The sequence below is a fragment of the Melozone crissalis genome, unplaced genomic scaffold (genome assembly GCF_028551555.1).
Source record: "Melozone crissalis strain CALT ecotype California unplaced genomic scaffold, PUWL_Pcris_2 ptg000027l_1, whole genome shotgun sequence".
NCBI lineage: Eukaryota > Metazoa > Chordata > Aves > Passeriformes > Passerellidae > Melozone > Melozone crissalis.
The window spans coordinates 59954191-60026279 of NW_026535805.1; the positions used below are offsets into that span (position 1 = coordinate 59954191).

The 72089-nt window shown below is 40.7% G+C and overlaps 1 protein-coding gene across 1 annotated transcript; it reads right to left on the reverse strand.

Moving 5' to 3' along the window:
* Nucleotides 1–7833: 7833 nt before the first annotated feature.
* On the reverse strand, nt 7834–27902 carry TRIB2 (tribbles pseudokinase 2). The gene is made up of 3 exons (XM_054280382.1): nt 27484–27902; nt 23206–23498; nt 7834–10413 (listed from the first exon to the last, which is right to left on the reverse strand). The coding sequence occupies exons 1-3, from the start codon at nt 27751–27753 to the stop codon at nt 9945–9947; spliced, it is 1032 nt and encodes a 343-aa protein (XP_054136357.1). The 5' UTR covers nt 27754–27902; the 3' UTR covers nt 7834–9944.
* Nucleotides 27903–72089: the final 44187 nt, after the last annotated feature.

A 72089-nucleotide genomic window follows, 5' to 3' on the forward strand; every position in this document is an offset into this window, starting at 1 on the left:
AAGGCTAACTGTAAAAATAAGCAGACGAGTCCTCTAAAATAATATTGCAACATTTTTTGGCTTCCATTTATTGGTTGCCATAGGATTTTTAGTCAGTGAGCAACTACTAAACACAAGGCTGCCTCATACCATAGCTTGGCTTTTAAGAGAAGAAAAACATTAACATTGTTTAATGAACACCCTTGTCTGGAGAAGTACTAGCAAATGCTAGGAACTCATTTTCCTACTGCCTAAAACCGGAGAGATTTGCAAGTGTTGTGTTTATGATGCTGTGCCCAATTTGAATCTTCTTCTCTGACAACACACAAATCTCCCTCCCAAGTAAAAAGCAACTTGTTTTTGAGGGAAGTTGTTAGAGGAGAAAGTCCAAGAGCAAACAGGTTAAAGTGCCATGTACACAACAGAAAGGATCACAAGGCACTTTAATGAGCTATTTGAGTTACACCAGCTGCTTCTGGGGCCAGAGAGAACATCCACTGGTGGACACTAAAGGGAAGAAATGGAAAATGCTTTTCTAAAGCATTTAATTTATCTACTGAACAGGTGGTTAAGTCTGCTCTAAGTAGCACATCCTACATGGAGGGGTAACAAGAGGAAAATAAAATAGTGACATGCTATAAAAAGTAAATAAATGCATTTGCCCTTGATCTTTTATTCAGTCTCCCAATACATCTTGATGTATCAACATTCATCATTACTATTTTTTATGATGCTGATTTATGCTCTCTCTGCATTTGGGTTTATTTCTGTATTTTGTCCAATGACTGCTAGATGTAGAGAGCTTAAAGCAGCCATGTGTATCCATGGCTGAGCATTTTCTCACGTGTTATATAAGGGTCAGGCTCCTTTGGCCTGAAACCCTTCTGGGCCAACAACATTTGCAAGCTTGTTTCCACAAGTGACCATTTCCAAAGAGGGAAGGAAAGCATTTTCCCACATAAATTATACATGTATTTACATTTTTTAAAATACCCAAGGGCTAACACCTAGAAAACTCTCCAGCTAACAAGAGAATCATGTTCTGAGACTTGGGTTTATAAAAAGGTTACATTTTGAAGTCTTCTTGACCACCCTACATAGGTGTCCATATAGATGTGTCTACTGACTGCCATTTGAGATGCCTGAGGGTACCCTACCACATCTCCATCTCTCTCTTCACAAGAGGTTCCTCTTCCATAGCCTCTGTCTCTCATCTGCAAGTCTTGTGTAGATGTCTTGGATACCTGGTGTATCTCAAAGGGAACAAGACTTTTCTGTGTATGCAAACAAATTGGGCTCTGGCAAGCAAGGAGGATTACTCCCATTTAACTTGAGACATCTATGCCTGAGCTAGTCATGCTGAGCTCCTTTTATAATCAGCAGAGAGAAATATAGTTGTCAACATTTAGCTGGACTAATCCTACCCCCAAATTCCTGTTGTGTAAGCCCATTACTTGCAGCTCCAATAGCATTAGATAGTCTGAGTCTTGTCTTTGTCCTCCCTGTTACATGTAAAGCTGGCAGTGGGTTTCTCTGCCCCTCTGTGAGGTGCTTGATTTAAGAGCTGAGGCAGAACAAAGCTTGGGCTTGATGATACTGACTTCAGAAGGGCGGTCAATCTCCCCTGCTGTGCTCTGACAGGGTAACCTTTTCTTGTGAAAACAATCTTGGAACAAGCTTTAAAACTGCCCTAAATATCAGAGTCTTTGGTCTAGTTCTGCAGCAAGAGCATGATGATTCCATCCCAGGCAATGAAGCCTATAGCCTATCTACTAACCTCCTGAAAGCAGGTCTTTCCCAGCTCTCTGGGGATTATATCTGTTATTGACTCAGCTGACTGGAGCACACAGTGAATTGATGGTGTCAAAAAGTTGCAAAGTATAGAAAAATGCAGTTCTTTCCACTTCTCTGAACAATTGGCATCCAACAGCTACAATGTTGGAAACATTACTTATGGATGGGAGCAGCATCATTCAGAATCTCTTAACCCCATCTACTATTAGAAATAAGATGAGAAGCCTTCTACCCTTCAGAAAAGCCTGGTATTTCTGAGATAGATAGCCTTTGGATATAACACACAACACATGCATTTCTCCCTTACTTGTATGGTGTGCTCACCATGGTGGCCTCCAAATGCACTCTGAGTGACCTGGCAGCACAAACCCCATGGTAGCAAGTGTCACTTACAATTGCAGTTGTCCTAGATAAAAGCAAAGTGTATTGGCAGGGTGGAAAGAGTCAGAAGATAAAACTGTTTAAACAGAATCACCACAGGATTTTCATTTTTGTTCTGTAATTTTAGAAAACAGATTACCAAAAGTCTATGATTGTTTACATAAAATATTGTTATTGTATTTGTTATGGTTTTTATCTTTCAGACTTATTTACAGGCAAGACTATCTGAAAACTAAAAACTTAATTTCCCCAAAAATTACTAACTACAGAAAATGGTGATGATGCTGTTGAAAAAGTACTGTGCAAGAAGGAGCAGAACTTGTTAAATTGCATGGCATTTTTGGAAATTACTTGTACAATCTCAGCATGCTTGATGGAAAAAATAAGATACACCCCTCCCCCTTGCTCAAATGGCAAATAAGTAGAGCTCAAAATACCACTTGGCCCTTGACAGGTTGGTGTGAGTATTATTCTGGAACAGATCATTAATGCTGCTACTACAAAAGGGCCAAGGGGCATTATCTTCCCTACCTTTACCTATGCAGAAAGACCACTCATAAGGGGGGAATAAAAAAGGAGGAAGGGCACAATCACTCTGCATCTCCTGTGCTCTGAGGATGTAAATGCAACCTTGACCTTGTCCTTGCTTTCTACACAAAGCTAAATTTATCCAGGAAAAATGTCATCCTGCAGTAAAATGTGGGTTATCCTCATGGCCTGATCAATCAGCAGGCATCAAATCAGGCAACGTTGACTACTCCAATTTTATCAGCCGCAGACAATAGCAAAATGTCACTGGATTTCTCTGAATCATACATTTCATGTTGCTGATGTTCCTTTTTTAAATTACAGACAGCACATTGCGAACTTTCTGACAAATCTCACTGCTGTCCTGAGGTTACATGAGATCACTGGTTATTCATGTTAGCAGCTCCTCAGACAAGGCAAAGACTCGATAATCTACACTACCAAGAAAATGGATTTGTCAACATTTCTCATCAAGTTGAATAGAAAAAAAAAGAAAAAAAAATATTTTTTTTGTTCTCTGCTATGAATTCCCTGTTGTAATCAAGCTATTGCTCTTCCAAAGTATGTTCCTTTGACTGAATTAGAGAGTTTCTAAAAAGTAACAACTGGTAAAATATGCATGTACTTACTCATCTTGAGCATCTTGATTTGATTGGCCTTGATTTGAGCTACCAAGGAGAGTAGGGATGTTATGTAATTTTTTAAGCAACGTTTATTCTAATAAAAAGTTTGTATGTAGTAAAATCCTTTTACCCTAATGCAGCTGGAGCCCTGTCAGAAACTCAGTACCCAGAAGAGCTTCAATTTTTACCCACAGATACAGTCCATCTTACAGCAGCTCTAAGGGCTGTTTGCAGGGAACAGACATGTTTCTTGTTAATGTGAAAACTAAAATTAGCAATTAAAACAACTTAGAAATTACCAGTAATCTGCTATCATGATCACACATAGGAGGAAGTAGGAATCAACACAATATGAGAGAATAAAATGCCCATTGATGACCCGTAAGCCAGAACTCTCCTCTTCCTGCAAGCTGATACAGAGCTTTTAAAATTAAACTCAAGCGCATGGAATTTGACATCTTTTTCAACCTATGATATTCTAATTCTGACTAATTCTAATTCTGTCGATATTTTTTCCTTATTTCCAGGGATTGAATTAGACCAAATTTTAGCCATACGCTGTTATGAGAGAAACAATGAACCCATGTGGAATTTAAAAAAGAGTCAGGTCTCAGCATGAATAGAAATCAGACACTTAGCCTGCTCAGCCCCATACCTTGAAGAATTTGGCTGATCCATAGACCACACTATTGCTAGGTGTTCCTCTTGGTGTGTTCAGCCTGGAGGAGGCTGAGGGCAGAGCTCACTGCAGTTACAGCTTCCTTGGGAGGGGGAGAGGAGGGGCAGGCACTGATCTCTGCTCTGTGGTGACAGGGACAGGACCTGAGGGAATGGCCTGGAGCTGTATCAGGGTAAATTTGGGTTGGATATTAGGAAAAGGTCTTGCACCCAGAGGGTGGTTGGGCACTGGAACAGCTCCCCAGGGAAGTGGTTACAGCACTGGCCTGACAGAGCTCAAGAAGTGTTAGGACAATGTTCTAAAGCACATATACCCACGGTCTCTTGGGGACAGGGCTGTACAGGGCCAGGCATTGGACTCAGTGATCCTTGTGGTTCTCTTCCAACTCATTTATTTTGTGATTTGCAGTTACAGTGGTGGAAGTCTCTGTTTCGAAGGGCACATTTGGTCACAGATGAAGGGAGATAGTTGTGTTCTGCTGCTTTACTCCACATCTCCAGCACCTTGCTGCAGATGGGGGAAGCAGAGGCCATGTGGCCTGGCCTGCCATGGCAGCAGCTGGCACTGTCAGCGTGCTCTGCAGGGCCAGCAGAGGAGGCTGCCAGGGTAGGGGCTGCAGGCAGGGCAGTGGGCAGAGCCAGCAGCAATTCCTGCTGACCAGTGACCCACGTTTGGGTGAGCAGGCCAAAGAGGAGTGTTTGTGTCATAGCATCCCTTCTTGTTTTGTCACTTTGAGAAGGCCAGAAGTTCAGACCTGCAAGGAGGGGCTGCCCAGCATGCACCTGCAATAAATTGTGTACACAACCCTCATTCTTAGTGATTTGGATGGGAAACAGTCCAGACCAATGGCAGCACTACAAATTTTCTCAGAAGCCTTATCAACATGTTTCAGTCTTTCCAGGACTGATTCTGATGTCAGGGCAAGTGGGAAGCAGGGACAAATAGTTTCTTTCTTTGTGTGCTGCTTTCCCAGTACATGTTTTGCCAGACTAATCAGATGGAGATAAACACCTTGCCATATAGACTGTGCAACTGACGTCAGCTTTTTGTGTGCTTGGAATGATGTCAGCACCAGCTTTGCAAGGCTTTAACCTCCTGAGCAGAAAGAAGCAGAGCAGCAACTAACTTACTGCTTTGCACAAGCTGCCATGCCAAGATTGCTTCCTTTTGCCCTGCTGGCTACAGATGCTGGGTGAAGGAGGCAGGAGAATCAGAACAATGGGATCCACTCCTGTGCTCAGCCAGTTTTTAAGAGGAATCTAAACAAATTTAAATTCCGTTATATAAAGAATAAATGACACCTCTCAGCATAGTAGTGAGGCCCTTAAGAAATGGATTCCACTCATTTACATCAGTGCAAATAATATCAAATTAATTTCTCAGAATTTACACTACCATCACTGTAAATGTATTTCCCCACATATTTGCATACACTCACCAATATACATAAAAATTTACAAGTTAAATACAGCCTAGAGTTTCAAACTCGTATAGAGGCCTCTGGCAAGGCATTTCTAGAGGACTGAAATTTCACGCTAATAGCAATTTAGTTCACATGTCAAAAACGCCAAAATGGAGGCACAGAAACGGGTACCAAGAACACAACTGTCAAGAACGTTGGGAAATATAAAAATCAGTGGCAGAACTGCCCTGATTTAAGGGGTTTTTTGGTTTCTTGTTTCAGTTTTCTTTAGAAATTTTCCTCAGCAGTTTCTCCTGTTCCAGGGGAATTTTACCATATTAGAGGTCATTTATACCCCACTTTACTTACACTTTGATTTCAACTTGTCTCATCGTGTTACCAATTTTAAACATTTCCTTCTACTGAAAGAATAGGAAAGTTACCAGCTAGTTAAGTTGTTAGCTGGACTGTCACTTATTAAATTAGCAAGTTTTTCATAGAAATCTTAGCCAAGACTTAAAGAATAAAGAACTGATTATTACTAATTCTTTTGGTATTCATTATGCTATTAGTCACAGATCTCACTCATACATTTCCAAATTTCAACACAATCATTTCAGGATGAAGAGTATTATTTTTTTCCCTTCTTAATTTTTCCTTGGCATCAAGTTTCATGCCCTTCCTCTCCAATTGCCAGGAAAGCAGAGTTGGGATTCAATAGTCTTGGGCTGGGCTTTTTTCAGTTTATTTTTTTCTTTCCAGAAACTCAAATTTACCAAGGTTATTTCAGCTACAAGAGAATGTATTTTTAATTGACTTGTTTATCTCCATAACACATGCACACCTCAGCAAGACTAAGGGATCAGGTTATATGACATCATGGTGCCAAAGGAATAATTGTTTCTTGTTTGCGCAGTCCTGAAGAAAAGCCTGTAGCTTGGGATCGCACAGAGTGCTGCACCGACAGAATACATGTATTGTAGTAAAAGAGAAGTACAACTGTTTTCTTCTTTTACATTTGGGAAGGGTAGAGAAGGAAGGGTTGGAGGAATTCCAAAGTCTGCCATGGGGTCATATTCTGTGAAATGGTTTTGTTTGTAGACATGGCTTTTCACCCTGCACATTTGTGAGATGATCATCCTTTTCCCCAGGACTGAGAGGCAGTGTGTGACAGTCTGCTCAGCAAAATCCCAAATCCCACTGCAGTTGCTACCCAAACTGAGGGTGGAACAGCACTTCTTAAGAAAGCTGTCTCAAGCATTGCTGCAGCAAGCAGCACTATACCTGTGTACTCAACTAGCAGTGCCCATGAAGCAGAAATAACAAAAAGAGCCGGAAATCAGAATCACAAATTCCCCTCTTGGGTTTAGCTTTAAGAACAAGGAAGCTCCAAAAAAAAGACACCCCTTCAGCATTTTATAAAACTGACTTCAGCTGCCAAAGGATTCCTCTGCAGCTTTATCCTCAAATAAAAAATTCACTACAAACGAGCAATCATTAGTCAGCTGCATTTTCGTATAATTACTGGCAGTGAAAAAGCAAGCGTGCAGGTTGCTGGAAAATAAGGTCTAACTACTTCCACCCAAACAGAACAGAAGCTGTTCACATAAGTTTTAGTGGGGGAGAGGGAAATCCTCAGTGCTCCCCTTCTCTCTATGACTGATTACAATCTGTTTTTTTTCTATAAAGCACATTTATTGTGGGAGTTTGATTTGAAAGAATTTCAAGAAATTAAACTTTGCTGCAGGCATACAGATCATTTAAAAACTGATCTTCAAGTGTTTCTACATGTTAATAACATTTCTGTGAGTGCTATAATCAAGTTCTAGTTCTCAATCTACCAACTGAAACACATGCCAAGAATTACCTAGGAAAAAATCATGTAGTTCCAAGTTAACTAGGCTGACAATAAACCCTGTGCTAGCAGTTTTAGTGCAATAATCTTTATTTTGCAATGGGGAGTTTTGAGGCTGGGGGTTTTCTTTAGGGGTGACTGTCAACCACCTACAGCTTTTTGAAACTACAGAGGTGCTGAAAACAGCCTGCAGTGTGGCTGTTAAATCAAAGCCCAGTCCAAACTGTCTTTTCTTAAGAGACCAGGATTCATCTATTCTGCCTCACATTCCCAAAGCATCTTATTACCCTACGTGCTCTTATATATGTCACTACCTGCACCTGTTAATTATTAAGGTGAATGACAAACAGAATCTGGCCTTAAATAGAAGCCATTAAATTAGGAGATGCTACTTCAGAACCATTCTTTCTGGAATCGAGGTGCAAATGCAAGATGCACATTGCCCCAGGATTTTGGAAAGTGCAAATACCAGCTCACTCCATTTTGGTATCTCTCTTCATCAAAGGGTCTCCCAGCACCAAAGTTCTCACCACATTTCAATATCCTTCTTGAACAAGGTAAATGGGTTTGGTAAGATGCAGGGACAAGCCAAAAGAAGAGAAAATAAAAGCCAGTTTTATTCATAGCAAATGGTAAAATTTTTGATGAAAAGGCTTACAGTGTTACCTTGTAAATAAATATAAGTGCTAAGTTTTCTCAGCTCACTGGACTAGGCAAGAGCCTGTCAGCAACACAAAAAATACCAGCTGAACGATCCTAACAGAGCAAACTCTCGCAGCATCTCAGACATTCAGTAAGAACACTGTTCACCACTGAACTTTAGTTAAATATGCACAATTTTATTTATTGAAGAGATTAGGACAAAAACATTAAACCAAATACATGACAAAGCACCAGAGGCAGTAAAACCCCACCATGCACATCACCAATCTTTCCTCCTATAAGGTACTTATAAAATAAAAAAAAGTCCTTCTTGACACAGCACCATCTTCAGAGTGTAAAAACATTACTCCTTTATATTCTTAGTTACCAAAATAGAACCAAGGCAGGTCAGCTGCAGCTAGCTTTGTCTCTTGATAAAGAACTGTGAAACATCCTCTTGAGAGTGGGACCATAACTTTCCTGCAAGGCAGGCAAATAGCATCCATACGTCAAATGCCAAGTAGCTGTACGCACATGCCACATACTATAATTAAGCACAAATTCAAGTAACATTTACATACTACAGAGTCCACATGTACCTACCCAAAAAACATGACCACTTCACAAAACGTATACAGGCAGTAATATCAGAACAACTGAGGTACTGGAAACACAAATATTTATGCCAAGAGATTTCAATATCATACAGCAATATAAAAGCAGTAATAAAAACATTTGCCAGTCTAAATCAAATAAAGCTATCTAGAAAAAAAAAAAAAAAAAAAAAAGAAGCTAAATAAAAAGTTATTTAGGGACAGAAATACCTGAACAGAAAAGAAGTGTGTTAACTACAGCATGTAACATGTCATCCCAAGTCAACCCGTAATTGAAGTACTGGCTTAATACATCACTACTGTGACATTTTCTTCAATAAATAGAATAAGTCTTGACAATACAAAAGGTGCATATTACTGTGTATGTTTCAAGAGGAATATCTGTAATATAAATGTTCAGCTTATTAATACCCTCTTATTTCTTAGTCTGGACATAAACAAAAATGAAAATCAAACAATTCTTTTCCCAAGTTTAAAGGAATTCAAAGAAAAAACCCACTATACTCTTCCTCAATAATAAAGAGCCCTCTATTTACACGTGGGCTAGTCAGTAAAGAAGAGATTGGTTCTCAGATAAAGACACCGTTAAGGGCTTTCTGCCCTCGCTAGTCATACACGTGCAGCATGGCAGATGTGGAAGCCAGTATCTCATATCTTTTAAAAAAAATTATACAGTTTTATTCCTTTTTTCTTGTATTATAGCAGTAATGCAGTTGAAAGTTCGAGTTGTAATAGCTTCCTGCAACAAACCATTTGACACAAAACAGAACAGCCTGTTAAATGACAGTTACTTCCCCTTAAGGGAACAACGCATTAAAATGTCATTTCCTGACAAGAATATTAAGTAGTTTATTTAGAAGAAATGACTTGAAAATAGCTATCAAGAGACATGAACTGAAATTTTGCTTTTTTTAGCACCCACTTTTCATGTCCGTTTTTGTGCACCTAATTTTTTTCTTGTATTAATCCCATTAATTATTAGACATCTGATTAAAAAAGTTAGCCAATTGTATTTTCCCTGAATAATGGCTGAAGTTGAATATCTAACAGTGCGATGCCAAGATGTGAGCTGAGGCAAAAAAGTTTCTATTTGTTGTGAGTTACCACTGTTTTTAATAGAACAGAAACAGGAGTGATACAGCTGCACCAGAATTGGCATGTGCAGTCTCCTTGGCTCCAAAAAGGTGAAGCTACAATTGCTCCATGCTGCCTTTTCTCCTCCAAATCAATCTAACCTGATAGCAAGCTCCCCCCGCCCCCCCAATCTGTCCCCATGCTACATTTGTTATATTAGCTCCTTGTGGAGGTTCCTTCTCAATCCGAGGACCTCTGAGTGTCTTTTGCTACCAAGCTAGGCTGATGCAGGATGTGATTGAACGCGGTCAGGAAGGGCTCCTTCATGTGTCCATCTCCAGGTTGTGTACCTTCTGAACACCAGTCTTTGTGCTCAGTTAAAGAATGGGTCCAAGTCTTCTTCCATGTTGACATCAGGCACCAGCTGATCTGATACTTCCTTAGCACCATATCCTGAATTCGATACATTAAAATCTGTAGAAAACCATGGATGGTCCAGAATTTCCTGTGAAGTCAGCCTTTCTGATGGCTCTCGACGCAGTATGCTACGTATGAGGCATTTTGCCTTGGGGGATAGAGTTTCTGGAATGTTAAACTGCCCACGGCGGATCTTGCTGAAGAGGGAACTAGGCTCAATGTCATGGAAAGGATAGCGTCCAACCAGCATGGTATAAAGCATGACACCTAGACTCCACACGTCCGCTGCTTTGCCAGAGTAGCTGCCATTTGTGTTCAAGATCTCTGGACTCACATAGGCTGGGCATCCATGCTTATCAGAAAGAGAGTCATCATTTCCTCTTAAAATATAAGCATCTTCTAGGCTTTCCAATTTCACTCTAGTCCTGTGGGGGGAAAAAAACAAAACACAATACTATCAAGGTAAGCAAACATCAAACACAAATTCTGACTGTTGCAATTGTATGGTTATAATAGTCATACTCTACAAAATTTGACAATTGCAGAAGTGCATCAGTTTTAAATCCCACTCACAGCAGTCATTACAGGAAAATTGATATTGTCTCTTCCATACTGGTTAGAGATATTAGACACATATAGGGAATACTGCCACACATACAGCTAGAGGATTTCAAATACAGTCATGTCCAGTAAACTCATTAATAAGTTAAATTAATACTCATTAATAAGTTCTCTTAAAAAGAGAATAGGAACTGCCATATTCATGCTTTTGGTTAATTTTACAAAGACATGATTTCCAAAAGGAGACATAAACCTCAAGAACTCTTCTGAGCTGGATGCACTCTAACCTACCCATGTAGGATTCACACCCAAATACAAACCCAGTCCTAACTACACAAGGTTATTTTGACACCTTCATGCTGGCAAAGCCACTCTGTACACCTGTAATTCCACAAGGTTTAACAGCAATAAAATGGTCACTCTGACCCTAAATGATCCCTCTGACCAGCCACCATTTTCCTTTACACCAGCAATTTTAAGAGAAATTAAGAAAGAGCACTTTTAACAAATTCCAGTCTTCCCAAATTAGAATTTTGGGCAAAGGGAGATCAGGTGAGCTGAAGTCCAAGATTACCAGCAAGCTTATCTACCCAGCTGAGCCAGAGGAGCTCCTCGCACTGGAATGAACAGAGAAGCTGGCAAAGGACTTGCAGAGATGACAGGAAAGCCTTATCTAGACTGCAAACTCCTGCTGCCTGCAAAGCACTGTGAACTTGTCATTGTGCTGCAGTAATTATCTCTGCAAGAGAATTTTCTTCCCTTATGGATATCACACAGGAGCAGAAAAAAAATGATGCGGAGCTGCTTGTCATAGCACTAGCTGAACATAACCTTTCTTTCCTTTCTCACTGCTAGGCTTTTTATCTATATTTAAAAATCTGTCCCTGTTGGATGCATCCAAAGGATTACCAAGTACCCTTCAGACTACTTCTCAGCAAAGGGTGGTTTAGAGAACAGACACTACAATGCAACAGGGCTTGTCCAGTGCCTTGGGATGGCAGAGTGACCTAGCAGTACTGCAGATTTTCCTTTCAACAATTTGGGGTCATAACTCAACTTTGAGTTTTAGTGCCCTCATCCCTGAACACCACAGGTCTGTTGCCATCACTTAGCCCTGTGTCACGGCCCTGCTCTCATACCACAGACATTCACAGGCAGGGACTGGATTTCATCCCAGAAGGCAGAACCTGCGTCTCTTGACTAAACCACGTAATTTAACAGGCATTAAAATAGACAAGGAGAGCCTTGTTTCTTATATGTTTACTGAAGACAACACCGATTGAGCTTGAGCTGTGAAAGACATCTGGGCCAGCTTTGGCTTAGACTTAGTTCCAGGGCAGCTCAGCTCTATCTTTTTTGAACCAACAGAAGAGCATTTTACTCCACTGAGTACTCCAGAAGCAACTGTGCCATAAACTTTCATGACACTTGGACCTTTTCAACAGCTAAATACGTTTACTAGCAGAGGTGAAAGCCCCTCTGGCAACATGCCCCAAATGAGGAAGTCATAAATACAGAATTCCGAATACCTGGCTCCCAAGCACAGTGTGTCAGGGCAGCTCCTTCTCTCCTGAAACAGGCCAGTGTTTGCTCCTCCAGTTCAATGCTGATGGGCATTGCTCAATACACCTGCTTCCTCATTAATTACCACTGCCATCCTAACAGTACTTCTGGCCATGGACAACCCCCTCATTAGCACTCAAACAATACTTTACAGCAGCAATGCACCACACAGGAAGTGGGCTGCAAGGAAAAGCTTAACTACAATTACCAAGACCACAGAAATTTCCCTCTGTACACAAAGCAGAGGGTCCACAACAGGAGAGTGACTTGAGGAGAGTCCTTTCATAGTGCTCAGCTTTGACACATTCCTGCACCTGCACAGCGTAGGAAGAGAAGCAAGGAGAAATACCTGGAGGGAAAGAACATGCCAAAGAGGGCAGAGAACAGAGAAGAGGAAATGAAAGGGAAGGCAGGGACATGAGTTGTGGTTCCATTTGCATTGCCCACCTCAGTTTTTCCACAGAAAAGCATGTGTAGCAATAAAACAGCGGGGCCAGATACTCAAACATGCATTAAGTCACTGAACTGCCAGACAGGAAAGCATCGACTCACTCCTGCTAACTAACAGAAGCAGAACACACACACAGGGAGTGGGGCAGAGCAGGCTATTTATAAACAACTTCCAGGAGGGAATTCACCCCCACACACACTCGCCTGCCATCCCAGTGTCAACAACACAGGGAAATGTTGTTTACTTTCCTATCCTATTTTACATTTCTGGGAGCTGCCAAAGACTTTAGAAAAACAGCTCAATAAGAAGCTTTTATATTACATAAAATTATTGGCATTCCCTAATCTCTCATTTCCTACAACGGACACAGTACAAAACCACAGAGAACAGACTGCAAGGTGTGTCAAAAACTCCTATTTTTTTCCAAGAGAAGAAATAATTTCTTGATGATAAAAGAGAAGCAGCACACAAAAGCCATATCCCCATCTTGCTTTCCTTGCAAGGTGCTGCAGCCTCCACACAAAACAGCGGGTTTTGTTTAAGCAAGCAAATGGAACAACAGCTGGCCCTTATCTGCCTGCTCCTCTGTAAGCTGTGGGCAAATGAAAACACTCAAGCCAGGTTTTTCATCCTGCTGAGCCGACAGGCTTTGAGGAAACAAAGGTCCCAAATTAAACAAAAACACAACCTTCAGTCCTCTTCCTCCTGGTCAGCCCCAAACCCTGAGCCAGAGACTCCCTTGGGTGCAAGGTGCAAGTGGTGAAATGGCTCCTCTGCAAGCAGGCAGTGCTCCCGCAGCACCAGGCATGCATTTCCCTGGCAGACTGCAGGGCCTGCATCCCCTGAGCACACACTGCCAGCTGCATGGCCTCAGCATAGCTTTCTCCTCTCCCAGGTACAGCCCAGGTGTTCCCAGTTTCATTTGTGAAGTCTGGCGTCTTCGCACTAGATGACAACACAGACAGTCCATCTGTACAGCAAGGAGAGCACAGGGATGGGAAGGGCTGTCTGACTTAACATAGCTGGCAATAGAAAGAGCTCACAGGGTGGTTCTGCCAGCACCCCTCACCACCAGGCAGGACTGGGGCTGGGCAGACCCACTGCAGCCCATTTTCAGTGACTGACAGACCTCACCCACCTCAGCCTCACAGATGGAACACGGTCTGCGCAGCGCTACCATGGGGTACTGCACAGGTGTGTGTGCACAGCAACCCTCAGTCCCCTTTTGACAGTCATTCCACATCTTTCCAGGCAATCAAAAAGCAGCAGCCTGGCTCAGAAGCTGCTATTTCCCAGTGCACGGTACCCCATCTCTGTGAGAAACAGCTTCCAGTTCTGCTGGCCTTCCTTTACGCTGCATTTCAAGCATTGGCTTAAAGACCTCTGCTTTCTGCAATCCAGTGATGTTTAGGGTTTAGTTTTTGGGTTGTTTCTGGGAGGGGAAATCAGGCAGGGAGTATGGAAGGGAATGAGAAAAAGGGGAGTCAAAGTCTAAATACAGAGAAATGCAGAATGCTGAATGAGAAGCAATCTCTCTCCCCCACATGCCTCTCTCAGAAAGCACTGAAATCAAATAGCCATGAACAGGAATAAAAGCCAACAACAACAAACAGACCCTGAAAACTACAAGTCGATTCTGAGAACACAGAACCACCACAGAAAAGGGTGGGGAGTGCATCCAACTGCAGATTAACCGGACAACCCAAAATTTGACATTTGTTAAGGCAAAGAACAGAAAAAAACAAATATGAAGGTGTGAAATCACAATCAACTTTGAAATGCCTCCCATCACAGAGAGTAAAAAGGACAAAAATAGTTCTCTAAAAACCTCTCATTCTCTAAGTAATTAACTCACATCAGTCCCCTCAAGAGAAAAAGGATTCTCACAAAGGATCCCCAGAAGAGAAAACAAGTTCTCCAAAAGCACCAGCATTTGAGCTTGACAAACAGTTGCAACAAAATTAATCCCCAAAGCTCAAATGTAAGCTATTGCCCCAGCCGGATGAGAATCACTTTGTACACATACTGCAGAGCAACAAAGAGTTTTGCCAAGGCTTACGTAATTATAATACATAATTTCAAGTTTTAATGCAGACCCCAAATAAGCACTTGGAAAAAGAGCATTATGCATCTATCAGATCATTGATAAAACACTGCATTAGTTTAATGCATTAAAAAAAAAAATGCAACCCTGAATCATGGCTATTTAAAAAGGGGAAGCTATTCTGCCTATGAATGCTTTCCCATTACTGGTGAATGAAACCACAGAAGTGCAATCAGAGGGCAGCAGCAGCACTCGGACGGGAAATGCGTCTTTGTCCCCATAGAAACCGTCAGGGAAACCCATGAAAAACAATACCACTCTGAGTTTCTTATCAATATGCCATTCATTACTTGACTGCATTCAGACTTTGCTCTTCAGTAATGTAACAAAACATAATCAATTAAGTGTCTTCCAGAAGGTTCTCCAATGCAACCTTCGGAGCACTCACCTCTGCCTTTGTTGCACATCCCACACATTTTTTCCAACAGATTCACATTACTCTTCCCTGCAGAGCTTTGGGACTACCAGCAAATTGCTATCCTGCCTTTTGACACTGAAACCAGGGCGTAAGAATCCAACATTCACACTTGCTCTCCAAAAGCAAACAATTTCCATACCAAAATCAGTTGAATTATTCAGAGGGCTCTAAACTCAGAAGGCAGGAGAAAAAAAAAACTTTAACATTTAAAGCAGAGACAACAACTGACTGAGTGTTTCAGAAGAAAATATCTTCATTGCAGTGAATAAGCAGTCAGTAGTAAAGGAGCCTGCACCTGAATCAATGAAAGCAGTTGCCTCGAGTCTATCCCCAAAGCCATCTGTATGAGAAGTAATACCTCAGCAACAGCTGAGCCAACCTTCCCATTTTGGGAACACTAATTGCAGACTGGGCCCACAACTTTTGCACATCAACATTCCCCATATGACAGCCAAATCAGCTGCTTTTAGAAGAGACTGAAGGAGCCATCCTGCTCCGGACACGCCAGATACACCATCCAATTTTTACTTAGGCTGGGTAAAATTAAAAGGTCCAGATTTACAGATTCTATACAGCAGACACTGGAGACCAGGTAACAAACATCATTGCCATATGAATGACTATTTTTTTCATACAATTGCAGGTAAATATAAAATGGCAATTTCTAAAGCTGCTTCACAATATTCCTCCAAGGGTAAAAAGCTGAAAGCACCCAAGAAATGTTATCTCATATTTCAATATTATTCTGACTGAGACCAGGAGAGCCTTTCCCTAGGTAGAGGCATTTAAGCCATTGACTGCCCAGTGGACCAGGGATTGCTCCCAGGTGGCCAATAATTTACAGGTCATTTAATCGAGGTCAGTTGCCCACACCTCATCATAATGATGAGAAGAGCATGCATGCAATTAGAGTCACAAGGAGGTAAAAAAAAAAAAAGGGAAGCTCAACATGGGAAGCAGTTATCTTTTGCTAATCGATTTTTATTTTTTTTTAACCAAGGGAATCTCTCCTAAATAATGCAGAAGTAGGCATTCTTCATCAGGGAGCCAGTGAGACAGGGAAGACGGTAATGGAAGCCCCGGCAGATGATTTGCAGCTCTGGTGAAAAGACTGGTTCTGAACTCACAACTACCCAATCTCCTTGGGGGCAGAGGGGCACACAGGAGCAGGGGGAAATGTTATGCCATCCATTTAAATCCTGCTCCTTTCACCAAGAGATCCCTTTCCAATCTCTAACAGCACAGAGCATGGGGGTTCACCACACAACATACTACACAATTTCAGAGTAGGAAAAAAACCAAACTCTGCACAAAGGCTGTTAGACAGTCTCTTGCATAATGAAACAGGCTCAAGGATATGTTTCAAAAGACAACTGGGACTTTCAGGCAGCACAGGTTTACAGGACGAACCTTGTTCCTAAGGGAAGATTCCTTCACGGGTACTTCCGCACATTGAGGAAGCCTCTAAAAACTACATCTCCCCCACTCTTCCTCTGCAGGGATGGTAACAGCACAGTCAGCCTTGCCTGCACCCCCCTGACATGCAGTACCCAGCAACTTAGAGCTTTTAACTTGTTTTAAGCTGGTCTCAGTTTTTTCCCTACAGAATTCCACTTGAAAATGCTCTGGCTCACCTCCAGGAAGGACTGGTGCCCCAAAGACCTCAGTTTTACAACACTCAAATAGGATTGCTGGGAACAGCCTGTCCTGTACGCCATATACTTTGTTTCTTCCATGCCCTTATTGCCTAAAGACAAAAGATACTCCCCAGAGAGTTGGTAGGTAGTGATGCTTGTGTTGGGGAGCAGGCTGTGAAATCCTGCAGACCCTTCCACAGAGGAGCTCGGTTACAATATCCTGAGCAATCCATTCTTCTGTAAGAATCTGAGCCAGGGCAGCTACTTCACCACCTCACTTTTATCTTGTTAGATCACACTGAAGATCAGAGTTTTAAAAAGCTGTGCTGTCAACCATATGCTGTGTTTCCCATCTTTTCTAGGTCTTTTGATACAATGCATGACGAAGCTCCACAGGGAAAGAAGACCACAGTTGTTTTTTTTAACATAACTGCATGTTGTGAAAACAGCCCTGCACTTTCTGAGCCTACAATGGGTGCTCAACATCTCTAAGGCCATGCCATTATTTCACAACCTTACTGAAAACCTTTTGCTTAGATGTCTGCAATCCTGTCTCCAAGCAATACACATCTACCAAAAAAGCAGGTGCTCAAGACTAAATATGCCCCACGTTGGCTCCTCTTTACAATCTCCACCTTTCCTCTCCCTCCCAAGCCTGAAGTAATCTCCAAGTGTGATAATAAGAACAATTAACAGAAAGCAGCAGAAGAATTTCCCTCTGACAATGCACTGCAGCTGTGACTAGTTGGGGTCCTGCCTCCCCTTCTCACTCAACCCTAGCACAGACATCCACATACCCTCAGTCTCTACTCATAATTCAAAATGGACCATTTTGCAGCAAGTCTAAGGATGGAGGTTTTCAAGTCTTTAAAAGGACCAGCTATTTAACTGAATTTGAGATGTCCTGAGACACATCTACTCCAGGGGCTACAGAGCATCTTTTGTCAGAGAGATCAAACCCACAATGGGCATCTCAGGAGAGGCACCACCCATGACTGACATGACAGCCAACACACACCACAGCATCCTGCCTGAACAGGGAGAGTGAAGAAGACAAGGCCCTACTATGATCCACATAGTGCAAAGTGCTTGAATGACACTCCAGGGGTAAAACCTGCTGCAAACTCCAGTGCTGGCTACAACAGCAAAGCCTCTTGACACTCCTGGTCTCACTGAAAGGCCTTGAGCTGACTCAAGCTCCATCTGAGTTCCCACCATCATCCCAGGGCCAGACAGCAGCCAAATCTTCCCAGGCTTTTGCATTAATTTATAACCTTTGGCACAGCGATTAACCTGTATGACTATCTATGCCCTCAGGGAGAGATTTATGCACTTCACAGGGTGGCAGTGATGTTCACCACCTGCAGACAGCCTCCCTCTTCCCTCCTGCTGGCAAGGGCACCAAACACATCAGTGTTGCTCCCAGGAACAGGGTGAGAACAGAGACTTAGTAACCAAACCACATAAAGGAAACGAACCCTTCTGTGGAAAACAGTTGTGCAACCACTTCATCTTCTACCCTAAGCCTCACAGCAGATTTGCTGTCCATTAAGAAATTTGCCTTCCTCCATATTCTAAGAATAATAATTTCTGGTGTGAAATCTGACCTGTGAGTCTCCACTATTGAAGAACTTGTGCTCTTTGGTCTTGTGGCCCCGTTCAGGGTAGTGCAAAGTGCTTAAATAACAAAACAGATGAAGACTGTTTTTATTTCTAAATCTTCAGGTATTTAAAGAGCACTCCCATTTTGTTTGATTTTCTTCCACTTTAGGACTCTCTAGGACTTGGGGAAAGCATTAATTTACATGTTATCTATAGAATTGTAAGGTAACAGCAAATTTTAACACATTGAAAAAGCTGCTGACCACATTATACTCTGACAAATGCTGGGGAGAAAAGCTTACTACTAACTATGAGAAAATAAAAGGTCTACATGCAAAAAGGTTGGTATATACATTTGTATTTTTTGTGGGATCAGGTTTGTATCATGAGGATTGGAAACAACATAACTAGGTCATGTTAAAGCATCATCCATTCAAAGCTGAGAAATTAAAGAGGAAAAATTATTCTAAGAGCACCAAGTAAATATGTTATGCTAGCACAGGCTTTCTAAATTAGTGTATTGTACTGGCTGCATTCCCCTGGCATAGAGCAAAAAGTGTCAAATCTTGTTTATTTTTATTGAATCCCACCTGCCTCATATTTACTCAAAGAATAGAGGAAAATTATAATATCTAAATACCAAAATTATTTTAATTTTCCCTTCAACAAGTATGATGAATGTACAAGGTCTTTAAGCTTCAAATATTCCGACAGCTAATATTTTAATATAATTAAAGGCTTAAAAACACACTAAAGAAATTAATAATTCCCTGACAGCAGAAATGTTCTTGTATTAAGCAAACCATTGAAACAACCAACACAGAAATGCTTCATTTAATTCTGAGATCTTTCAGATGGCTCTTTCTCAAAGCATCTGCTATGTATCAGACTGATGAACTGCTTTATTAGCTATATACTGTGCATGGCACTATTTTTAGCACAACCCAAAAAAACCTGCCTGTTCTGCAACATCATTATGGGACACCAGCTAGGAGAAGGGCACAGTTCTGCCCAAGGGCCTACTATGAGGACAGGCTGTGCACAGAAAATGGTAAATACCATGACACAAACACAGATAAAATACTCAAAAGCAAGAGCCTCACAACATTAATACCAACCTGGCTTCATACCCAGGACAAAAATTTTAATAACATGGATGGAAGGAAAAAACATACAAGAACACAGGTTTTATCATAGGTCATTCACTGTTTTGGATTCAAGTTTCATTCTGAAGTGTAAGGACACAGTTTTTGAAGTACCTTAGAGGCACTTTAGAAAGTCTGTTGAGACTCAGCATGGCAAGTCAGTGTTGTTTTCCATATATTTAGTGTTCTGGAAGCCACTACAATCATTTAATAGATGTGCTGCTGCTTGCTAACCCAGTCTTACAAAACATTTCCAGCCATGCTGTAATGTCTTAGAACTTCTGCTTCATCAACATCAGCTGCAGGTTTATGGAGTTTAACTCTGAAATTTCAATGCTACAAGACTGGCTATTTCACTTATAGTTTACCAAGGGATCTACAGACACCTCCCCCTAAAAAACACAATTGCACTACTTTTTATAAAAAACAAAAAACCCATGTAGCAACAGCACATATCATTTTTATAGAATGCAATTCACCCTATCTTCAAATTTCCTACAGTTCAGGATTTAAAGAAACTATAAATTACCTTGAAACACAGACAATTTTTTTCTGTTTGTTTCCACAGTGGAATTCTGAGTTTCATTTTAAGTGCTAATGTACTTACACACATGCAATAGTGTAAGACATGATCTGAGTCTCTCATAGATTTACCACATTAAGGAGAACACCTCTAGTACAATTAGGACCCCTACAGAATGCTCAGTGCTACCAGCCTACAACAATACTTTATTCCACCTTCTTACCTCTCAGTTCTTTAGAAACATCCCAAGGCACTGTGGTTTGCAACATCCAAATAACACACATTTTTAGTGGGGACATCAAGTTGAAGCTAAGAGCACTTTTGGTGCTGCTAGATCAGGAGCCCAAATCTTTGCAAATGCCAGCTGTAATTTAGATAATGGGGATGGGGTAGAAGAGTTTTAACACTGTATGCACCACCTGCAAAACTTCAGGAGCTCTGTTTTTCTACTGAACTACCAGGATCTCATTAGGATCAATGAAAGATGATGTACTAACAAATGCTTTAAAATTGATTTTCTTTTTTAGACAAATGGAACTACTTCCATATAACTTTCACATTCCCTCTGGCTCCTCCAGTCTGGCAGCTCTCAGCCAACAGCAGACAAGGATCTTACTTTAAAAAAAAATAAAAAAAAAAGCACCAAGTTTTCCATTCATGTGTTGCCTGCCTGCTGGATTTCACATCTTTTCTTCTACCAAAATTAAAGCCATGAAAGTCTTCAGGAAGAGGAAGTTCCAAAGTGGTAGGTACTTAAGATGAACTGCAGAAAAACAGTTCATCATCGTTGAAGAAATCGGAAAAGAACTGCTAAGAAAGAGCTTCACTGAAGAGCAGGTGACACACATTTCTCAAAACATCATTTTTATCTCTTCTCTCCCTCTCTGGTTCATTATGAGCACCAGAGAGCAAGGGATGGTGCAGCACCCATCTGCCAGGCAGCTCCTCGAGGACTGCTCAGCACACAGGAATCCTCAGCAGCAGCCTCAGACACATGGGAGCTCAGGGGGATGCAAGCAACACACCAACACCTCTGTGAACTCAGGAGGACCAGGAAGAGTTTTCATTTCTAAATATAGCAGGAGACTGAAAGTGATGACTGATTACAGTATGATGATCACAGGATGTGAAAAAAGGCAGTCACTGCTGTTTGGTTCTATTTCTATCTCACATTATTTCATCTCTGTTTATTTAGCAGAGAAAGGATTACAATACCTTCCTGCTTACAGGCCAACATTACATCCAGAAGAAAACCGCATTATGATTATCTTAAAAATAACCAGCAAGTCCTATTTGACCTTTAAAGTGAATTATTGTATAATTAGAAGACAATGCTCAAAACTGAGCAACAGTGTCATTTTGCAAACAACAGCTAAGCTAAAAACATTCATAAAAGCCAGCACTGCTATTACAGTACACACCACTTTTCTTGGGTGGCTGAAGGATTTGGCCCTGTGCCTCCAATGCTGCACTCTGTTCCTAGTAAGCAGCAGGGTAGGAGTTCAAGAGCATTCAGCACAGGCCTGTGTCTGCTCCCACTGCACTGCTCTGAGCTCATGCTGCCTTCCCTTGGAAGAGCTCCTCCAAGTTCTGCTATTCATGCAAAACCACACATGTTTACATACATCCCCAGGAAAAAAAAAATCCACTTAAACATTAGGATGTTATCAGCTACAACAGAGAACAACCCCTCAACTATTTTGAACAAGTTTCCTTCTTGTCTTCATCAGAGGTTCTAGAATGGTGCTTAGTTATTAAGCTGGGAGTAAAAGTTGTGGAAGTGCAGTTTATATCTACCTGCTCTGCATTTCTCTATAAATGGACATTAAGCTCATTTAATTTTATGCTTTTTTTATTTGAAAAAGATGAGGAATCAGACCTTGGGGCTGCAGTAGGAAAATGCTTTGCAGACAATCATCTGAACTGAATTAAGAAGTGAAAATATATATTATTTTTGAGTCTGTAAATAGATTAAAAGGAGAAGCCTATTTTGCAAAACTCAGCTTGCAATAAAATGAAAGTAGAGAATATTTAAATGGGATAGATTGTCATCTTTATTATGTCATTTTTATTTTAAGACCAGGAACTTTTCTTTCCTGAATGAATTGTGTATTACTTTTTTCTAATTTTCAGATCACCAACTTCCTGAGCCTGTGGAGAACTTAGAGAATTTGGCTGTTGCCTGTAATTCCCCCATATGCACTGGTTATTTTTAACAAAGCTCTCCAGAACATCCATTTCACTCTGCAGCAGTTTGAACAAGTTTTCAGACAATTTTTATCATTCAATTAAAAAGGTAAAACATCTCCGCATTGTCTACCAAAACCAGAAGAAGCACAAAGGCAGGTTCTGTTCCCATTTAGATGTTTGGATTTTTTTTTAATGGTTATCTTCCAATTTAATCACTCTATGAAAGCCTGACATGATTCTGACAGTACTGATTGCTCTGATACCTTATGTGGAAGTTGCAAATGAATTCATCACTCAAGACAAAGAAGACTGGTAAACACAAGGAAAGAGATAGGAAATTTCCACAACAGTACAGCTATTGCTTCACATCAGAAAGAGCACTTCAACAATATACCCAGAGCATCCAGGGCTATTTCTTTCCCTGTCTTCCCATACTCCTTCCCCAAATAATTTACACAGGAGGGTGTCTAGGGAGGAGGTTTTTTCTTTATTAAAAAAAAACAAAACAGTAGTTCCCCAAGTACTACAACAGCTGGTACTACAAACAAGCACCCCCAGTGCAAGGCAGTTTCAGTCTTACTATGATTAGTGACTACATAAAACTCTTACAAGCAGCCTCCAGACCCTCTGAGCATGGAAAACAAGATGTCCTCATAACAGTCCTACAGAACACTTGGCTGCTCTTCCTCTTTACACCTCCTCACTGGAACAAGCCATTTCAGTCCTCAGTCCTCTTTAACATCCTCTTTTAACACCTGCAGCCTTTATAATAGTGCAGCTCTTACACGCTTTCGGATGGATGTCTGCCCAATAGGAATGAGGAAACTCCTCTAGGTGGAGATGCCGGATGCAAAGAGCTCTCTATACTTTACTCCAAAACCTAAGCCAGAAGGTAAAATGGCACATCCATCCCACAATCAGATTGCAGAGGAAAATAAAGTGTACTACAAACAAAGGCTACAATATCCTGCACCTCCAACTACCTGACCTCAGGCACCCCCAGCCATAATGAGGGAGACTTACCTTTCTTCATCCTTAAAAATAAACTTCCGCAGCTTGAGATCCCGCAGTACCAGTCCACCATCATGGCAGTGTGCAACAGCAGAAGCTATTTGATAGAAGAGTTTGGCTGCCTCCTCTTCTTTAAGCTTCTTGCAGGTACGAACAAACGAATGCATGTCCCCATAGCTCCTCTCAAAGAACACATACGCTTTTGTCTCCCCAAGAATTATTTCAGTAATTTGGTTGATATTTTTATGCGCAGGCAGACAGAAACATGGTGCTAATAACTCCTGGTAGCAGCCAATATCAAACACCTGCAGGAACAATGACAGTAAAGCCAGGGTTAGTGACATGAAGGACAGTGAAGTCATGGTACATCTGATTCTGCTAACAAAACCATCCCTAAGTACAATTTATGTCACTGCTGAAAGCTGCACCAATGTAAACAGGATGTCATAAACTCCCAGCACTGAGGACAAGACAAAGCAGACTGCACAACCCCACAGAGAAGACATGTAACCTTGACAGGAAAGGCTAGTCTTCAAAAATGGTAGCAAGCACAGTTACATTAGCTAACACTTGATCAAATCTAGAATGCAACCTAAATTAAGCTGTAAAGACCAGAGATGTATAAGGGCAGTACTCAGAAGGAAGCATGTTTCTTTTCTATTTTCCATCCAAATAAACTCAAAAAATACAGCCAGTAGCTTTGTATTGAGAGAAGCTGTCACATTAAATCCACCCTGATACACATGCCTGGCTCTTTTGATTTTATTAACCCATTAAAGCCTTAAGGATTTTCAGGCTTAAAGTATCATCTATTGCTATTCCTATTTACTTCCTGCCTTTCTTTCATCTCTGAAAAACAGCAAAGTCACTTTCACTTTCCAAGTCTCAGTTCCACAATGGCTGTTTATAAGATCAGAAGGACAACCCGGGAAATAGCTCTGCTTGTTGGAGCCCAGACAAACACCCTTCAAAAGGCAAAGACAAAACCACCCTGAACTCTCTGCATTTCAATCAAGTGCTCCATTAAAAGCAAAGTGTCCCTTTACTACTAAGTATGTTATCACTGATCTTATGAATGAGCTGTAAGAACTAAAAAAGCTGCTGGGAAACCCAAATATAAAAAGTTACTATAATCTAGTGATGACGAATGAATCAGTATTTGAGTCAATTGAGAAAAGACCACATTACAAGAAAATGAAAGACTTCATTGAGAATAACAGAAGTCAGTGTGCTGAAAGACACTGAGCAAAGTATTGATAGGAGTGATTTTTATTTTTAATTATACTTGCTGCAGAGGACTGCAAAGCAAGTATTAGCATTTCCACCAGCATAAAAATTCAATTAATATGTAACTTACTCATGAGTGTTTTGTTACTTTAGTAAAAGGAATTTAAGGTATTCATGTGTCCTTCGAACGAAATATAAAAATGAAGAACTGGTCTAGTTCTCTAACCACTGTTTTAAATTGCAATTATTTTTCACCTTTCTGTATTATAGCATATGTGTTCTGATAATGGGTATTTGTACCCTCTATGAGAAGCAAATATCTTCCTGTTCTCTCTAAAGCTTTAAAAACCTTTAAAAATTGAGTGAGCAAGATACAGTTCAATCAAAATTTACCTGAGGCTCCAAAACCTGCATCCTTTAATGCTTCAGAGCACAATCCAAATAAACTCCCTCCACAGAGGAGGACTCAAGCCCCAAGGAACTGGGACACCCCCTCCTCACAGACCTCCTTTTCCTGTCACCTCATACCTGCACTGCCTTACCCCGGCACAGGGAAAAACAACCTTAAAGGCAGACTGCCAAACAGAGCCAGCACATTTTACGGGGGGAGGATTAGCACCCACCGAGGCATTCTGGCGACATGGTGCACCAGGGAAGCAGAACCAGGGCTGGGAGGGGGTGTTGCTAAAATCCCTGGTGTGCAATTCATTCCAGAGGAGAATTCATTGACATTTGGATCTCAAAACTCGTAACTACTACGTTATAAGTGAATGGCTCTTCTACAAAGCAGCTGCTATAAAATAAAATTTAAGCAGGAATATTCATGTGGCTCAAACTCTCATGTGAAAAGACATCATTCCAGAATTCTCTCCTAAACCAGATTATCATAATGTAAATTAGTTACATTTGGTGGTTCTCAGACTATGTTAAATAAGTAGCTCTGGTTATGTACCAGTACTGCGTTTGAACAGGGGGGTAGATAGGAAGCACTATCACACTGCTACAGTGTCAAATACCTTCTATAAAGGGCTTCTTTGTACGCCAGCTTTTAAGATCCCTGGCCTCAATTCAGCTAACGTCCAATAAGCTGCAGTTTGATTTAGGTCTCGCTGGGAATTAGAAGTGAGAAGTTACCATTGTTTGGATGCCACAGAGCCTTGAAGCAAATAACGGCATCTGTACAGCCGGTGGGTGCAGCCAAATGAATCTTGAGAATCATCAGTATGTGTCTGTTAAACCCAGCGTTTCTGCAAGCAATCTCTGAGAGCATCTTCAGCAAGATACCAGAGAGCACCTCTCTTTGCCGGAAGGCTACTTGACAAATAGTTGTCATGATACTGCAGGCATTTTAAAGCACACATTAAATTAAGCCGAGTTCAGGACTGACAACTGCACCCTCCGAAACTAGCAAGCCAGGCTACGATCGTATTTTTGGAGCACAGCTAGTAGTGCCTCGCACATATGGAAAAACTGATACTATTCAAATGTCAGGATCAGTTCAAAAACATACAGCTTAAATAGAAGGGAAAAAAAATAACGGCCCAGTCTTTGTGAGCTGCAGTTCTACTGCTCATACTGTTATCAACAGTGCCCTAATCCCGCAAAGCAAACAGGAAACAAAGAAGCGCAGAGCCCCCGCTTCACTACTTGCCATGCAAGTTCACCTAGAATTTCATGCAGAGCAGCAGCTTTGTGAGATCTGTTTATTTCATTAAAAGATGCCAATGTCCTAGAGTGCAGGACTGTACTACTGCGTCGAGCTAGGCTTTCATTCTCGAAATTCTCATGTTGTATTTCAGTTTGGTAACAAAGCATCCAGTTCAGCAAGCAATATTAGTTCTTAGCAAAGCCATGGGCCTTTTTTCCCCTAAATAATCACATGAAGTCCCAGGTTTCATCAGGTTTTATAACTCAATCAGTAAGCATATTTAAATTGCCCTCTGAACTCCAATCTTCACAAATAGCAAGGAGGAGCAATTATTTTCACTTCTCTGCTACAGCCTAGTCCATAACTTTTTATGAATCAAGTATGTGAGAAAGTATGAAACAGTGAGCAACACTATTATTAATCCCTAGAATACTAGTAAGCTATAATACATCTACTTTTCCATCTAGAAATTTGCCAAATGGCATTAATTCCGTGTTTTGGGAATAATACAAACACTGCAGCATGTGCTACAAGGTTGCAATTTGCTATGCAGTTATAAAAACTACTACTAGGTACTACCTCAGTTTGCTGGACATAAGTCTGTCTCGCTACAGACAATAAGAATCACAATTTGGGAACAAAGGATAATATTCCCTCAGCTCAAAAAGAGAAAAACACCCCTCCACAGATGTGCACGCATGCGGATTTCTTTTTCCCACAGCTCACCTTTTAATAGTAAGAGCAAATTGGGAGGAGGCAGAGAAAAGCCGACAGGCTACAAAGAGTGGGATAGCTATTCTGTCTGCACTTCTAAAAACCGTAGGTGTGCAGGTTTTATTCTTGCTCAGTTGGGCAGTGGGGGAGGATGCTGTTTGCAAACAACCTCCACCGTGAGGGAGCTCAGGCTGATTAATTAGATGTAGTTCTTCTTTTTTTAAATCACTTTTAAGATAAAGCCGATGGCAATCTGCCCCCGGGCCCCCCGCTTCTCCATCCTCTTCCGTAGCCAAAGCACAGAATTGGGGGCAGTAAAAATCGAGGAAGTCAGCAGGTCCCAACACCTTAAAATTAGCTGGGGATTCCCTACTCCATTTTGAAAAGTGAGCGTGTGGAAGATGAGGCTTTCTCCTGGTCTGAACTCACGTTAAAACCTAGTTCAAGAACGGCTCTTTCCAGAAAAATATCCCCCTGCCAATAGAAGGCAGACCTGGCTCCGGGCCACCGCTATAACGTGGCCATTGTCTGGAGAGAGGGAAAAGTTACAGGATTCGCCTATAATCCCGTCTCCCTGCCTTTTGTTTCTCCACTATTCAATAAACGAGGCACACGGCCATGCTCGCCCTCCTGCGAGACACGGGAAACCCGGGCGCGACAGGGGAGAACCGGGGGAGGGGGAGAACAAGGAGAGGCATTACCTTGCAAACCAGCTCCTCGCCGCTGTGCAGATGTACGGCTCGGAAAACGTGGTCTCCCTCGAGAGGCTCCAACAATAAGTATTTCCCGATGCAAGAAACGCAATGCGACAAGTTCGGGGTCTCCGGCGGGCTCGGCGAGCCTAGATTCGGGCTAAAACTCTGGCTTGGCTCGATGGACCGTATGGACGAGAGCTCTTCAAAATCCTGGGTTTTATTCCGCGGTCTCCCATATCGTGCTATCGTGATAGGGGTTGACCTTTGTATGTTCATGAGTATGGAGAAGACCAGCCGAGACGCTGCACCGGAGCCCTGGCGTGGAGCGCGGTCCCTCGCCCGTCCAGCTGCGGCAGCCTTTGTGTGGCGGGGGGGGCGGGAGCGCGGCGGCGGCGGGCGACCAGCCTCAGCGCCGCGTCCTGGGCACAGGGAGAGAGCGCTCAGCCCGCGGCCCTTTGTTCCCGCCGCCGGCCGGGCGCGCAGTGGCGCGGAGCAGCGCGGCGGCGGCGGGGCAGCGGCGCCCGGGGCCGCGGAGCCGAGGGGCGGGCGGCGGCGCGGCCGGGGCTGGGCAGCCGCCGCTCCCGCGGGGCGCGCAGCGCGGGCGGCAACAAAAGGTCGGCAACGCGGTGTGCGCAGCGGGACCGTCCTTCCGCTCCCCTACGGCCCGGCAGCGCCGCGCTGCCGCCGCTCGGCTGTAGATGGCGCGGGAGCCTCGCCGCTAGCGCCCGGGGCGCTCCGAGAATGCCCCGCGAAACAGCGAGGGAGCATTTAACTTGGGCCGACAAAGGAGCGGGACCGCGGCGGGCGGCCCGGGGGAGCCGCACCGGTACCGCGGGAGCGCGGCGGGGCGCGGGGCAGCGCGCACCGCTCTGCGCTGGCGGAAAGGAACGGGCTGTCGTTGTCGCGACAGAACAAAAAGTGCAACCGGAGAAGAGAGAGCGCTCCCACGCTCCCCCTGCACAGCGGAATTGTGAGCGGGGGCTCGCTGCCTTCGCCGCGTTCAATGGAGTTCACGCACAAAGAAAAGAAAAACCGGCGCGGCGAGAAGGGCCCGAGTTCTTACTGCAGGGGCTGGGAGGGCGATAAGCGAAAGGCCATAAGGGACAATTAAATAGAATCGCTTAAAAAAAGAAAAAACGCAGAGAGCAAATTTTGTTTGATGGGGTTTTTTTTTCCTCTTGGGGATAGAACATGGGAAGGAGAGGGTAGCCGCGCCGCTCCCCTCCACCGAGGCACCGTCTCCCCCCGGCGTATCAGTAACTACTTACGTGGCGGGGACGCTGGCTGCCTCCGTGCTCGCTGCCGGCCGCCGCACGCCCGCACGGTGCCCAGCGCGCAGCCCGACTGCCCCGCCGCCGCCGCCCGCCCCGGCCCGGCCCGGCCCGGCCCCGCCGCGCCCCGCCCCGGCCGCCCCGCCCCGGCCCGGCCCGCCCCGCAGCCCCCCCGCGCCGCCGCGCTCGGGGTAAACAAGGTGAGACGTCCTTCCGCAGCCCTGCGAGCGCTCGGGGGCGGCCCGCCGGCCGGCCCGGGGCCCCGGGGCTGTGCCGGTGTATCCCGGTATATCCCGGTGTGTCCCGGGGTATCCACCAGTGTGAGCAGCGCTGTGCAGCGGTGGGATGCTGCCCGCGGCTCCCCCGCTGACAGAGCTCCGGCAGGTCCAGCCTTTCCGGGGATTGCCCTTGCGGCTGGGGTCGAGATGTTGGTATTAATTTTAATATCAAATAAAATGATAACAATAATAATGGTAGTGGCTTAAGCCGCCCTAAAAGCAGAGTCCGCTGCGCTGCCGGGCGCGGGGGCTGATGCGGTATCTCATGTGCTGGCCGAGCTTTTTCTCAATGAAGCAATCGGTTCTTTCCGGGCAGCGCGGGGCCCCGCATACTTAGGGGAGCACTGGCGCTTGTGCCCTGGTGCTGCCGGGTGGGAGGAGTTCCACCGACTCCAGACTTGTCTTAATCCGTCCCAAAATTAAAACGGAGGAGAGGAGGGAGTGCGGGGGAAGGGAAGACAGGGGGAAAACGTAAACCTTTTCACAGAGAAAGCCATGAATGAGGTCGGTCTGTCTCCGCCCAGCACCACTGCGGGCTGTCGGTTTGGTGTTTTTTGTTTTGTTTTGGGGGTTTCTATTGTTATTTTTGTTTGGGGTTTTTGTTGTTGTTTTGGTTTGGTTTTTACTTTTTTTGTCTTTTTTTTTAAATCCGCCCCCTTTTGTTTGAATAACAGGAGTTTAGGTATATAATGAAATTTGATGAGCAGTTCCCTGAACTCCTAATGAGCCTGATAGCCTCCCTAGTTTTTGTCTGGATGTTGGTGATTTTCTCTGAAACAACGACCAAAAAAAGCCCAAACCAAAACAAATGCTCAAACCTCTTCCCCCAATCCCCTCCTGCCCCCCAAAAAGGGGAAAAAATAAATATACAAGCTAACAGTAAGAAGAAAATACGTCTGTGAGGAGAGCGCAGCTCTGTCCTGGAGCTGCAGCCTTTGCAGGGCAATGACAAGGGACTGTCTGTGGCTTGTGTGTCTTTTCCCCCCATCAGCACAGAGGAGGATCAGAAATGGGAGAAGGGTTGTTTTGGGGTGAACACCTATGAATTTGGGTGATACCTGTTTTCAAGGGGTAGAAAAAAGTGAGTATGACAATAATGAAGTAACCAATGGAGGAGTCAGTCCCAGAGGTGCCTGCTTTGAGGCAGAGAAACAAGCTCTGACTAGGGCTCCAAAAGGGGCTAGGGATGCTGCAGTCAGGCTCCGGTCTTGACAGAGGAGGCTTTGGAAGTGCCTCTTAGAGCATTGCACCTGCCTCATGTCTTGTCACTAGGAGCTGTAAGTGCCCTGTTTTACAGTTTATAAGATAAATACCACGAGAAAAGGGTTGTCATGATTTTAAATTTGGCACGGAGCAGACGAGCTTCTGGCAGCAGAGATTTAACCTGGTGAATGTCACTTGGGTAGTGAGGAAGGGCACAGATGCAGTGATCTGCAGCAACCCCTAGGACGACCTGCAGACTCAGTGTTTGCTATTTGCTGTAAAATGAAAAGGTGCTTTTCCTGCCTTTCCTCACTTATTCCCATCACCTCTGAATAGTTTGTAACTTTTCAATACCATTTTTAGAAATGAGATGAGCAGTGCCGGATACTGAATCATTGCAAATAAGGACAAGCCATAAAGTTATGCAATACATTCTCCAGTATCACATCCTGTGATCCAAATCAAACATTCTTTTCTTAGTAGATGGCTTTTTACACAATTTCTCCCTTCCTCTCCCCCTGCATACTCCTTCTGACTATGACAAAGACCTAGGCTCTTGCATCAACCTTTGTTCTGTAAATAAATGTTTTCTGTTTAACCTTCTTAGTTACCCAGCATCAGCTGGAGCCACAGTCCCTAGCAACTCTGGAAAGGCTATCCAGAGCCTCCAAGGCCAACAGGAGAAAGGGGTGAAAAGAGAAAGGGATGAAAAGTCTAATTCATCCTAAGCCTCTGGTTGGAAATTCCTGATTTTTATCAGAATTGGGATTTACATCTGAAGAAGGGATTCCATATCCATTCAAGTTTGGAATGAAGAGATTATAAATTTTGTGTTCTGAATGAAATCTACACTGTAAGGCACAGAAGGATACATACAGTGTGTAATGACACAGTTACCTATCCATCAAATGAGTTTTACTCTTTCAGAATATTTTAATTATTTCACTCCCTTTGCTATGGGACCCCTCCCCAGACCTAATACTTTGTAAATTTTGCTTTTGCTCTCAATTATGCCAATGAAGATACTGCCATTTCAGTCCAATGTTAAAGTAATAAGCTCTAAATGAGCAAACCCCTTTTTCTGCCTCATAGAGACATTAGGTGTACATCATTCTATGCCCATTGTTTTAGTCTGTGTCAGCTGAAGTTGTAGAGGAAAATCAACATATAACATGTGAGATGGGAAAATGAATGAGATCATGAAAGTCAGATCAAAGTCTGAAAACCAAGTCAACATTGAGGCTTTGCCTGACTGCATCCAGTCTCCCATAGCTGTCGTGCTTAACCAAATGGGAGAGATGTGACTTGAAACACATCAGTCAGAATGTCAGGGCTAAAGGGGTGCCATTGGCTGGTCCAAGTTTAAATGTCACATTCACGACATTTAGAAACACCAGTTTGAAGTAAATTGTGTTGGTAGTTTCGTTGTATTTTCTCATCCAATTGAATGAGAGAAATTTTCTGCATATGTATGATTAAACAGTTAGTGAATCAGTGGTACTACCAAACAAGTAGCCAGCAGATTGGCATATGAGAAAACTATCGTGTCTCCCCATGATCTTTCTGAAGACACATCAGAATGAAGTTAGTTAGGAAGGATTCCTTTTAGGACTGCCTACTGACTGCCTTTTGCTCTTTGGACTTCATTGTGCTGATCTAACTTGCCTGGAAACTGTCACCAAAAGAGACAATCCAATTAGAAGTTTATCTTTTAAACAGACCCTACAATTATCTACTTCTTTGATGATGATGTCCAGTAGTACAGTGCTGAGTTCTTGCTCTGGAATTGCTCTTTCTGCAGGAAGTGCAGCTGCAGGAGTGGAAGGGGGGAAAGGGGGAGGTGAGGGTGTGTGTGTGAGATGTTCTCCCTGGAGCATTTTTCCTATTCTTAACTATCCCAGAAGAGTCTATGGAGAAGGCCTTACATTTCATGCTATGGAAATCATCCACCAAAACTCTCCCCTATTCTGTATCCAGGGTTTACCAGCAGGTAAACAGCAAAAACAGGTGTAGAAATCGGAGTTTCCTGTTTCAGAGACTGAGAAAAAAATATTAAATTAAAAGTGTGACATAAATCTGATCTTGTGAAAAGAAAAGCATCTTTTTCTGTAACTCTGATTTTCAGTCTGTTTTATCTTTTAACATCTGCTTTTGCAAATATGGACTCTGTGTGGACAGGAGCCAACCCTCCCCTCCAAGCCAATAGCAGTCTTTCTTCCATTGATGTCAATGAGCTTAGATCAGAGTACAAGTCTTGTGAGTGATCAAAGACAGTCCTACATTTAAAAGACTTCCTTTTCCAGGTCAATCTGCTCCTTGTTCCTTTACAAAAAATATATTATCAGTGTACAAACACAAGCTAGAACAAAAAGGATAATAATTTTTGAAGTGGTAAAAGAAAGACCCTAATTTTACTTTTTTGCTGATTTACAAAGTGCAGAGCTGAGCCTACTGGGAACATTAAACAGCTATTAAATGCCGAGAACTGTCATAGTGAGAAGACGGTCTTATTTCAGCAAAATTAATCCAAGTAGCAAGCTCAAAATATGCTTGAAAGTACCTCCCCATCAGTTGTCAAGGCTAGATCCCCATGCCAATTTGAATATGTTTTTTCTATTTTTTGTAATTATTTTTACTTACGCTATTACTCTAGTATGTTAGTAAGGAAAGCTAAAGAAAGTGATAAATCATGGGACAGCAAAGGGACAAGTCTTTTCACCATACATCAAAAAGGCAATTCAAAGACATGGAGACAAGCATCTCTTCTTTAAAAAATCTTATGATTTTGACTTTTGGTATGTGCATCCTTTTTTTTTTTTAATGAGCTGCTGTCAAGAGGTAACTTGACAAGAAATGTACCCATTTGCATGAACGGCGTGTGTGGGGCTTACGTGTGTGTGAAATAAGGATACAATAAAGTACGTAAGGATAAATACCTATGTGCCATATCTGCAATCAGAATCAAGCCTTAGGCTTCATTCTTCACTCAGACAACAAAAAGTAAAGGTGTTGTTGAATAACTCAGTGCAAGATTTACAACTAACTACAGTGCAATAAAAAAATAATAAAAAAAAACCCTAAAATATAATTTATGTACAGAAGCCAGTTAAATGAGGTAGAGAGAAGCGAGTCCAACATTTCTGTGAGCTGCCTTCTTGGTTAATTGTACATTAATTGCAAAGAAAAAAAAGCAATTAATAAAAGTTCTTTGAGGTTTGCCATTATATGTTTGTTAATATGGGACCCAAAAAGTGTCTTCATTGTCTTCAGAAAAAAAATTTCTGTGTTTGAAAGAATAGTCTGCTCAGGAAGCAAAGAAGTCCTCAGCTCAAGAGTCAGTGATCTTTCTCTCTGGTTCTGAATTCACTTAAGTATTGGGTATTTCCAAGCAGTAGTATTGCATCCCCAGGTCCTAGCTATGGCTGTGACCACAGTCTGTTCCCAGCCTAATCATCCCCAGTAGTTTACAGGTCTCCATATGTTGAATGTGTTGCTGATGGGTTTCAGCATTAGCAAAAGCAAATTGACCTTCTAAATCACAGCACTGCCCTCCAAATCTGACTGTCAGGGATGTGGGCTGTTGGCTCCCACAGCTAGACCTTACATTTCTCTGTTACCACTAACTCTCATTATTCACAGATGGCACCATTCCCAGAAATTAAAAAGTGATTGTGTTATGTATATCCATATCAATCCTATCCCTTGCTAATTTAAATCAATCTTATATAGTGGAATTCTCTTTTGAACATCCCTCTCTTTTAGCTTTATGAAATAACCTGAGGAAAAACACTCCCTCATTGCTCAGATATAAGTACCATTTCTTTTATATTTTCCACATTTGAAGTTATACTGGTACTGCTAAGAGAAGAAAAAGGGGGATGGGGCTTATTTCTTTTTATTTCTTTTGTAATGGGCCAGGTGAGTAGAGCAAAGCCATGGATGTAAGATCAGGAAGAAAAGTGCTGTGTTTGCACATCCCAGGGAAACCCTTATAGATGAGAGAAGATATGAAATGCTGTGACTATTTATTCCTAACCTTTTAAGATTGAACACAATCCAACCAGTTGCCATTAAGGTCTCTTTTCTTTTAGGGATGTATAAAACTCATTTTTCACATGAGGTTTCCTTGGGGAGTTGTTTTACAGACAAGTGCATGACCTGAAACAAATCCCTCTTAAGCAGGTTTTGCTTCCTTAGTTGCACCCATCAGCATGATGTGGTGGAGGCGAATGTGAGATGGAAACATGACAACTGGATGTGCTTCTAGGAACTGCTCTCCAAAACCTCACTGTAATCCTTTGTCTTGCCAGCTTTTTAGGTAGCACTGAAAAATAAGCAGGCTCCCAAAGCAGAGCTAGAAAGAAACATCACACTCATCATTCACAAAGTCCTTCTTGATGTGCACAAGACACTCCCATCAGCTAAATTTGTATCCCATTCTTCACTGAGAAACTTCTTTTTTTTTTAATTATTTAAAAATGTATGTTACAGCTACATTCACAGATGTAAAAGGTGTAAACCACCTCAAGACCATTTCTGACTCTTCAGCATGAGTAATTAGCTTACCTGGAATTGATTCCAGTTGAACAAGAGAAGGACTTGAGAAGGATGAGATAGAAAAGACGTCCAGCTTTAGCACAGAAAATGGTAAATGTCTGCAACAGTTGCGTATCCTTAATGTAAAAGAAATTATGTGTCTTCAACTTTCCATTGGACTTACTTGTATATTTTTATACCAGAGCAAAAACTCCCCTATTAGGCAGTGTGTGTTCCACATGAAAGCACTTACAAACCATAATCAAGTTACTCCTTAGCCTTTGCTTTGATATACTAAATCTAAATAGACTAACCCTGTGGAGTCATTCCATTTTACTGCCATTTTTTTTATTCCTATTCCTGTGGTTCTTCTCTGAACTACCTCCAGTTTGCCAGCATCCCTCATGAGCTGCTGATATGAGGACCAACATTATCCCAGTACATGATGCAAGGGTCAACCTGCTTCAATGTCAAATGCAGAAGTAACAGATGCCCTTTACTGCCCTTTGATGGATAGTATCTCTGCACACCAAAAAAGATTGCACAGGCCTTCTTGGCAACACGATTTCAGAGGGCTCTGAGGCTGGGGGTCTATAAGGACCCACAATTTATTCTTCAGTTTCAGCTTCCCGAAGAATTCTTATGTGAAGTAAGGCCTGAGGTACTTGTTTCTTAAATAGGTTCTTTATGTTGGGCGACATAGAAACACCTGGTACTTGTTTTGCACCTTCTCTTCAAACAATGCCAAAAAGTCATTATCCACTTCTGCCCATGTTGCATGCCCACTTCCAAATTTTGTTTCCTTGAAAAGTAGTAATAGCAAAGGCTACTACTGCTATTACTACTGCTATTACTGCTTCCTTTGGTATTGCTGGAATCATCTTTAGCATGGGGCTGATAAGCAGTGCCTGCAGAACCCACTCTTTGAGCCCCACTTTAGGTTCAGGTGTTGGATCCCCTGCTAGCCAGCTTTAAAACAGGTTAGTTATTTTGGAGAGTTCATCATGTTCATTCTGATTCCTGTCAGAATCCCTCATGGTACTGTTGGCAAATGCATCCAAAGTCAAAGTATAAAATACTACCACAATTCCTTTTATCCACCAAATTTGTAGTCTTATAAAAATAGCACATTAATTTGATAAGATCTTTCTTCCATTAATCCATGTTGATTGCCATTAATTAAATTGCACTGTTTTAATACTTTATTAATTGACTTTCCTATCAGCAACTCCATCACTCTGCCTGGAATAGACGTCAAACTGACAGGACTATAATTACCCGGTGGCCCTATTTTGTCTACAGAAGTATTGGCAAAATATTAACTTTCTTCCAGTCCTTCCTCAGATGACTGGTTTTAGCCAGTGTGTGCATCTTTCTCAATTGTGGCTTTTTGAAGATCTAATTAAAATTTTCTGAGTTGCTGTAAATTATTATTCACATTTTTGTTGGTTTAAATTTTCTCCTGCAGGCTGGCTGGTACATGTCTTAATTTTTTTGAGCTTTGTAGAACAGGATCTTTCAGGATAATGATATAAATGTTACTGGTTAGGACTCTATCCTGCTTGCATGTCAAACATAAAATGCATTTTAAAAACACAGAAAGCAAAGTTGTTGCAACAAAGTCATTATGACTTCCACCTAAACAAACTCTAAATTTTGTGATTAATACTTCCCTGTCAGGATGAGGTCTAATGTAGAAGTTTCCCATGCCAGATACAGCTCTCTTTGAGTCAGGAAGTTGTTTTGTGTATTTTTTCTTGAAAATCCAAGAATGCCTTAGTACTTGCATCATGAGACATCCCTTTGCTCCCCCTTCAGATTTATCTTGCCAAGGCTGAAAGTGCCATATATAGTGAAAGGCTTTTAAAAGGCTAATCATGAAGGTCACCCTACACCCAGAGGTAGGGCTGGTTGGATGAGCCAGTTCTGTGTTGTTTGGAACAAAGCCTTGCTTCATGCTACACATTCAATGTAACCATGCTGCTGGCACTGAAGACTGAAGTCCGTGAGAGCACGAAAATCTGAGAGTTTTCCTGGAGTGCTGGCCTGGCTATCATCAGAACATTAGCCAGAAAGAGTTACTGTCATGATTCTGGCAGTTCTGTGGTGCTGCTGCCCAGGTGTGTCACAGTCTTCAAATGATAAGCATCAGATCTGCCCCTATCTGGAGAGAGGAAAAAAAAAAAATCATATAATTGTCCTTCTGGCTGAATGTAGCAGAGGTCCCTTTCAGGTCCCATGGAGCATGAAGAGTAGCAGCTCTGCAGGCACCAGCCTGTACCTCTTTGTTTGCAAAGTGCTTCCTGTTTGGATTTCCATGAGCATTTTTTTACCCTCCATTTACTTAAGTGATGACATTGACCAGACAAAAAGATATATGATCTTACTTAAAATGAGCTTTTCTTCTCTTCAAGCACAGAGTTTTGTAGTTACACTAAAACCATAAAATGACTTTACAAAGTCAGAACAGTCATCCATTTCGCTCAGTGTTTTCTCTCACACACAGGACAACAGTGGATGTCCATGGCAGAGGACAAGAACAGTGCAAGCACAGCCTCAGAGTGGCCTCTCTGACTCCTCTCCCAGTGATTTGCAGTCCATTTGCTTGCTGAACCAGTAGCAATTCTTTTCTATTTGATGGCCATCACTGGATTTCTCTACAGCAAATCCTTCTGATTTGCTTTTGAGCCCTCATGTGCTCTTAGCAACTGCAGCATCCTGTGGCCAGGCATTCCATAACTTAATTGTATATATGAAGAAGTAACACTTTGTTTGAACTTGTGTCATTCAAACCTCTTAATTTCATTTGATACCCCCTTGTTACTGTGTTAGAAGAAGCAGCAAACAGTAATTCTGCACTTACTTTCTCCCTGTTGTTCAGGATTTTTTAGGCTCTGTATTATATCCCATCACTTTTCCCAGCTGAAAAATCTCCATCTATTTAATAATTCCTTTTATAAAAGGTCTCATTTCACTTTTCCTTTTCTGCTTCTGCTATACCTTTGGAATGGGAAACTGGAAACCTACTCAATATTCAGGATATAGCAACTATATGGATTTATAATGACACACTGTTCTGTATTTCTTTATAATAGTTGTTGATACTGAATTGCATTTCTGATCACTACTAATTGCTAAGCTGAATGTGACAGTCTGTGCCTGTGGCTGTATTAATGGCTCCAATGTTTCTGTAAACCCTCCATGATCAGAGTGCATTGTTGGGTCATGCAGTTCAGGTTATTTTCTCTGTTGTGAGCTGTTTTGCATTTATCAATGTTGGATTTCCACTGCTGTTTTATTACAGTTGCTCTGTAGCATAAGGCCTCTGTGTAGCTCCTCAGTTTTTTTTTTTCCTTTTTATTACCCCACATGAGCAAACATTGCAGGCACATTATCTACTCCCACTTCCTGATCACTTTGAGTATTACCTACAGGACAATGTATGTATTAGGTGTTCAGTATTGGGAGCAGCTGGCACCACAGAGCCCACCTCCAAGGGGATGCAGGGTATGGAAAAAAGGCCAGACTAGAAAGAGTGAACTCAGCCTTCCTGCAAATTTTTTGGGGGGTCAGAAGTAGCCTTGTCACCTTTTCTTCTTGAAAATGAAGTATGTACCTGAAGAACCTAAGCAGAAATTGGTCACTTTGGGCTCTGTCAGTAGTCAGCAATGGCCCTCCTTAAGGATAACTTAAATACCGGATGAGCTAAAAGGGAGTTTTCTGTCTCTTCATCAACAGTATATGAAAATTCTGTTATTAAGCACCTTTTTAGTATCTTCAATGAGATGAGATAATTCCAGAATTCAGTTTGTAGGCTTTTTTGTGAATTGTAGACTGTGCAGTTTTGCAAGCAGAGGGAAAGCAGAGTTATATAGTATCACCTAGGCTGGAACACTGGCTATTTGAAGCATGTTATAGCTGATCTAAAATTCACATGCTTATTTTGACAGGCTGGCTCTTGTTAGTTTTCAATGGGTGTGGGAGGAAATAGCAGTGCATAAAACTTGCACATTACTAATACCATTGCCATATAAAACAAATATTTGAATAGGAAGTTTCAGAAATGATTCAGTGCTCTAACTACAGAATATCCTACAGGAATTTTTTATAGTAACAGAATTAATGAAAAGCAAATCCTATTTCTCTACCATGGGCATAGGGTGGTCCCAGTGCAGCGGAGCCAATGTGATACTCCATCTCAGGGATAGAAAGAGCAGCCTCTACAGATTGCTGGCCCCCTGGGTGACTGAAGCTTGCTTTGAAAGGGCTCCTTGAGCTGAGAGGTTGCTATATGCTTTTTAAGCGTCTGTACCAGATCGTGTGTGGGTGCAGCAGACAGGGGCTAAAAGCCCTGAGCTGCAATACAGAAGCAATTGAAAGACACTCTGTTGTTGCTGCTCTACCAACTGCAAAGGAAAACTCTCTTCCCACCTCTGCAGACTATTCTAACCACATCCTTTGAAGGTACTGAAGTTATTTCACTCACTTAGCCCACAGTTTTCTCAACATTAAGTCATAACTTGAAAGCTATGGGGTGAGGAGATAATTGTTACGTCAGTAACAACATTTCATTCAGACACTGTCATAAGCAAAGGATTTCTAGGTGCTGAAAATGTCATATGATCACCAAATAAAGAAGCCAAAATACAACTTTAAAAATAACCATCTTTTCACCATGGATTTGTAGTTCACTGAGAACAATTTGCACAAAGCTCCGTCTCAGATCTCTTTCTTATCTGCAGTATGGCTGTTCATCTGTAGTTAGAAACAGCCTGCAAAGTTTGACACAGATGCTGTGTCTTCTCATGTTTTGTGCTGACTTTATCACAAAATAACTTGGAGCTTTCTCAGTTTGTGTCTCAGATCTCTATTGGAAAATGAGGGAGAAGCACTTCGTTAACTCCTGGAGAGCTGTGATTGTTCCAGATGCAACAGTAAAAAGGGGACACATGAATTTGTGAAGCTGAAACAAATTTGATGCATCCCTGGCACCACTTTGGCAACCCTTGCTATGTGCAGTGACAAAACATTGTCTGTAAATTTCAACAGCTTGGTCAAGGAAAATTTCTTTTTTTTTCAATTTCCAGTTACTTTTACAATGTTGATGAGTGTGTGGTTTCTGACTCTGGAAAATCCACCTCAGACTGGAGAATCCCCTTTATCTTTTTGAAAGAAGAAAGCCTGCTTGTCCTGTCTGCTTTGTTCCTAGAATCACTTTTAGATTGAAATGTATACTACTGTTTTTCACTTGTATCTATTTTAATGATCACATATATATGATACTGCAACAGGTGGGGTTATTTATACACATGGAAAAAGATGTTAGATCTCTAAGTTGTTCAAGATCTTAAAATAACTTATGTATGAAAGGAATCCTTTCTGTTAACCTTAGAACCCTTAGAAAAGGGTGGAGGTGTGGGGAGGAAATAAATGTAAAGTTATTTTGTCTCACAAGGCATGAATGAGTAACTGTTGCCATCTAATCTTTCTATGTGTGTCTTCAGCGTGTTACTTCCTGGGATTTCATGTTGTTTTCTTTTTTTCCCCGCGGCTTCTTCAGCTAAGATGGACAAATGGTTATTGAACAGACAAGTTTTATATTTTCAAAGTGCAGTAGACCTGAGAAGTAAATATTTTTTCCCAATCTTAGGTATGTAGAAATTATTGAAAACAATACTAAGACTAAAGAGCTGTCCCTTAAACTCAAAAGCTTGTAACATCCTGCAGTGGTGATGCAACAGTTCACAAGACTGAGCGAATAGCCAAGTGTAATTCTGATCCCTTTTACTTTGCCAGGCTGTGACACTGGCAGACTTCTAGAATAAGCCAATTTCAGAAGAGTGGAGGCTCCAAATACGATCTTCTGTCAGTCACAGAGATTTCAGCTCCAGGAAAGGGAAGAGTCATCTGGCAGATTATAATCAGTACTGTACAAGATGGTGAAAGAAGTGATCTTTCCCTAAGCGGGATGCCAGCTACTCCAGGACCAGTCAACACCTTGAACCGTGCTGGGAAGTGGGGGTGACTTAGCTCAAGTATCACTATGTCTCATCCCACTCTTGTGATGCAAACCACTGTTTTTTCAATAGGTGCTACAGTGGCAACTCCCAGCCTGTACTGAAACAATCAAAATGCTGCTGAGTTTCCAGAGCCATCCCCATTCTGGGCTTTCACAGAGAGAAGTCAGCAGGGACGCTGACAGTCACACCTGATTTTTGGGCTCTTACTGCAGGACAGAGCAGCCATCCCCAGACCAGTTCCTGGGGGATGCTCTGCTCCATCCATCCCATTGTAGAGTAGCAGCTGCAGGTTTCCATGGCTCAGCCTGGACGGCATGCTGCAGCATAAGAAGGCTTCAGCTTGCAAAGCCATGGTCAGAGGGAAAGCTTATAACCAAGATTTGCAGTAGCATCTCACAGCTCCCCTAGGGTTTTTATCTCCATAGTATCCAGTGCCAGCTTGCAGAAAGAGGGGAGTTTGGGAAAAGGTTGGTTATAAATTATGGGTTCCTCAACATAAGGTGTGGGAACCAGAATGTCTGCATGTAACCAAATAACCCAGATGTACTGGCTAGCTGTGGTAATAAATAGACCTGAATGTATTTCAAAACAACTAAATGACTGTTGTTATTTAGGTAGAGTGATCTTCATAACCTTTTTCTAACCTGACTAATCAACCCCCCAAGTTTTCTTTCCTTTCTAATTCTACAAAATCATATAAAGGAGTATAGTGTGTCTGTGACAAACCTGAGTCATGTGGGTGATTCTGATAATGGGATACTTCATTAGATATGAGCTTTAGTTTTGGTGCATTCTGTGGCTCCTGCCAGCACCTTAAGAAGATTACCATTTCTGGTAAGGGCTCAAAACATTAAAGGAAAACTAAAAAGAGAGCAAGTTCTTTCAAGAGAATAAAGCTGATGCTGTGGGCAATTGGAATGAACTACATCAGCTTTCAAGATTAAAGAGAAAAACTGCAAAGAAGATTTACCAGTTGAAACTCTGTGTCATTAGAGATCCCCTTTTTTGCCATCAAAATAAAATGAATTTAAAAAATGAAGCTGTATGTGTTTACTTAGGAGCAGGAAAAAGCAATGATTCCTCCACCTACCGCTCAGCTGCTGCTTTATATAATGAACGACTACTCATTTTTAACATTTTTGGTATCTTACCTAAATTAAAAAAATGAAAGGGTAATATTCATTCAAAGAAAGAGCTGCCCATCTTGATACTTGTAATTATCTATTATAACTTAATATTATGGGCAAAAATGTAATAGTCTGGCAGTCAGTAGTTCCTTATTACAATTATGAGCAAAGTTAGTTGACGTTCTGATGTTGAGGTTGACAACTGTTGGTCAAGGGAAACACTGTTTTTGTTGTTTATAACCTTATCAGACTCCAACAAACTGAATTGAAAATGCTCGTGGCAGACATCTGTCTCGGCCTCATTTTATGTGTTTCCTTTTGGAAAAATTCACCTTAAATGGTGCTTTGGAAAAAAAAAAAAGAAAAAAATTTAAAAACAGACAACAGAGTCTGTGTTTGGCCTCATGTGTCATTCATAGCTCTTTAAGCCCTATGCTTAAACAGAAAAAAAAAAAAAAAGAAGCAAAAGAGAGTAATCTTTTTTTTCCTACCACTGGAGAAATATTTTTGGTGGCCCCATGAAACAAACCCACCAAGAGCTACTGAAGCTAAGCAGGATTTTCTGCACATTACAGGGGATGTTTTAGAAATGTCAAACAGGAACCATTTCCACTTCTCCCTTCTGGACTCTCCTGTCATTCTATATTATCAGATAGGTATAAAATGACAGTAAAGGTACATATTTCTCTTGCTTTAATAAAGTGTTCAAGTTACTGAAGCGTTGATCTTCCTCTGCATTTTTCTCAAGGCCTCTTGCATGATTATCTATGAAGAGATAATGACAAAGAGGTCAAAATGAGTTTAGTATAGATTCTATACAAAGAACAGATTTAAGGTAATTTGTTAATAAAACTGAAGTCCTTACTTTGAACAAAATGGCTAAAAAAATAAACCTGCACAGCTAGCATCTGTTACAAAAAGGAATTACTGAGGGGGAAAAAAAGCTAAAAAGTAGTAGAATTAATGTTAAAATTGCTAACACTTATATATGATATAACAGTATTCTTAAAAGATTTATCTCTTGGGAATTTTAGTGTAGCAAATTTATCTGTAGGTGTGACTAGCCTGGCTCACTGTGGAGAGTGTTCATCTTCATGCCCTTAAAGAAGACGTCACTGTGTCAGTGACAAAGGAACTATAGCATGTACTAAAATTTCGAAATATTTATTGTATTTACCAGTGGGTTGGAGGAAAATATTACATATAGCAATTAGACACAAAATGTCCCCTTCAAATTTAATGACACACATCTCTCAAATTAAAGGGTCATATAGCAGACTATATTCCAGGAAAAGTTTGGATAAAAGATCAAATCTAGAGTAGATTGCTCATGAGTAGCAAGGAGCTTGAATGAAAATTGCAGTGCTTTAACAACTGAAAGGCTACTCAGGGAATAAGGTAAATATTCTGAACAGACTATTTTTTTTAGAAGGGAATAAAGGAGATTTTGAAAGTTAAATCTCTCAGCTTTCTTATTACATCGTGTTTACATAATCATATCCAGATGCTTTAGGCAGTTGTCGCTTCCTGTGCTTACAGTTTGCTGTTGTCTCATCATTCCTTTATTAATCTTTGTGAGGATTAGCAAAACAAACAAGATAACTGTGAAGCTGAAAACAACTTTGTGCTTCTTCCTATGAGAAATTGTTTCCAAGGAGCAGCGTTATTTTTTTACATAATCTGGATTTCCTCACAAAAAGTGTTGTGAATTTTTTGCTATAGGTGTACCCTTCAGTCTCAGGTAGCAAGGCACTCCTCTTTCCTCACTCTCAAGCACAGGTAGAATTCTGTGTGCCCATGGCTCACAGCAGGAACAAGGCATTGGCATTTTAAAGTCTCCCATCCAGCCTTTGTATGCAGGACCGTGCACTCCCACAGTGGCCTGTAAAGAACAGCACATTTCACATTATTGTCTAGCTAAAAATAGGCCATACACTTACTATAACACAGCATTTACTAAGCAGCTACTTCCTCTGCCTGCCAGTAGAATAAAATATACATAAATAAAGTATTTTCTACACACTGAAAATAGCAATCTATAATCATCCCAGGGCACAGGATGGAGTTATTGTGCAATGACAGCACACCTTGTTGAGTGATAGTACCGAGCTTTTGCCCTTTGCCTAGCAACATACCAGAGCATGGGATCAGAGTCTACACCCTGCCTTATTGCTCAATTAGGACCTGGCAAACGTCCCTCGATGTTTCCCTGGCCTGTATCCACATATTTTGGTAACATATGTAACTTCACATTAGTGTTGATAAGGACAGACATGGTTATGTGCCTTCAAGGTCTGAGGCTGTTTGTATCTCGGGTTCTCTTGTGGGAATCAGAGCCATCGAAGGAAGAGAGACTTTCTTGGCTAATGCAACACAGGTAGCCTTTAACAGAAAGTCTTAACTGTTTAATCAAATTAATTAAGTTGAATATTGCCCCAAAGTGTTGCAAAGTAAAGAGGAAGTTGCAATAACCCCTGCAAACTCCTTGATGAAGTATCCTAAATATTATATATGTACAGTTACAGTTTAAATTGAAAATATGTGTTCAAAGCATAACAGTATAATCTTTAGAAAAACCTGCCTTTTTTATTTTACTGTAAGTGTATGCAACTGAAAGGCAGTGATTTTAAAGCACTTTCATCCCAAGACTACAAATATTCAGGATTAGGTGGTCACTCGGAGTCCCAGGGAAGTAGGATCACTACCTTCTTGCCATGGGAGCCACCATCTCGTTTCATTTGAGTCAGAGGAATGACCAATTTGAATTCAACTTTTGTGTTGAACTTGCAGCTTCTGGGAAATTTCTCTGCTTTAAGACCAGTTCAACAGTAAAGCATGTCTCATTTTTGTGAGACAGTAGTCACACAGAGTAAGGAATGGTAAAATATCTAAAAACACTCTAATATATAAAAACACTAAATTGCCACTTCCTCTAGGTTTATCCTTCATTTTCTCTAATTAGTATTTCTAAAATTGGCTTGAAATAATTGTTATAGTTTCCTGGCAAGATTTGACCAGTAATAAAGGTGACACTTCCTCTATCTTAAAAGTACCTAATTGTACACTGGGGTTTTGAAGTGAATTGGACAAGATCTGAAAAAACAGAACTCCTATCTAGTCCCCTCTTTTCTCCAAACTGAGAAAGGTTGTCTCTCCCAACAGGAGCAGAAGCTCAACATTATGAAAATGTCTCCACAGTTATTGTCTTGTATCTCAGAAGACCTCATTTAAAGGAGTTTTTAAGTGGTTTTTTTACAGTTTCCGCTGAATGATGTTACAAGGCCTGGTAATCACAGGATCATCAACAGAAGTCCCAGAGTGCCCACTCAAAGCTGGAGTGGTGCCTGTTTCCTTAGGACTGGGTGACAACCTACCTGAGTACTGAAAAAAGCTGAGGTTTTCCTAACACACACTGATGCAGGAGACCCTGAGTTCCTTAAACATGGTCTGTCACATTCATGGGACAAAAATCTGTAACAGAAGAAGTTGTACACAATCCAAATGGACCTAAAGCTAGCATATTTACAAAATTATGGAAATATTTTCTACCAATAACCAAGAAATAGAGGAAGACTTTTTAAATGAATCCCACAAAAATTTCAGCCCTTGCTAGAGCTCAGTGAAACCACACCAGTGGACTGATAAATAGATTTTCTAGCATCAACTAAGGCATAATCTCCTAGTGAAATTTTTGCAATGATTGTGACACTTCTGTTTTGTTTTGTGGATGCTCTGTTGTGTAATCAGGAGGGAGTTCATATTTCATCCTTACTCCTACTGGGGACAGCTATCATAGCTCTGTCCTATGCAATTCCATATTTTCAAAACACTTCTAGCAATATGATAACTGTGAAATTTCTATTTTTCTGAAATTTTTCAAGAGATCCAAAATGTCTTTGTGATTTGAATGCTTTGGGAATTTGAATGCTTATGTGTTTATATTCCACAAGACCATCACTCTCATGGACGTACCTTTAATTCAGCTTGTGGAAGATGGATCTTCTACACTTGTCCTATCCAGGGGATTGAAAAAAGTTGGTGATGTACAGAGAAGGAAATTGTAACTGCATCCAAAAAGTTGGGGCCATAAAAATTACTTTCTTATGTTCCAATTAGTTTGTCGCTTGAGACCAGAAAAAAAATAAATTACAGGCTTGCACATACACTCATTAGAGTGGTGCATGACAGTCAACAAGGCTTTCCTAGTCTCATTAGAGTACAACAGAGAGTGCTGTGGCCAGACCTTTCAAAGCAAGGTTTTCAAATGCAAATTTCCCAAGTCATTGAGAAACTGATCCTCAGAAGCTCTAAGCACCTCTGACTTTCATCAAAACATTGAAACTGCCAGATATTAAGATTGTAGAGCTTTGCAGCACAGGGTTTTCAGAAATCTAAGCAATTTCAGAGTCAGCATTAGTTGCACTACCATTACCACTGCTGTTATCAGTGCCCTGCTAATCAAGCCTCTTACACCAGAGTAGACATAATATCCTTGTTTGAAAATCTTCAGAAAAAGAAGCAAGAACAAAAGGATCAGCATGTTGTGAGAGATAATAGGCCCTGCAAATAGCTGTACCTCTTTGCTGTGTACTGGGGAATGCACAGCTGGGACACTGCCCTAAAATTCACACACACACCTTCTAAAAGCCCATGTTTATTTAAGTGTCAGAGTTCATCTGGCCTCACACTGAGTGCACGAGTGCCAGTTCAGGGTCCATTGGCTTGATTCATAATATTCTAGAAAGAAACTGTGGTGTGACCCCTGGTTTTGCAGACCCAGATATAATTGTACCAAAAAGGAGTTATTCCATATAGGCTACATTCTCATATCACCAGCATAAACAAGCCATCTGAGGGCCATCATCTGCCCCTACAAGGAGATGTTTGCCCTGTGTGTTGAGGCAAAGTCTAGAACTGCTTTGTGCATCTTATTAATAGAAGAATCTCACTCTAGCAAGGAATATTCCATGTTGACACAAGTGGTGATTATGACAACCCTAGTTCCAGTTCCATCCTTTAGATGGGTGCATTTAACTGTAAGATTGATGCCTTAAGTTTTAGCTTTTATATTTTTCAGATCAGTAGTGCTTTAGTGTATAACTCTAAGACTCCCTAGCCTGTCAGCTACTGATCTCCCATTTTATTTAGACAAAACCATTTCCCTCTAGGCCTGAAACTCAACGACACCTAACTGTCTCAGGCTCTGAAAAACGTAAACAACAGTGGATTGTGAGAAAACTTGGAGTAAATTACTTCATTACCTGAAGCTGTAATTGGACAATTAACCTCTGATATGCAAATAGACCAAACATATCTGTATGAAAAACTCATCACCATCGTCCATTTTGGGTGTAGTCTCTGCGAGGCTCCTGCACTGCCCAAGGTGTACCCTTTGAAGGCCTTTCAATATTTTTGAATATCATTATATTATAAATATTATTATTCTTTTTCTAACTCTGTCTATCTCCTCTTCTAGGTAGCCTCTCCGAGGCAACAGGATATCTGTGTGCAGCTAGGCCTGCCACTGGCATTACGTGTTTCTGCATCATGTTGTGATGGTTTCACTGTCCCCATCTTCCTTTGAGTTTGCATCTGTGTCTTCTAATATTGAATATTTACAATACCACTCAGTTAAGTAAGTTAAGAATGACATATAAATTCTGTAGCCAGCTGAACTTGGAGGTTACCACTATTGTAAGCAATTCCTGAGTTCAGTGCTACTGTTCACTTTTGTGTGTAGCATTTCCTCTGTGTGTAGCATTTGCACTATCATGGCTTTAAATGAGATCTTTGTCACCTATTAAAGAGAGCAAACTCTTTCAACCTTTTTTCTTACCTCGATTTTAAAAGAATAGAGTGCTGCAAGGGAAAATGTTACTCAATGCAAGACTTCCAGGACTGCTGCATGCTGCTGAAATGTGGAAGTGGATAAAGGGGTGGTGGTGTTTTTCCATTTCATTGTAAGTACAAACTCCTTCTGAAGGCGTGTTGCAGTTGTTTATGCTCTGAAGAGAGCAATATTTTTAGCTTTACCACTTACAGTACTGGGATGTATTGCAAACTTTTTGATTAAGCATCATAGGCTACAAGAAAAGCTTGGAGCTGTAATGCCTCTAGGACATTTTTAGGCAGTTTCCATGCCAACCGTAAAAATTATGAGCAGAATGAATACAAGAAGTCTTTTTGAAAATAAAATAGTGCAAAGTTAATGCAGAACCCAAAGTTTTGGAACATGGTATTATATTGTTGGAAGATTTATCGTGATCCATATATAAACCCACTGGTTGTATCAGGAGCTCATCAGCTGTTGCTAACTTAGTCTGCAGACCTGCAGAGCTTTCACTCAAAGAATAAAGCATCTGTTTTAGCCTTTGCAGAGTTTGGAATTACTGCAGAAGCATGAGCAAACCTTCAAGCAAAGAATCATTCCAAACTTGAAAACTGTATGTTTAGATGCATGTTAAGTAGAGCACGGGAATCATGGGGTTCCATTGAAATTCCTAGATAGGATCTCCGTTATGCTGGATGAGAGTTAGTATGCACAGAGAAGCACAAATGCAAGCTGTAAGGACAGGGGGAGGTCATTCACCAGTTACATTCATGGATAAAACAGACTCCACTTGGGGAAATAATTGTAATTTATTGCCAGTGAAATCAGAGTAGGATAATAATAATCATCATAAAAATAATCAGAGAAATAAAACCAAACCTTAAAACACCTTCCCCTACCCCTTCCTTTTTCAAGTTTCAATGTTACTCCTGATCTTATTTCCCTCCTTTCCTCAAAAGGCACCATGGGACAGAGAGCAAGGGTTGCAGACAGTTCATCACGTTGTCTCTGCCACTTCTTCCTTTCCTGGGAGGAGGAGGGCTCCTCAAGCCCTTTCCCTGCTCCAGCCTGGGGTCCTCCAGGAGCTGCAGGTGGATGTCTGGTCCCACAGGGACCCCCATGGCCTGCAGGGCACAGCTGCCCCACCATGGGCTGCTCCAGGAGCTGCAGGAGAATCTCTGCTCCAGCGCCTGGAGCATCTCCTGCCCTCTTTCTGCATTGACCTTGGGGTCTGCAAAGTTGTTGCTTTCACATATTCTCATTTCTCATTGTGGCTGATGTCTGGTTGGTTTTTCTTCCTTTTCCTATCTATGCTATCCCAGAGGTGCTACCACTGCCACTGGTGAGCTTGACCTTGCTCAGTAGTGGGTCTGTCCTGGAGCCATCTGGCATTGGCTCTATTGGACACAAGGGAGGCTTCTGGCAGCTTCTCAGAAGTCAACCTGTAGCCTCACTGCTACAAAAACTTGCCACCCAAACCCAAAACATTGGGCTACCATATTTTCCAAGTGAACTGGTTTCAGAAACTTGGGATAGAAGGGTGAAAAAGAACCAAACCAGTTTCAAACAATGTTTGCTAATGGCAGATATGCAACTTCATTCCCCTGGAAAACACTGAGCTGTGAATAAACAATCGAGAAAAAGAAGAGAATTTGTGGAATTCTCAGTGAAAGCACAATCAACTCCAAGTTCCTGTTATTGCGGAGCACAAATGTGTAAATATATATCTATATCTATATCTATATCTATATCTATATCTATATCTATATCTATATAAAGAAGACATTCATATAATAGTAATTATATTACATTACATTATGATGACTAAAATAATTATTCCTTTCAGGAAAAAGTAATTCGGCTCCTAGTTCTTCCACATCCCTTGTTTGCAGCAATCCCTTGTTGGCAGCTGAGAGTGAGTTTTGGCCGTGTTAGTGGTTCAGAGCATTTGGATGTCCACAAGTCTGGTCAGTGCAATCCTCCTGCCTACATCTGGAGGCTAGAAATGAATTTGCCAATCAATGAATTTAATATAAAAGAATACTAGTTCTTCTCATGACACCAGAGATTGATCTAGGCAAAGAGGAGACAAGCAGAGGAAATATATTGTGATATTTTGACCTGTTTTCTGCATTTCTATTTCAGGGTCAGTTTCAGCTAAAGGTGACAGTTTGGTGTTTGTTAAGACCCTGACTAAGGACAGATTGGAAAGGGAAAATCAGGGAATGGGATGTGTTGGGTGTATTGCTTTGGCAAACTGGACCCAGCTCTCAGGCTTGGGTTTGATATTCCTCTCACAAATCCTCTTACAAAAGTACTTTAAAAAGAAAGATATGAAGTCTAAAGTTCTTAAAAAGCTGTGTTTGAAAATTAATTTAAACTTACACATATATTGATTTGCCTATATATTCTCAGGCATTTCAGTCTGAATCAAAGACAAAAGAGGAATTGCTGTACTTTCCATATATTTTCATAGTGTGTTGTTCAAAAATCTGTTATATTCATGCTTTAAGACCAAACTTTATGAAATCTCTGAAGGAGCTGCTATAATAGATCTAGAAATCTTTGAATGTTGACCAAAATTATTTTTATAGATTTTTTTTCTTCAACACCCTGTTCCAAAATGCTATTTCCTAATAAGTTTAAGTGATAACTGTTCCCCAAAATGGTAAGAAACAAGAATTGCAAGTATTCTGCTGTGTTTACTTCAAAATGAGGACTTCGGCTCCTATTAAACCGAAAGGCATTTCTGATGCTATTTTATTTTTTCCATTTTGACATGGGATATTTGATTTTGGACACTGGACATGAGATTACTTAGGATTCCTTCTATGTGATCAATTCCAGGCCACTGACGAGGTCTGGCCTTGGGAGGGTGGTTTTAGAGTAAATTGACATAGTTGTTAAATATGTAAAGTGGCAGAAAATCCAGCTGCCTTTCTTTATTCATGGCTTGGGGTGGAAGTGGAGGAAGAGGAGGCAGTGGTGGTAAGTGCAGGACACTGAATTTTGCAATAGGTTTAGGAAGACAGCCAACATAAAGAGGAAAAAAATGTGAGCAGCAGCCAACACACAGGCTACTTTACTCAAGTTAGATGAATGTTGATCTGTGTCTTGCACCAGGTCATGCAAAGCAAGAGCAAGGGTAACATTTCCAGCAATACCCTAATGTAAAATAATTGTGGTTTAACAATCCACACAATATATGTGACAATAATTAATTAACAGTTAGCCCTTTGTAGCACCCACAACACAGTGCTTCTTAAGTATGGGCTTGGAGCCCTCTGCATTCATTTACCAAAGCCTCTGCACTTGAAATTCAAAATAATCAGTTTACCCTTTGATAAGTTAATCCTCCTGCTCCCTCTCACATCCTCTCTCCCAGACCCCACAAAGCCTCAGAAATCTGGGTTATGGAAAATTGCCAAATTGAACCCATTTAGGTCTCAATTACCAAAGTGATTGTATCCTAGGATTATACTGGAGTTGAGCTGCTCCCCTCTTGTCACACCACACTGCACCTACTGTGAATCTGTGAGTCCATTGGTCTAAGCTAAATTTTACTCACTGACATAGCTCACTAGAAATGAGAGGAGATTCTGGCCCTGGTTTTAAATATTTGAACAGGGTAAAAGCCAAGAAGGGTTGGAAATTATTTAGCCTGCTATTAGGAGATATAATTAGACATACTTGGGTATAATTAGACTTGGATTAAATAAAAGGGGAAAAAAAGCAGCATGCAAAAACAGCCTTGCTAACAGTAAAATCCCTTATACACGGAAATAGGGTGAAAATGTGTGAAAACCACAGTGGAAATTAAGTAGGTGACAGAATAGTTCTTTTATCTCCAGTGCTATAGAGGATCAGTTTATACCCTTTGTTTGCTGAGTGAGGAGGAAAGAGTGAGCCTGGTAAGCCACGAGCACAGGCCATGGTTTGTGCTCAGGGCTGCCCTCGTACCTCAGGTACCCCCATCTGGCCTGGGGCTGCTGAACAGGATGTGTCATCTCTCTCCAGACCTGTGTGGCTTTCCTTGTGTAAGGCACAGTGTTATATTGGGTAAGAACTACAATGAGCCTTTTTCACTCCTTCAGCAAAGGTGGGGCTGTTTCTCAGAAGGCTCCTTTAGGAGAATGGCATAGGAAAGAATGATGCTGCTGCATCAAGCAATGACCCAGGAGAGAAAATCCTGAGATTCTTATGGGGATATGCTGAGAATTAAGAATTTTTAGCTCCACACAGAAACCATTCACAACTTAAGCCACAATTTTGCAGTTCTAGTAACTGAAGTTTACAAAAGTCCACCACAGATATTTTCTCAGAAGATTAGCAAAAATAAAAACAAAACTGCATAGAGAAGATTACTAAGGTGGAAAAAAAAACCAAGCACACAAAATTTAGTGAATTCAAGTAACTCAAATTCAACTGTGTGCAATCCTAATTCTACCCTTTTGTGTGTTTTGATACAGTCTTTAATTGCATAATCACATACTATTTGGTGAATAATTCCAGACCCAGGGCTGATTTGGGATTGTGTGAAGTAAATAAGGCATGAGACCACACACAGTGAATGAAGTGGATAAAAAGGAATATTGAACAGCTGCCTTGTTTACTGAGTACCACCCACTAAATGAGGCAGCAATTCTGCAGAATTTAAAAAAAAAATTGTACATGATCAATATAATTAAATACTCAATCATAATGCTTAAGTACAAGGAAGAGCAGAAAGGCTGTATGGGGAAATCAAGCCCCCTTCCCTAAATCTGTCATTTAGTCAAACCACACTTGTTTTGCTGTTTTTCACAGGTTCCAAGAATGCCTGTTCTCAATCTCTCCTCCCAGTGACCACAGTGCTCTTCTGATTCAGTAAAACTAAATCCAACCTAGCCTCATTATAAAAGTTGGAATTGCTTTCTCAGGCTGTTTTTCTTTCATATGGTGTTGAAGTTCCATGACTGCATGACTAAGGGTATATATATGCCATATATATAACAAAGTGCATGTGATCTGACATTCAGATAGTGAATGTCACTCAGCACAAGTAGCTTTAGTATTAGAATGTCAGCATGTCATTTATTGTCAAACCATTTCTTTTTCCATGCTCTAAAATAACATAAATCTCCATAGATAGTATGATATATCACTCAAACATATCATAGGAAAGTTTCATCATTCCATTTGCACAGGGATGTTTTGGGAGGATCTGGAAAAGTTTGCAAACTTCCTACCAAAGGTGTGGGTTGTCTGAAAGTCTTCCCCTTCAAAAGCACAGAAACATAAACACACCAAAAAAATCACTCCTGAATAACCAAAATGTGTTTCAATCTGCATGTTTACAATTTTCAAAATCCTTTTCCCATGCCTGATGACTTTTTAAAAAGTAAAAAATAAATCCCAGATCAGAGTGTCCAGCATTAAGATTAAAGCATGTCTGCAAGTGGGGGCCAGAAGCCAACAAGGTGTTTCTGTTTGTGTCAGGCTTTTTTTTTCTTTTTTAGTTTTTTTTTGTCAACCTTTGGAAATCACATCATCTGTTTTTGCATAACATCCTCCCTCGTAACACAGAACTAATGTGCTTCATAGTTTTTATAATCCATTTTGAACTCTGATGAAAGTAATTGAAAAATTGCAAAGTATTCTTAAAATTTGTCCAGAGCTGAAAACCCATCCCTGTTGTCTAGTATTTTCTTCAGATATCACTGGGAGTGAAGAATCCATTGGTCCTGATTTCCTAAAATATTTGGTTCTTCAAGGTATAGAAGTGAAACTTTTAATCACCTGTCATTTTCAGAACATGTAACTTCAATAAATTTACACATCTAATTTAAGCACAAATATTGAGTGTTTTTCTTGACCTTTTGTGCAGCACCTTTCCAGATCAATGTGTTATGCTGTTTCAGAATAACCTGGAGGTACTTTGCTTCTCAGAAGTTGCTACCTTCTGCTTCAGAGATTCATACATCTTCTAGTACATGAAAAAAAAAATCTCTGGGTACTTCTTGCCTTCCTCACAGAGGTGTTGTGAGCCTTAATGTGGTATTCTTTGAGCTGCTTGGATGAAAGATGTTCAGTGAAGGTATTTTTATGTCTCATTAAGCATGAAAAGAAGGATAAAGTGAAACTAGAAAACAAAGAAAAGAGAAAAAAATGGGGCTTTAAAGGGTATATGAGTCAGCAGTGTCAGTCATGCAAGTTTGTCGGTAACTAAAAGTCTCTTCGTGTTCTAGAGCTTTGCTACACAGCTGGGAGATGCTTAAAGAGATACTGCACTTACCATAAGAGTACACATGATGCTTGAAATCCCCTGTCTTTGCTCAGTGCCGTCACATACAATACATACAATAGATCTTTGAATTGTTGCTGAATGGATAATCTATATTTCATAATTCAGACTGTCGGTATTTCCTTTGCATAATTATAACAGCAGGAAATATATAAGACCTTTGTGGAACTTGAAAACTCTATTGCCTTGGGCCGTATTTAATGTGCAATAAATTATTCAGCAACACAGCACTCTTCATTCTATTTACAGTAAGTTAGAGCTAAGTGTGTGAGGTATACATAACTAACATGAAATAGAATTCACTATCGCTGCCAAGGCTGAAGTTTTTTCTGAAGCCATTAGTCTCATATTCAGTGAGCCAAATCCCCATCAGGTGAAAACTAACATAACCTCATTGAATTTACCTTGGAAGTGTGAAGAGTGACCTCTCTGATCTCCATCTGAGGTCAAAGGATAGGTGGTGGGGAATCTCACATTTATGTAGATTATAGGATATTCCTTCTGTTTCCTTCTCTGTTCATCTACATATAGTGCTCTTGAATGGCAGTCTGTCAACAATACTGTTGGAAAAGTAGTACTAGTTTCTCTGACTGGATCCATCAGCTTTTTTAGCAAATGCCTCAGCTCTGTTTATGGATAGTACCAGAACAGGTGATGTGCCATATCCAGCCTTTGCTCCTGATAAAAAGATTATTTTATGTTCCATGGAAGCTGTTTATCAAGACCTACATTTAAGAGACCCATTTGATCCACATAGGTTTTCATATGCTCAGACTGGACCTGAAACAACTTGTATATATATAAAATTATTTTCTGCTAATGAACAAGCCATCATCTCCAAGTACCTTAATGTTGCTCTAGATACAGCTAGTAAGGTACATGTGCTACAAGCTAGTGATGTAACAGGTAAGGATTTGCTTTATTGAGTAAGAGTTCAAGGTAAAATTACAGAAGTCAGAATTAAATTAAGGTGTGTGCATATCAGCAGTTTTAAGAAGGGGAAGGTTTTTGTGGCAGATCAAAGGAAAAATTGAGAATCTCTGGCTTTTGTCTTAAATATACCAAATATTTGCTGATTGCTTTGTTCCCTGAGTCTCATAAAATAAAAAAAAAAAAGTTCTCCTTGTATATGTTTCTAGAGTCACAGTTTCCATCAATTCTCTTCTGACACCCAGCACTGTCCCTGTATTTGCAGTCTTTGAATTTCTGCAGAAAAAAAAAGCAGTCTACTTTACCTCCAACTGCTGCCAGAAGTAGGGTAAAACTTTCTTAGCAGAAATCCCATTTCCTTTCCAGTTTCAGCGTATTATTGCACTTGACTGTCTTCATTAGTGGGCATAGGAAGCACTCAGCCTTGCCAGGAGAGCTCCTGCAGGTGTTCTACCCAAACTCTTGTGCTTTATGGGGCAATTTGATGTTCCTGATCATTAAAACGATTTGAATTATAAGAAAAACTTTTGGCTCATGGAAGGGAAAAGGAGGCAAGTTTAATGTCTGAAATGGTCCATTCCTAGAGGTTTCAGTGGACCATGAAGTAAATTGATTTTTGCCAGATTCTGAATAAGAAAAGATGGAAGTCAGCTTAGGTGCGAAAAAACAATTATCTATTCATGTTCAGAGGAGTCAGCTTTTCCATGTGTATGGTCAATAGTCTGGGTTCCTTAGAAGATGGAGGCAGCCTGGGTTGTGCTTCTTGCACAAAGCACAAATTCATATTTTTGTAATAAGAACTAAGTTCATGCCTTCACACTCGAAAGTAACTTTACTCCATTGTCTTTAATGGATACAGAACCACTGGAGTTTCAGCGAGGAGGAGAGAGGAGTCTGCCACACACCCCTAGCACGGCAGTCTGCAGGTGGATGTTGAGTGTTCTTCCCTAGAAAGCAAAGGTGTGGATTTCAGTTCCCTCTGTAAGCAAAGGAACTCTGCTTATTTAGTTGAAGAATAAGCCACTGAGGAAAAATGAACTCTCTGCCTCTGGTAGAAGGAAACAGCAATCCCTTGGGTGATAGAAAAGGGTTAGTCTAAGTCATAATATCGCTGTAGGCTGAGTCCTAAGCTGGGTATTGAGTTGCTTAGCACTTGGAGAAAGGGATGAGGCTGAGCATGGATAGAAACAGAACTGGCCACAGCTGAACTTATCACTGGCTCATACCTCAGTGAGTATGGTCTTGTGTTTTCCACTTAAATCAAACTTCTGGATCTTTCTCTCTGATGCCGCCAAAACCAGCATTCCATGAGCCCTTTTTTGCAGACCATCGGCTTTCTCAGAGCTTGTGGCATGAAGAGGAAAGTCCTAGGCCAAGTTCACTCCTTATAACTTAATTTGAAAAACTCCAAATTAAAGATTTTGCTTTCCATGGAATTCTGATGGTGTGGAACTTGACTCTCAGCAGAAAGGAGCCATTCAGTGTAACTCAGCTTTGATGCTGCTGCTTAAATTATTGTAAAACTTTTATTACTAAAGAAGGATTTGCTGATGTAATATGTGCCGGGGCAGATACACTAAAATAATAACAACAGAAAGCATATATATTATTTGGTCTTACAAATAGATATAAACTTCATGGAATCAGCTCAGCAAGTTTTAAATGTACTTACAGCAAGAAAAGTCTCTGCCTACCAAGTTCATGGTGGAAAATGAGAATCCTTTGCAGCTGTTGCTGTGTTATTTATAATACAAGTTTGGATCAAAAGATGGTTTTTAAAGAATTCCTAATGCTTTACTCTGCTGCCAAATATGTTCAGCTTTTAACAATGTTGAAACAGGCATTTCTACAGTGGCAGTTCCTCTAGGGTGATAAATCCCAGCTTATGTTTTATAGACGGAAGGTCTCCATGATCACTCTGCCTGTGTTCAAAAGCCAGGATTCAAAAAAAAATCACACAAATCCAAAGTCTAAAATTATATGTGGTATTTGCCTTCATCCCCTTCTACTCACTCTAATTAAAAAACAGGCATTCTTTCATTAAATATCTTCTATTAAGCATTTCATTTTCATTACGTTAAATGCTCCTTTCCACTCACATGCTTGGTATCAATGGTAGCTGTAGCCAGTCATCATGATCCGTGTTTCTCGTGATTTTTGCCTACTGAATCCTTTATTGCACTTCTAAATTGCTCAGAGTTTGTTTCTGTCTGACTTTGACAGTGCTTTGCAAGAAGTCCATGTGCTGGACAGTATGACTGCTAAGCTGAGATTTTGTATGCAGCTCTCTGAGCTGTTAGAGTGCCACTTTCTAATTCAAATAGAAACACATCAAAGCATTGTATAGTATTGTTCTTCTCCTCTACAGCTAATCCCTGTGTCTCAGTGGTGCCTTTCTATTACACTGATTACGAAACAGAGTTTTAAGTCAAACAAGATTAAAAAAACATAGTACTGTGACTCCCAGCCTAATTCCTGACAAATTGGTGATGCACCAGATGCTCCTTCCCTCAGGATGAAATGATACATGGCTCTCTTTGGTTTATCACTGCACAGGCATGTTTACTCCATCCAAGTTGCTCACATGGGGTAGAAGAAAAGGCTGTTTAGAGAGGTGTACTTTCAAATGCCTTTGGGAATGAAAAGGGGAGAAGTCAGATTTCTTACTTCTTCACCTTTTGGTGCCCTTGTTCCCATCTACTTTATTTCAGTACTTTGGAGGAAGGAAGGAAGTGGTATGTTGAGGTTTGAGCTGTTAAATTGTGGGAGCTAATGCTTATTCTGTGAGCCAGTCAGGAGAGTCTTCTCTGCACATAAAAGAAGGCCAAGAGCTGTCAAATATCATTATCTAAAAATACGATGAAAACTTCAGCTTTTGTGCTGTGAACTTCTTAAAGAAGCCAGGAAGAAAGCAAGAATAATTTCAGAACAAAAGTAAAATCCTTCCCAAGCTACCTTTTCAACTCCAATTGCAGGAAATTGTAATTATTTATGGACTTCATTCAATTAAAGTCTGTGAAGTCCCTTAACCTTTGGTAAGCTAAAGTAGATCAGGAGTGCCAAGGTGATTTCTTTTCCACATAAACAGCTCCTGAAGGGACAGGGATTGGCAGGGACACCATGTGGCATTCTGCAACTCATGGTCTAGCTAATATTTCAGGAAACACGATACCTGTGAGCTACAGGCCCAGTCCTGCACCTATCAGCGTTAGTGGCAACATTACTAATGATTTCATTAGGAGCAGGACCAAGCCTGCTTTCAGCATTAGACACTCTCAGTGCTTTAAAGGCGTGCAGAGGAATTGTGAAGAAGATTGAGACTCAAGAGGCACATTCATGTCAACAGGAAGAGTGATCCCGTTTGGGTGTCTGTCCTGTTTGTACTGGGGGTTGTCATTTGCCTCTCTGTGGGCACAGGGACCCAGAGAGAGCCACTAGATACGAGCAGTGATTTGCCCTTTCTGCCTGCAGCCAGTGTGAGCCGCCTTTGCTCACACCCTAGCGCTGACTGTCGAGCCTGAGGACAGTGCTGGTGCAGCAGCTCCATGGGACGTTCCCAGAGACTGACAAAGGAATAAACTCCACTGTAGATACAGCCCGAGGCTGTTTGTGTGACCTGCCAGTTTGATCTTTTATATTTATTGCTGACTGTAAACTAGGTAGGCACCAGAACCCTAGCAGAGGTTTGCTCACCCATTCTACCTGTTACAGCTCCACAGCCTGGGGCTCGTTCAATAAAAGCCTGAGCCTGAGCATCACTAAATGGAGCCATCATACAAATGAACTCTTTTACCCCCCTCATTAGTTAGGAAAAAAATAAGCTGCAGCAAAACTTTCTTCTGTGCAAGCTCCTCTACAACCTCAGGCTTCATTCAGCCAACACTGAACATAGAAGAAAAATATTTAATGTTGAGAATAATGGTTTTTAAGACTTTAAGCTCCATCATGATCTCATCAGTAAAATAATCTTTCAGTATTTTAAAAAATAGGAGAGGCATCTCTGTTAGGCTGTTGTTGAAGCCTAAGTACTATAAATACAGGTTCAAAATTGCTTAAAATGCCAGTATTGAATTCTCCTCCTCCTGGGGTGACTCCTCATCCTTTTCTTTTTTCGACTATATATGGTTATTATACATGTCTTAAGTTACAGCTAAAAGAACCTTTTTGTTTAAAAAGAATGTTTATTTTTTACTTGTGAAGTAAAATAATCCCTAAAATTATATACTTTTCTTTGTGCAGATTGCTATTTATTGATTTGATTTCAGGTCCTAATCTCAATCTAGCAACTGTCTCCTAGGTCTTGGCTGAAAAGTGGCTAAAAATTCAAGATCCCCTAAATCAGCAGCAGTAGAAGGGTACTTCAGTTAATTTAGCCAACATAATTGCTTCAGCAAAGGTCATGAAAAGTGTGCCTCTGGAACATTAGATTGAACCAAAAACCTAAAGGTATTCATCTCTACAAATACTGGCAAAAGAAAAAAATTCCTCTTCATACAGTAAAGACATCTCCCAGCACTAAACAGCAACTTGATCATTTGGAACCATCAAAACAATGGCAAGGATGCTAAAAAAGAAAAATACTTAAGCTCTTTAGAAAGAAAAGTTAGAATTTAATATAAATTAGTGTGGTGCTGCACAGAATAATATGGTGACAGCAAGCTAGAAAGGGAGAAAAAGTGAAAGAAAGCAGTGCTTTTGCACTGCTGTTCTGTATTCCTGGTATATCCTTTCTTAACATAAGTGTTAACACTAAATAGAATGCAACATGGTGCCAAATGCTTCAGAGTTGATATGGACTGTGAGTAGGCTCTGTATGTAAATGTATCATTGCAAGGATATGTGAGAAGAAACTGCTCCGCCTACAGAGAGAGGTGTAAATGGATGCATATACTCCACACAGGACCTGATGATAGCATGATTTTCATCTATAATCATTAAATGCTCTTAGCCGTCATCTCAAATGGACTTGTCCATTCTTTCTGAATTTTCAGTAAAGATATTGAAAGTGCCTGTGCAAACTGCCTGAGACAATTTTGCAAAATGTGAACACAACACTTTAAATCTTCCTTGTATGAAATGTTCGGGGGAGTATAACACAGAGTTTGAATAAACCTTCAGATTCACTGATGACACATAATGGTAGGAAGGGATGGATTGCATTATAGGTTAAACAAGTGTATTTCAGTTGGAAAAAACCCAGCAATTAGAAAACACTTTCCTTCACATCATTGAAAATGTGTGTCTGCCTGCCTTTTAATTACAGTGTGTGGAGACACTCTGCTGAATCACCCAACTTGGTATGTTCTAGAGAGATTATTGTCATCATCTTCCTCCATGGACTCCATCTCTCTCCTGATAAGAGAGAACGAAAACAAGAGCTATGATCTGAGGCTGACTCATTAAAAATTTCACAGACAGACAATGCATTATAGATTTTAAAATCATTAGCCTAAGCAAATATTAGGTTGCACACCAAAACAAATAACAAAAGAGACCAACCATCAGATGATTGGTCTCAGCTTTAAGTCAAGCCCTTGGAAATCATACTCAAACAAAACTCTGTCCCCATTGTGGAAGAACCATTATTCTGTCCACTCATGTCAGAGGTTAAAAGAGGATACCATTTGCTAGGAGTTTGTCCTTAATGCATGCAAAATTAAGTGGGTTTGGAATGTGACCTTCTGTGAGCAAAATTACAGGCAATCCCTTCAGTTCATGAAAGATAGCAAGTGTGATGTTAAACTAGATTTACAGCATTGATTTGGAGAGCATAATGTGACTGTGTTGTATCTACACTGCAAGATGAATAGTGCTTTACATGAGGAAAAAATGGTTCTGGTATTTTTACTAAAAAAAGTGATTAGCAATGATGGTGTTTGACTTCTGTCTGCTCAAGAACTGCCTTCTGTCTGTCTTTGAAGTTTCACCTTCCTATGTTCATGTTTGCTCATGGCCATCTCTAAATTTCAGTGGCAAATGAATGAGTTGTTACTAATATGTCCAGAACTGTAATTTCATAAATGTAGCCTCTCTAATCTGCTTTATTTCTTAATATGAAGACCTTTGAAAACAGACAAATTCCAGTGCACACTAAGAAGAATGAAAAGCATGCCAACATTAAAGAGAACTGAAACAAATTTTGCAGATTACTAGAAGTGAATAGCATAACATAAGTAGCAACATGCTATTTAAAACTATGGGTGACTCCTTTCCATAAGTCAACATATATTTTCATTTGTGAAAATGCAAGTGATATGGGATTGATCCTTTTGAAAAACTGGAAATTACCCATACACTGATACTTTTCCTTTTGGGTCAAGATTCAAAAATGCATACAGAGCATTCTGGTTTGCAAATTTTTGATGTAGTGTCATTTGCCTAGAGTTTTTGGGAGCTTCTTGTGCTCTTGGGATCTTCTTGGGAGTTTTCACTGTTATGCTTTTTTAAAAATATACAGTTGGCATTTTTATTTTTGGAAACAAAGTCTTTTTTGTCTTTGAACATCCTGAACTATACACAATGGAAGTGATCTCTGCGATGTATAGAAGGTGCATACCTGTATTACCTTGCTACTATTACTTTAGTTTGGAAGTGGTCCAGTACTTGATTCAAATACATTTTTGTGGGCTGAAAGAACATGATCATACCTGTTGACTCCACTGAATTTCCTAGCAACCATTGTTCCTTGTTTTTCCCCTTGTATTTTTTTTTTATATATCATGTTTCCGCAGTTTCCAGTAAACTGAAAAACTTTCCTTTCTTGGGAACTAAGCACGTCTCAAAGCATTAAATCAGAGTGGTGGCACACATGCCACTCTTCTGACTTGTATCAGTGACATGCAAGTCACACAACAGATAGGCTGTGGGGAGGAACTAGTCAGATACAAAGCATATTAGTTGGTTATGTTGCCCACTCACATAATATAATCCTGATTTTGATATTCTGTTATATTGGCCTTTAAGTTTACTGACTAAACAGAACAATTATGTAACCAGGATCAGCTAAACCAAACAGAGCAAAAAAGTGAAGATACAGAATTCAGATCTAGAAAAGTACTAGTACAGAAATATAAAGTGCTGCTCAAAAATTTCACTGAAGCACCAGTTTATTACAGTGTTAAAAATGTTTTCCATTTAAATAGATCCTCCAAGTATAATATAGTTCCTTTTAGTCTTCTGTGTTAACAAGTTAGCTTACTTATTTTGTTAGAGGTACTAAATGGTCCATGAGTCCAAGTGGATGTGAGAACAGATGGGCAGAGGCATGTATTAGTGCTTTGTTTCCTTTTTTAAATTTACTTTAAATACCAGCAGGTGTAATATGCTTTTAAGTAGAGCAGGCCCTGATTAGCTGAAAATAGCTAATGCTATTTAAAAACATGGCCCTTCAAAGAGCAGGTAGTCCTGGGGTAGAGTGGGAAAGAGGTCTAGGCACAGCTGAATGGCTGCCTCTGAAACCAGATAAAATTAGTCTGGGTTGGGTCTGGGATTTTATAGTGGTTGAGCATGTTCCTAAAAAGTTCTTTATGCAATGACTGCAAGAGGAAGAGGACTGAGGACAGGAAACAGGTGTGGAGGTGGTTGTAAAGACCTAGAATGACTATTCTGAACACAGAATAGTCCTCCTTTTAACAGGAGAAGTTGAGAGGCAGAACAGTGTGTAACCACAGCAAAGGGTTAGCCCATGAGCAGTCATGGGGAATCTGCATTGTCCTTCTCTCCTTATCAAGTTTGTTTTCATCTTCCAAAGGGTCATTATCTCAAATAACTCAAACTCTCTAAAATGTACTTTTTCTTCCTTGTTTTTCAATCCTGTTTTCAACTATCAGCTACTTGATTTTTTTTCCACTGCTGTGCAGTATTTTTAGGTTGAAATCTTTAGGATAAGAGTGATTTGAGCCTTAATGGGCTGAAATGCACCAGTGCAGCCATGGTGGGAGATCAAGTACTGCTGAGGGAATTCAAGGCTGTTTCCATAGCCTCTCTCCTGGAACTAGCTGTACACATACTACACAGTCTGCTTCAGGACATCACCCTGGAAAGCTGCCACCCAGCTAGCTGTAGAGCTTAGCTGACTTTGCCTTGCTAGGAATCACCCTTGTAGTTCCCAGTTTATTTGCTTTTTTCCACCTGGGACAATTCTGTGCTGCAACTCAAGCTCAGAACAGAGGCTGCTCACTGAGGAAAAAGGAGGTCAGAGGTCTGATTCCAGGGGGGTCAGAATTTCACCCAGATGGATTTTTACCAGGATATGCAATTAAGTAGAATTTATTTTTACTGAAGAAGAATGGAAAGGGGTTTGAAGTGTCTTTTCTGCAAGAGAAACTTAAGCTGTGACAGACAAGCTGCCATGAGTACTCAAGGCTATGAAGAACTCTTAGGTTTTTGTTTTGCCATTTGAGTTACAAAGGTCGGGCCTTGGGAAAGAGGAATGAACACACAGTGCGTGTTCTATTACAAGAAGAGTGGGTACTTGGGCACTTGTTTACATCTTCTCCCCAGCTTCCTTCTGAATAGTAAGCAGTGTGCTTCAGAGACCATCTCTTGGACTTCATTAGGGCTTTTGCTCTCTGAAAAGAGGGCAGTAGTTTAAAAGCCATTTGTTTGTTTTGGGTTTTTTATTTAGAGAATTCAAACCTAACACTGGACTAATGCCCAAGAACACTGAGAAAGGAAGAAGCCTTGAACTAATTTTTAACACCAGACAGAAGTGGTAATAAATGTAAGGTTTTGTGTTGTATTATAGAAGCCAGTTGTTGCCATTCAGCAGAAATGCAAGTAGCTTGTGTTGTGGATATTGTTGTACCCTCTACTCTTTCCAGTCCCAGCAATGATCTACTCCATAAGTCCTCTTTTCTAGTGAAGTTTGTGTAGCTTAAACGTACTAGCATTTTTAGAATAGACTGAAAAAATCCAATCTAATGTTGTACCTACATCATTTTGGCTACATTTCACTTCTACATGGTATTTTGCACCATTTTCCTTGTTTTGTATTTGATGTGCTATCGACTGCCTTGACTTGCAGATATGCTTCACTACCCATTGATTGTATCTAATGTTTTCCCTGTTCTTTTCCAATGTTTCTATTTTTCCACTTCATAGTCCTTTCCTCTATTTACTTGATTCTTGTCTTCAGACCTTACGTCCTTCCTGATAGCATCAGATTGCTTTTCTACTGAAGGATAGGAGCTGTCAGGGCCTTACAGATTATCTCACTGCTTAAAAAAAAAAAAAAAAAGAAGTTGAATTTGCTTGTAGCTCTTGCTCAGTACCTTTGTCTCCACATCTACACATCAGTCACGGATCAACAAAGTCAACATGACGAGCTAGAGCTAGTAATGTTAATTTTTTTTTGTTGTTTTTACTTTAAAATCAAACCTTCTTGTCTGGATCCTTCAGAGTTTCCATCTCTAACATTGTGTTTTGCTCAGCTGCTTGTTATGACTCCTCTGTAGACATTTGCAAGAGTTAAAACATCAGGTATTTTTCCTGAAACAAAAACTTGCTTGCATGCCAAGGAAAATAACCATTAAGACTACATGTAACAATGCCATGTGGTGACTCCTTCCATAACAAGCTTCTTCCTCTGTCTTTGTCTCCCACTGCTTCCCCCCTCCCGTTACCATTCATGTCATCACTCACCTCCCTAACTCTTCTTTTCCTTGTCTTTCCTCCTCCTCCTCCTCAATCACAGTATTTTTGAGAGCTGTAATCACCTTTTACTGTAATAATAGGATCATACAATCACAGAATGGCCTGGTTGGAAGGGACCTTAAGCATCATACAGTTTAAACCCCCCTGCCATAACGCCTCCTTTTAACTCATGGTATCTTTCTATGTCCTTGCACCACCACAATATAGCTCAATGCTCAATCCTCCCTCTCATTTTAGTCTGTTTTTGCTCTCTCAGTTTGAAACTTTCCCAAGTTTTTGTACTCAGTGTTCATCTCTAATGTGGCTTGTAGTCCTGTCTACTGACAGGACAAATCTATGTATTGACTTCTATTGCTGTTTATAACAGAACCACTTTCTGCTGCTTCTCCTTTCCCATTACTCATGTCCTCTGGAGTCCAATGCAGAAAACACCTTATTACTAGGAAATAAAAATAGCAAGAAAATGGTATTGGTACAATACTTCAGACAGTGATTCATCAGCTTCTCAAAACTTATGCTTAACCAGAAAAAAGTCAAAAAGAGATATAAACTTTTTTTTATGCATATGAAAGATGTCCTCAATGGAAGAGTTAGATCTCTCACCTGCCTCATTTTAAAATATATATTAAAAAATTGCTTTATTGTGTCTTATGAGGACCTAATTGGAAGAGTTTTCTGGCAATAGATGACTGAGAAAAAAATGGCAAGTTCAGACTACAAAACCATAGCAAAGTTTTATTCATGAAGAAAAGCTGCCAGCGGAATAACTGAAGCTAGGGGCCTGAAGGCCTTTATTATCACTTCTGAAAAAATAAGATACAGTTGAAAATTCAGGCCTGTAGTGCTGAGTATGTATTCCTGGCAGAAGTCAAACAAATTATGATCTACATGGTCAACTCTAGCCCTGAACCTGTCCTAGAACTAAGGGGTCTTGATGTAGTCATGGCATGTATAGACAGAAGCTGCATCTCAATGAAAATTCAGTTGCAGAAATTGAAGAAGAGGGAAAGGATCTTTTAAGAAAGGGTCTTGTAGGCCAAAGTGTGAAAGAAATCAAAATGTGAAATTATGAGTGAAGTCTTTAGCTTAAAAAGTTTGAATGTGAGAAAACTCATCTTGGGATTTCTCTGTACTCTGAAGGGCACTTTCTAACTCAAAAACTGCTTTTCCCCCAGTGATACCCTGAGTGAATCTGGTTATTGATGTCTTCTAAGAGCTCTACCAAATAGTAATTCTATCACCACACCTTTGTTCCTATCTCTCTCCTATTACAATCTTTTCCACTTATATGGTTCTGTTCTGCAGTGATACCTCTGAAACAAGCTTATTCATGACTTTGAAGTCTTCTTTTCATTCTAACTCTTTACTCAACTTACCATCTCTCACTCTCTCACTATACAAGGTGAAATGGATGGGACCAAATACAACTTTCTTCCACATTTCCTTCCAAATTTCTTTGGATGAGATCATCAGCTAGTGAAAGTCATCATAGTTCCAAAACTACAAAATTCAAATTGAAAATTGGTAGTAAATGTTAGCACTGAAGGTCTAATGATTCTCTCACTATCTTTCTTTTCCTACCTGTTTGCCTCCATGCCTGAAAGCATTGCCATTCTTTTCACTGCTCAGCACCAAACTTCCCTTTCCCTTGTTGGAAGTGAAATGCAATGGGGACAGACCGTGTAATGGTAAGGAGCTGAAAGTCCTGTTCATTTTTTTGGCAGATTACAAATCAACACTCTCAGGCATGCTATATGATTCTTGGGGCCATCCTGTGCAGGGCCAGGAGTTTCACTTCAATGATCCTTGAGGATCCCTTCAAACTCAGGATATGGAGTCCATCATTCTATGTAACAAAGCTCCCTTTAAAGGATGACCAACCATCCACTTTTCAGATTGATAACAATTTGCTGTGCTTGGCTTTGTTTTGCAATTTAACTTAACTGCTCTGCATCATAAGTGCTTAAAAAGCATAAAAGACAAGAAGATATTACAAGTATCCAATGCTATACATTACATTTGTATGCATACCAGGGTATAAATATGCAGGGCACGTGCCTGGACTATTAATCAAATTCTTTATTAAGGCCTTAAAACAGTATGCATCTATGAATAATGCATTATTTCATAGCATATTGTTCACCTTATTTAAAAACATGGAGCTATCCTGCATATGTAGAATTTTATCCCTTGCATGTAGAATTTTGGGGGTGGTTTTCACAGGAGATTTATTAGAGTGTCTGAAACAATTCTAATAAGCAGTGAGCCATTGAATCTGCCACTTCATGAATAGAACTGGTAGTAAAGCATCCGCACAGCTGCAGGATCTATCTATTGCAATAATTTTAGTTCAAGTGTTTTGTATTTGCTTACAAAGCACCCTCTGCTGTTTGAGCTGCTACATGCTTTGTAGATAAAGCTGCTTTTTGGAAAGATCAAAAACCTTTTTGTGGGACACTATAAGAGCTACAAAAATATCCAGAGAGAATCTTATCAATCTTGCACCTATAATACACATTGTTTGACTGGCATTTAGAAATGTCACAGGGCTAGGAAACATGTTGTCATATCAGTAACCTGTATTCTTATCCAAGTAAAAACAAAGTTGAAACACATCTAACATCTAAATTCATTAGATGGGACAAACTCTTACATGTTTCATAGATTGGCAGAAGGACAATGGACTCTCCCCTGCTGTAAATGCAACTCCTCATTTGAAACTTGTATCTCACATGAGAGGACAATATAGCGTGGACATCAGCTACTTAATATAATTATTATTTTATGGTTATCACTTGCGGGTTTAAGATTTGCATGGATCTTTCTTTCGAACAGGAGTCTGGAGATGGGCTATAGGAGAGGTTTTTCTGTGCCTTGTCAAGGGATCTAAGTGCTTGTATGTAGAGCTTTTTTCAAAGCCTCCATGAAGTACTGGGCTGTGCACCTTGCTTCATTTGTCTATCTATTCTTGTGATTGCCAGGAGAATCAGTGGGACACTGTACTAGAGCACAGTTTCCAAAGGAAAGGAGCAAAACATTTATTGCTTTAAGAATAACTTATTCTCCATGTGCACTTCAAAGGCATTTGCAATACATGTTGATATTCCTTGCCATGATTGAGCATGTCTAATTAACAAAGTTGCTTGGGAGTTTTTCTAAAAAAGATCACTTCAAAAGAAAAAGCAGTTTCTGCAGAAATTGTTCCATGAAATTCCATGAAAGAAATGAAAGAATTGAAACAAAATACATTGTTGAAGGCCATTGAAAATCAAACCATTTCAGTTCCTTGAACTGAATACAAAAATAACTTCAGTTTATCTCAGATGCTGGGCAATATCATAGCAAATAGTTTTCAAAGGTTTAACTGCTCAAATTTGATTTGTGACTTTTGCCTACGAGACATACTGTATCTGGTAATCTCCAGGTGGAACACCTGTCCCAGAAGATGGACCTTATTATGGAGCCTTGTGCTGGATGCCTGAAACCACAAATGTTTCCTGACAATTTGGGTCAGCACATTTTAGAGACTGGGCTGTCAGAAATACTCAGTACTGATCTAGCTCTGCTGCCATTGACGTCACTGGGAGCAAGTCAATTTGACTTCAATTGGAACAAAGTCAGGCTGATGCTGAGTTGTTTTGAGATCTCCACCCCATATCTTCCTCATTGCATTAATTAATTATTGCTCAAGTTGCAGCTTAATTTAATAATGTCTCCCAAAACATGATGAGCTTTGCTATATGTACTTCTTTACCATCTCACTGTCAGTTTAGCAGCAATGTGAAATCATAGTGCTGTCAGAGTAACAATTTTCAATTTTTTCCTCTAGAATTAACTGTTGTGAAATGCTGTGTATGTGAGAAACATTGAAATAACCTTATGTATCTCTCATTTAATCTACAGGTGTCTCTCTTTAGGTCACTTTCTGTGTATTTTGAGCAACCTGAATAGTCACATAACTTCGATGTTAACAATACTGTGTTTCTGATTCAAGGAATGTCCAATAGGTAGAATAAAAGGGAAAGCGAGATAAAGAAAAAATCTGAAAGGACAATATTGACAGACTCCCTTACCAATGTGCATCTGCTTGCTTGGAAAAAAAAAAAAACAACACACACAAAAAATCACCAGAGATGCCCATGTCGGTTTTGTGTGGTCGGTTTTGTGTGGTGGGTGAGCTTTTTTTCCCCTGAGCGTCGTTTACAGTAGATGTCTCTCTCTTTCAAGCAGTAAAATGAAGGCCTCATCCTTCCTTGCACACCAACCTAGAGAAGTCAAGTTTTTAAAAATTGATGCAGTTTAAGACACAGGTGATGGGAAATGGTCATTTCTGCTATTGTTATCTTGACTCTTGCACAGTTTTGGCAGAGGCCAACTTGTACTCAGTCAAACAACACCCAGACATGACTCAGGAGCCAGCACAGGCCAAAAGTTGACAAAGGGAAGTATAGGTGGCATCAGCCAGTTCTGGAGGCTAAGAGATCTGGAGTGTGGTTGCTAAGTACAGCAGCTGGGCTTAGGGACATGGCCTGCAACTGCTTAGTTACCTGGCGCAGGTGGGGACTAAGATATGTAAATAGGTGAAAGGAAGGAAAGAATAACACAAGTCAGCTTGAGAGACAGTGTTATACAGTCTTGTGAAAGGCCCTGAGCTGTGATTAATGTTTGTGATGTGAAAAGAACACATTATCACTGCAATAAAACACAACAATTTATGTGACAATCACAGCATCGTAAAGGCTGGGAGGGAGGGACCCTGGGCCACTCTGATCTCTTGTTCCTACCAAGTTCAGCACAGCAGAGTCCTTAGGGCCCCATATACTTAAGGAGGGGTTATTTCCAAGGATGGGGTTCCTACAGCCTCTCTGAGCAACCTGCTCCAATATTTGACTACCCTCATTTTAAGTTTCCCTTCTATCAGGTAGGAATTTCCTGTTATAGCTGGTAACTGCTGCCTCTCCTCCTCCCAATCTGCACCTCTGGCTCTGTCCTTCCTACATGCTCCTAACAGATTGCTGCAGACAGCAAAAGGATCCCTCTCAGCCATCTCTTCATCAGGCTAAACAAACCCCATTCCCTCAGCTGTGCTGCTGTACTCTGTATTCCAGCTTGATGGTCTGTCACTGCAATTGATACAACATGGCAACCATCTTCTCGAGGAGCTGCAAAAAGGACAAAATACCCAAATGTGGTCTCACATGTGCCAAACAGCAGGGCAGGATCACTGCTCTAGATGCAGACCAGGATGCAGATGGCTTCCCTTGGTACAAAGTCACCCTGCTGGTTCCTGTGCAGTTTGCTGATGGCCAGGGCTCACAGGGCTTTTTCTGCAAAGCTGCTTTCTTTAGGAATCTTCTTTCTTGAGAATCACAACTTATAAGGGTGACACTAAAATCAGCATTCCCTAAAGTCTGTACAGTGCTGCTGGTGTCCCCCAAATATTTGGGTGTTAGTGACCACATCCTGTTTCACTGGGATACCCAGTACACAGAAATACCACACCCGGTGAGTCTGCAAATTACAATAAACAAAAGCACTCTGATATATTGCCAACCACCTTACCACTCTTTCCCTTCACTCAAGCAGTCCTTGAATGAATGAGGTGAATCATCCCTGTGCTACAACATATGGAGCAATTCTCAGAGTAAGCATTCATTGATGTGGTCCATCATTCATAAAGCTTCCCAGTAGAAAAGATGCTTGGTCAGTGAAATCAAAATTGATGATCTGTGTTCTGCAGCAGAGATTAGATTGATCTCAGCCCCAGCATAATCAAATTACCACTGCACTGGGTTTAAAGTGGGTAGAATAGAGCCTAGTATAATAAGTCTTTTCTTGTACACTTCAGGCTATTGATCATGCTACTGCAAAGAGAGAAGAAGATTGGTGTAAAATGGTAGTAAATCAGAATAGTGGTGTTTTCCATGAGTTTTGGTAACACAAGATCCTCTACAACTAAGGTTGGACTCCTTACATCTTTTTTATTAAAGTGGAAACAACTGACAGAGGTACTGACTTTCCAGTTTCCTACTAAACTAAAGAATTAAAGCCTTAAAAAATAATAAAGTCAGTAAAAGATGTGACTTTATGTGTGAGGGAAGGCTAGTCTTGAAATTGCATGAATATAGGTATATCATGGCTAAACATTACCCTTTGTTGCCTTCCCCACAAAAAAAAAAAAAAAAAAAAAAAAAAAAAAAAAAAAAAAAAAAAAAAAGGAAACCCAGACTTTCACCACAAAGTATTTACCCAGGCATGTCGAAGATGCTTTGTTTGCTTCCTATCTCCCTGGGAACAGCTGGTTTCTCTGGGACACCCAACTAAAAATAACGATGAGAATATTTTTTATTTCAGGGATAATAGTCTGTAGGCTTCTTGAATTTTACATTGCTGTCTTGTGAATAGATGAATTAAATTTCTTAGGACTGTGGATGTTTGGAATATTAGAAATATTGGTAAGCCTAGCTAGAAAATAATACTTTTGAATCATCACCCAAAATCCTGACTGCTATCAGCAGAAAACAGCTTCTTTGCCATAAGACCAAATTTTGAGGACCTTATTTAGATCAGTGTTGGAATAGGTCCCATTTTCTTACCTAAAATTTGGCAGTTTAAGGGCATCAGGGTTTATATCCCTGGTTCAAAGGAGATACTGTCAAGTATGCTCTGTGACCCTCAATAGGCAAAATGAATCACACATTCACACCTACATATCCAAAACATGCAATAAAGTTTTTATCTGACTCTCTACGCAATCCCTCTTGATTCCCAAGATAAAGGGATGGGTGGTGCATAGGCTGGATGCAAAGAAAATTTTTTTGCTTGTGGGAGGAAGTCAGAAATAACCTTAGGCTGGATCAGCAGGTAATGGGATGGTAGCACAGTTTCCAAACAAAGGCAGATATGCCTAAAATTGCTGACTGTTGCCACTCTGAGAAAAGTGGCTTTAGATCTTCAATATGACTTGTAAGAATCTTTTATAGAGGGAAGGTGCTGAAGGGACCAAAATGTCTTTTTGCAGTTCCAAGACACCTTCAGAAAAGAGAAGATGAAGGAAGGGCTTTTCCCAGGCAGGGTCAGCACCAGCTGGCACAGCTGCCCAGAGATGAGGGACTGTGTGGTGCCCCTGTCCAAAATGCAGAGTCCTGCCCAGATGTCATGCTCTTGCTGTTAACTAGTGATATAAAGAGAAGGCCATTCTAGTATTTCTACTTTCTTTTCCATTATTGGATATCCAGCAGCTGAGAGAGAGATATTCTGGTCTTAAGCATGCTATGGTATAAAAAAGCTGCCAAAAGACATCATGGTTACACTGAGTTTGATTGAACAATCCAAAATATTTGCAGTTCAGTATTGCCAATTAAAAATACTTGCCAATTATCAACTGCTTGTAGCAGGGAAAATGTTCATTAGCTTACAAATCAAATTGTGTGTTATATACAAATAAGTTTGTATTAACAGATTAGAAGTAAGTGATACT

Excerpts from the sequence above, each read along its gene's own strand:
- TRIB2 (XM_054280382.1), bottom strand. The coding sequence starts at position 27,753 with ATGAACATACAAAGGTCAACCCCTATCACGATAGCACGATATGGGAGA. Across the intron at positions 23,499-27,483 it reads GCGAGGAGCTGGTTTGCAAG|GTGTTTGATATTGGCTGCTA; the intron begins GTAATGCCTCTC and ends TTGTTCCTGCAG. Across the intron at positions 10,414-23,205 it reads ATTTTTAAGGATGAAGAAAG|GACTAGAGTGAAATTGGAAA; the intron begins GTAAGTCTCCCT and ends TTCCCCCCACAG.